The 71,477-nt window shown below is 47.0% G+C and overlaps 1 protein-coding gene across 3 annotated transcripts; it reads right to left on the reverse strand.

Moving 5' to 3' along the window:
- Nucleotides 1–3,261: 3,261 nt before the first annotated feature.
- PDGFRA (platelet derived growth factor receptor alpha) lies at nt 3,262–44,327 on the reverse strand. 3 transcript variants are annotated; one of them, XM_069458380.1, is made up of 23 exons: nt 44,205–44,327; nt 34,528–34,588; nt 32,535–32,852; nt 29,881–30,141; nt 28,821–28,951; nt 28,320–28,491; nt 28,034–28,223; nt 25,136–25,251; nt 24,075–24,201; nt 22,786–22,979; nt 21,998–22,092; nt 21,650–21,782; nt 19,813–19,917; nt 19,315–19,425; nt 18,894–19,047; nt 17,525–17,691; nt 15,495–15,610; nt 15,010–15,132; nt 13,572–13,683; nt 12,395–12,494; nt 12,175–12,280; nt 10,356–10,597; nt 3,262–6,358 (listed from the first exon to the last, which is right to left on the reverse strand). In XM_069458380.1, the coding sequence occupies exons 2-23, from the start codon at nt 34,574–34,576 to the stop codon at nt 6,211–6,213; spliced, it is 3,270 nt and encodes a 1,089-aa protein (XP_069314481.1). In that variant the 5' UTR covers nt 34,577–34,588; nt 44,205–44,327; the 3' UTR covers nt 3,262–6,210. The 3 variants fall into 3 exon arrangements, with proteins under 3 accessions (XP_069314481.1, XP_069314482.1, XP_069314483.1); XM_069458381.1 differs by lacking the exon at nt 44,205–44,327 and having other exon boundaries at nt 34,528–34,590; XM_069458382.1 differs by lacking the exons at nt 3,262–6,358; nt 10,356–10,597; nt 12,175–12,280; ... (2 more) ...; nt 15,010–15,132; nt 15,495–15,610 and adding an exon at nt 16,070–16,463.
- Between the last annotated feature and the right edge of the window lie 27,150 nt (nt 44,328–71,477).

Genomic DNA, 71,477 nt, shown 5'->3' on the forward strand with positions numbered 1-71,477 from the left:
AAAGGCTTTCATCATTTCAAGGAGTTCCTTAATTCCTAATCAAGTCGAAAACTTTGACCAACCAAACAATCTGCACCACAGAAAATACTGGATCTGATGCTGTTTGGAGCAGTCAGCATGAAATGTAATGAAATTCAAAATAGACAGGATACACAAGCTCCAGAGGGAAGTCATTAATACCCATGAATAATGATAAAGCAAAATACCATCTGCTAGCATAATGTGGCAAATCTCTTTAAAATTCCAATTAGCCTATAAACCAGAAACAGGGAGCAAATACACTCCCTCTACCATGTGAGACCGTGTAGTCTTGATGTCTCCATCGCTTCATGTGTAAACTGAAACGTGGGTGGTGGGAACATTACACATGTATGAAAACATTTTGGAGAATACATTCATTATTCTTTGGGACACGAGCGCTATTTACCTAACTGGGTGGAACAGAAGGTTATAATCTGCAAATTAAGGCCACATATGTATTTTCAGATATATTTTAATGGGGGGGAGGGGTGTGTGAAAAAGATGTCTGTTATAAACACAGTATAATAATTTTGCTATAACAATGTTGTTGGATTTAATCCCTACATGTATTTGGAATCAGAGATAATGAAGCATTTCTATCACTCTGTTATCCCACAGAAAATTGCCTAGTTTATGATGGATTTTGATATTCTAAGCCATTTTCCTGAGCTGCATTTTATGAAGCACATAGCTATTAAAATCATAATACCCATTATTAGAACTGTTGTATTATAGCCTGAAAAGAAATTGTTCTGATGACAAATGTGTAGAATCGTTCTACAGGCTGAGTAGCCCATTGCTTGTCTTTTGAAATATCTCAAGAAATAAAGCAACCTACTTCTGAATGCTGATATTTCCCAGTACCTCTCACTTTTCCCATGGTTTGTTGTAGTGTAGATGACACTGGAATTAGTAACTCCATTGTTATCATTATTCAGTTATATTATTTTTTAAAAAGTCATTTGTGTCTTGTGATATCTTGTTTTCCTCTTCTGTAAAATGTCTTCCCTGTCATTGTAAGTATCAAAAAGGGTTATTGTAAGAATCAAAAGAAGTAAATGTAAAATGATTTTTGAAGTTTTAAAACCCTCCAATAGTAGAAGTCATTTTTATTTACCATGACTAGATAAAGTAAGCAGAATTGTCTGCATTGCATTAAGAGGAAGAATTATATATTTAAAGAGGAGGACAAAACGAACCCTTCAGGCAAGCTTGGAGCACCCTGTGTTGAGGCTGTATTAGGTAGCTATTGTTTAAGCAGCAGAATTATTGTTCCCAATAATCTATCTCCTTCCTGGGGCTGGAACTGAAGTAGAGCCAATGCCCAATCTATAGCCAACTCCTTAGGAGCTTTAAGGAGGTACGCTTTGATCTGCAGGCTACTTGAGTTTGGGAGTTATGCTAGAATAAGAATACTATATTCCAATTGTTAATGTAATCAATTTCCATTATCCATGAGTCAAAAATAAGGTGAGTTGTATCATTGTTTTAAATTCCCAAAGTCACTGGCTTTGGCACGCTTCAGAACACAAAACCTCCATGCTCCCACTCTTATCACATCTCCTCCAATCCTTTTTTGACTCCTAGGCAATGTCGGGCAGAGTTGACTAGAACACCGCGGATCCTCTGCGAAGCCAGAGATTCACCGGCAGACGTTCGAGAATTTATGTGGCAACAGTATCTGAAGACTGGAGGGCAACATCAATTTATTTCTGCACACTCTCTGGCCCAGCGATTTCATTTGACGGAATCCATGCTAACAAAACATTACGGTACGTGCGCAAAAATGTATGTTGCAAGGATGTTCATAAAGTCATTTTAATGGCAAAGAACTGGAAACTAAAAATCCATTTTATAGGAACGAGACTGCATAAAGTACAGCCCATTTATATAACAGGGTCCTATGAAGCTGATAAAAAATGAGAGAGCTCTATTTATATATGCGTGTCACAGAGATCTCTAAGGCATCGCGTTCAAAGAGAAAAGCAAGATGGACTGTGCAGTGAGTGATGACATGTCAGTGTAGGTGCAGCGGTTGTAACAGATGCAGGCAATGTCGCTGCTGGGGAGGCTGGGAGTGTGTGGGCGCAGGTATCTGGGAAATCTCTGTACCCTCCGCGCAATTTTGCTGAGAACCTAAATCTGCTATAAAAAATGGTCTGTTTAAAAAAGAAAAAAGCACGTTACAAAGCATTACATACGCTGCAATCCCATTTAAGTAAAATAGGAAGCAAAAGTAGAGATGCTTATATATATGTCCGTCTGCAGATGCAAAGAAGGGGCTGAAATGCTAAAAGAATACACACCAAGTGATTCGGTTTTGCCTCTGGGAAACAGGACAGGGACAGGGAAAAAGACACAGTGAAAAAAAGACTTTAACATTTACTTTACACACGTCTACAACCGCTGAATGTTACACAGAGTAAGTGCAGTCCTGTGTTCCTTAGGTTGGGGAAGAAAACACCACAATAAAGATAAAAAACAAAAAAAAGATAGGATCACAGATAAGCCAGCATTAGTCATCTTTAAGTCAAATGCTGTGTCTAAGAACTCACTAGCTCAAATAATGTCTTAAATTTTGAATTATTTTTTTTTTATTTCATCTTATTATTATGGGGGATGCAGAATTGCAGGTTACATACATTGCCCATGTACCGCCTGTCCCCCCAAGTCAAAGCTCCAGGTGTGTCCGTTCCCCAGACAGTACGCCTTGCACCCATCATGTAGGTATATATCCCTCCCCTCCCCACCCCCCCTTCCCGAGTCAGCACCTTCAAGCGTGACCATTCCCCAAACGGTGCGCAATGCACTCACTGTGTAGGCATACACCCATCCCCTCCCCCACCCCCCACCTCAGTCTGATACCCGATTGGTGTCCTTCCCAGATGTGTATTTAGGTGATGATCAGGGAAACCAATTTTCTGGTGAGTACATGTGATGCTTGTTTTTCCATTCTTGGGATACTTCACTTAATATAATGGGCTCCAACTCTCTCCAGGAGAACCATAGAGATGCCGTATCTTCATTATTTCTTATAGCTGAGTAATATTCCATGGTATACATATACCACAGTTTACTAATCCAATCATGTATTGATGGGCATTTGGGTTGTTTCCACATCTTTGCTATTGTGAATTAGTTCATCAAAAGCCTAACACAGAGTCCTACTAGAATGTCGCTGAACAGGATTGCTTTCATTTTGATAATTAAACTAAAAACACAAATGCTGGAACCTTAGCATAACTTTAAATTATATATATCATTTATTGAAATATAAAGATCTTCATTTGCACGTTTTAAAACAAAAACACGAACAGGGGCATTGGTAATACATCTTGCGTGGGCAGACTCTCCCTACCACGTTAGTCCTTCTCACACATTCACCACACCATCGTCTTGGGAACACGTTAGGTATTTTTCTCTTTATTATTTCTAAAATATAAATTTTGGACATTCAAAAGTGCAACAGTTAATGTGCCAGTGGGGGAATATCACAGTTAAAAAATATAAACAAAGGCAGTGATACAGCTTGTCATAAATGTTTTGGCAGTATTCTCCAAGTCTATATAGAAATACATATATACACATTGATGTATAACATCATTTAATCTCACGTCCCTCTTCAGAAAAATAGGACCATTTTGTACAGATTGGCAGACCACATTTTAAGGACATCACTGATCGTTTAAAAAGTCACAAATTGTGTTTCTCAGGCCAGCTTTGATTGTCGTCATAAAAATGGAAAGCAGGAAGGATTGGCAAATTTTCTTCTGGGGACTTTGCAGAAGGCCAGAAAGGAAAACAAATCTGGGATATGCTGAAAACACTTTTTTTTAAAAATGCCGTCATGTTCCAATTCAGGTGGGAGCATCCGTTAGGACTGGAGACTGGTGGTCTGAGACGTTTCCTCCAGCCTCGTGATGTCACGCAAGGCTCCAAGTCACATCAAAATGCAAAGCACCAACAAAATAAGGCTGTACAAGGGACGGTGAGTGACAAACAGAATGCGTCAGCTGTGACTCTAGAAATACACATGTATTTCAAGTCTAATTGGCTCTACGAAACCTAGTTAGGTTTTCGTTCTTAATTGGCCAATCTGGCTCAGTCTTTTTACGCTACTGTGAAAAAGGTGAATAAGAAAGCTGGGGCTTGCGTTTGCGATCACGCCAGCAGGTCGTCAAGTATTTTGTTATTGCTTCTACCTCTTCCAAAGCATCACCTGCCGGTAGCACGCACAGTGATTGCAGTAATCACAGCCCATGTTTCTTTCCTATGGTGTCAGCGATTAAGCAGTGTTGCAGAGAACGCCAGAGAACCCACGCCAGCCAGCTTGACAGTCTGGATGGAGGTGACGATTCATCCTCCCATGTGATCCCAGAGTATCAGTAAAAGTTTTTTAATATTTTTCACCAAAATGTTGACCTGGTTATACAGAGACTTGGCACGCCGAATTGCATCATTTTTGTAGATGCCTTTCCTCGGCAGGGATGGGGGTGGGGGTGTCGGGTCAGTCCCCCCCTGCAGGGGAAGCAGCGTCTTTACATTTGGAAGACCTGCCAAAAGCAAACTTTAGCTTTCTCAGCCTCTGCTAAGACTGGAAAGTTAAATTAATGGGTGGCAATTGCTAGCTCTATGGCATTAAATGTCACTGACCTGAAGCCAAGGATTTAAATAGTAGGCTTCCTACGTGGTTGACTTCTAGCCCAGTTCCAAATTCCAAATTATTTGTTTCCCATGGCAACTTCCTGTAACCTAAGACAGTGTTTCTGAAAACTGGCTGATCCGAACAGCCAAGGAGTTTATAAAAATACAGGTTCCTGCTTCCCCAAGACTTTAATACTTCAGAATCTCAGGGATGGGGACCCAGAATCGGATGCTAGTTACATTTGAGAACAAAGGATTCGGGCTAAGGATGTTTACAGCCTCTGCTAAACAATGCCTTAGTGGTCTCAGGGCTTCAAACTGTTCTCTTTGGGGTACGAGATAAAAGAAGGGGGCTCATGTCCAGGCATCCTTATGACCCTGGGTTCACAGATTTAAAACGTATATATATATATATCTGTATATGTTGGCAGCCACCAAAGTTTTCACCAGGCATGCAACAAACCTCTGCAAATCCAGTCTTTCTGCTGACAATTATATTTTCCATTCGGTAAGAACAGGAAAAGTCACGTTCAGCATAGGTTTATGTGTTTATATCGAGAACATTTAGGACTTGGGCATTTTGTTTGTTGTTTCTAATCACCTTATTTCAGAGGGCAGTTAATTGTTTTTAATACAATGAGTTGGGGAACCTATTCAGTACACAATGAAAAATTCTGACTTCCTGGACAATACTACTTTTACTTTGCTCTCTATGATCAACTAAATTAAATCCACTAAAGCTACTACCATATTTAATAGAGAAACATGTTATTTAATATAAATGTCAAACTTGTCACCTACTTAGTAAGGGGTTTTTTTTTTTTAATTGTGCTTTCTCTGTAGGGAAATCATGTTACATATTATACATTTAGCATAATTGATAACAGTAGTAGTATTATAAACGTAGATTACAATAGGAAAATGAGTTCTTGGGCTTCTAAATGACCCAAATCTATTAAACAGGTTGGTTAATTATTATCCTTTAACTCTTTAACACTAAAAAAAAAGTAAAATGCTATAGTACCAGTACCTTTTAAGGTTCAAAAGTGGTTTTTCATGCACTTCATGAGAAAGTTCAACAGCAGCTGAAACCAGGATTCAAGAGGGAAGTACATGGATGGAACGAGTGGTCTCTTCAGAAGTCCAGAGAAAATATGAATCTAAGCACGTCCTCGGTTAGAGTTATTTACATAATTACAATGCTGGAGTTTTGCTGCAGTACAAATTGTGTACATCGGGATTTCACCAATGCCCTTGAAACACAAAGTTCGTCTTCCGTGGCCTATTATTCCCTTGTCCATCGACCTCCAAGCTTCACACCCCGCTGAGATGCTACTGAAGCATTGCAAGAAGCAACGCCGAGAAAGTTCATCTTAGAAATAGCCCGTTCGTTCCTATTTAGGAGGCTTCCTGAGGCCCTGGGCTGGGAACGTCTCTTTACCCATCAACCAAGTCCTCCTCTCAACCTCTGCATTGCAATAAAGTGGTTTTCGGAAAGGGATCCAGAGGTGGCCCCAGGAGTGGAAGGGACCCCGAAGCCACCAGTCACAGGAAGCTGTCCTCCACCAGGTCCGAGGAGTCTATGCCGATGTCGTCCATCATGTCAATGTCCTCGATGGTCTCGTCCTCTCTCTTGATGAAGGTGGAACTGCTGGAACCTGTCTCAATGGCACTCTCTTCGGAGGTCTGCGAGCTGGAGGAGGGAGAAGAGCGAAGGTTAGGCTCACACACAGAGCATCAAGACTGGCTGCGTTTCGAGGGTGCCCCGCCACCCCCAGGCAACGGAGCTCTTCCTGCAAGAGCCTTTGACCTTCAAACTCAGGCTGCCCAGGGTGGCGAGAGATGCTGCCGCCCAGCCCGACACACTGTGCTGGGCCACGTGGAAAACCCAGGTCCACAGGTCAGCTCTGCACTGCAGATTTCCTTCTTTTCTGCCAGGTTTTTCATCAAAGTTGCTGACAAACCATTTCTGCTTTCCCTACTCAATCCTAGTGTTAGAGAAAATAAGCAAGGCCTTATTTTCAAAAGGCCTGGGTGAGGCAGAGCAGAGGGATGAAGTCAGCTGCAAGCTGCAGCCAGGCCTGTCACTTGGTCTCCCCGAAGTCTCACGGGTGTCTAAACTGTGTCCTCGGGACTTCCCCCCACTCCCCTGGAATGCCCACCTCCCCTTCTCTTTACAACTAAAGCCCCCTGGTCTTGAAGGCCCAGGTGAAGGCGTGGTAGGTACCAGAGTGGAGGCTGAAGGGGGGAGTTCCAGAGTCGGAAAGCCTTAGGTCTGCAGTGGCCCCACCGCACGCAAGGGCCGTCCAGCCATGTAACCGTTCTCTTTACAGTAACGCGGGCTGGATACTTTCTGGACTGCCCTCCAACTAGCTGTGTGGCTTCAGAATAAGTCACGTCACCCCCTGAACTTGAAATTGTTTCCTGGCCTGTATAATGGTATGACAACACTGCCTAGCGACATACCTGTTAGGGTAATCAAATAAGGTAATAACCATAAAGCACTGAGCACAGTGCCAATTATTGTGAGCTATTCTTCTGCAGCAAATGTTAGCTATCGCTGTTACGCAGACTCTTGCTTGAATTTGAATAGGGCCTGAATATGAGATGATACCAGGGGATAGCTGTTAATTTTCTTACATGTGCTTGTAATATTATGGTTATGTAGGAGAGTATTTTTATTCTGGAAACGTGTGCTGGAGCATTGGGGATGAAGTATCTTGGTGTTTCCTACTTAGTTTCAAGTGACTGAGCGAAAATAAATAAACCCATACATAAAGGAGTGTGTGTGTGTGATACACACAACACCCGTTACACACATATAGCTAAGTAAAGCACATACGACAAAATGTGAACTGTTTAAGCGGTAGACATATTTTCTCAATATTTCTGTATATTTGAAATTTTTCACAAAAGGTTTTAGAAAAATAACCCCTAAAGTCTCCACCCTGTCACAATTCCTTGTCTGAACTGCTGTGAACACTTTGTCTTACCACTATCCTGCCTTGTTCTGCTATCTCCATTTTTATGTGTATCCTCTTGCTCCAAACGGTTATCGTCTGCCGATGGCCAGAATCACAGTTTATTCTCCTTATTGTGAGGCTGCTGCACCATGCTGTGCACATAGCATTAAGCCATAAACAGAGGCTGGCCAGCTGGAGGAAGGAGGAAGACAGGAAAACACCCCTCCCCCAAACAGGGGCTCTCAACCTCCCTGCCTATCTTGCCCACTGTGACTTCTCAGCCTCTGTCCCCTCCCTTCTGTATCAGCTCCAAGCAGAGAGCCAAGCCTGGCAAATTAGAAGCCTGCAAGAAACAGTCTGTCCCCATCCCCCAAGGCTCCTGTGACCCAGAGAGCTCCTAGAACCTACAGTTCCCTTCATAACCCCACAGGTTGGGACCTTCCCTATGACGGAGCTTTTGCCTCAGTTGCTAGTTTTTACCCTCCACCCCCACACTACAGCCTGGTCCTGCCACCTCATTTTGAACCCCAGCCACCCAGCTGGTCTTGGCGTCTAGCCCTGACAGCCCCTCTCCCTGGGAGCCAGACCCCTGCTCTGGGGACTGGCCATGGCTGGAGCCTGTGTTAACCCCTGGGCATTGATCTCAACCCAGAGAGGGCCCGTGTTTCTGACACCGCCGAGGATGCTCAGATTTGGACTGTTGGTCCCTCCTTGGGGGCGAGTTCTACAGCTCAGTCAGGGCCCTGGCACTGGCCCTCCCAGGCCTGGCTAACTCCTCACTCTGTGGGTTTATCTCACAGAGGCAGGGGTGTGGGTACACAGGACACTAACTGCCACCGAGACGCAGCACCAGATCATCCTCGCTGCTTGTCAGGCATCATGGTGGCTCCTAGAGCTGATGACCAGGCTTATTCCTGGTCACCACGCTGCAGGCCCACCTTGTGGCCCAGTGCCTGGCTCCCGAGGATACTGCCCGAGTACCCCCAGCCCTCTACAGCAAGGCCCTTTCTCCTGCTCTATACCTTCTACCTAAACTGGTTAGGAGAGACCACAATCATCAGCCTCCAAAATAATGCCATGTGCTTCTGCCTAAATAATCGTATGTAGTTAACTAAATGACTAGGAAGAAGAGAAAACCATGTCCTGAACAAAGAGGAAGAAAAAGAGACTCATATGCAACTTCAACCTTGAACCAGGGGCCACTACCATCACCTCCTGCTCCTGCCCGAGGGCCATGCGAAGAGGAAGGGGACCATGTGGACCCGTGGTGCTCAGTCCTGCCTAGCAGTAGCACCACCTTGCTACTGAGCTCAGCATCTAGATAGTGACCACCGACAGCTGCTACTGTCACAGAGGACAGGACAACCGGACAGCATGCACCTCCCAATGGAAGCACACAGCGCCACCTCTGCACACATCTGCCAAAGATCTCACCTGAGTCAGACCCGGCCTCTAGGCTAACTGCCAGGCTACAGCAAATGTAGGAGACAGAAGCTCGAGATAAGGACACTGCGGGGACATAACCAGCAAAATTCTGATCGTGGGAACTCTACAGCCAAACGCTCTGGTTTCCTCACAAATAACATGCAAGGGGCAAAAAAGAGGCAGGGTGGACTCATGAACACACAGCAACCAAATGCGATGCGCGACTCTTATCTGCGTCTCAAATAGAACAAACCCAACGTACAACAATATTTCTGAGACAATCTGAACTCTGCATGTCTGATGCACTTTAATTTACTGTCCCTTTTTTGGGTGAAATAATGGTAGAGCAGCTATTTTTAATAACTTTTGTAGTGACTGTTGTTATTCTTTAAAAGCGAGCCCTTATCTCTTAGAGATACATACTGTAATATTATTTATAGATGAAATGATATAATATCTAAGGTTTGCTTCAAAATAATCCAGAGGGCGCTGAGGAGATCTGGTACACATGCAACCAGAATGGCCAAGTTCACCAACACTGAAGTGGGGTGATGAATACTTAACAGCTCACTGTACCATGTGAATACAAAATTTAAAAGAAAGAAAGAGCAAACCAGCCAGGGAGGACTTGGCCCCCACCCCCGGAGATTCTAATGTGTTGGTTTAGGGTGAGACTTGTAAATCAGTAGTGTTAAAATCTCCCCAGGTGATTCCAACTTGCAGCTAGAGTTAAGAACCACTGCCATAGCATCCAATAACCCAGTCCAAATTCTCCCTCAATTTTTTCCTTAGTTCAATCACCCAGGGGTCACTAAGACAATGGCGGGAGAGGTTTATATTATGTCAATAATCACAGGGCCGTGTTGGTTTGATCAAATTACCTGAGGACTGAGGTCAAAGACTCTCCCCTCCCCACATACATACTCCTCCCCCAGCGCCAGGGCGGACATATTAGAATCATCTGGGAAGCTGTTTCAAAACCACACCGAGGCCCTGGGCATGGCGACTGGGGAGGCCGAGGCGGGAGGATGGCTCAAGCCCAGGAGTTTGAGGCTGCAGTGAGCTATGATTGCTTCACTGCACTCCAGCCTGGGCGATAGAGCAAGACCCCAACTCAAAAATTTTTTTTAATTTTTAAAAACCCTATATGGACTCACTGGGGATGCTGCAACTCGCTCCCCTAGTAGAGAGTCCCCACCCGGAGAGCCTCATTGTCAATGGCAGTGGGTCCTCTCCGCCAATGTGCGGGGGGCGGGGAAGGCAGGACGCTGGGGCTGCCACCCCACCCCCGCCCCCGGCTACCTGTGTCTGTTCCTCTTGCCCAGGTCGTCCTCCTCCGGGACGGGGTCAATGTCGGGCAGAGGGATGATGTAGCCGCTGTCGGCGCTCAGTCTCTGCTCGTCGAGGCCACCCTCCCAGTCCTTCAGCTTGTCCTCCTCGTTTTTGTAGGTGACGCCGATGTACGCGTTGTCCGAGTCCACGCGCATGCGTGCCACGGCGGGGTGGTCACTCTTCAGGAAGTCCAGGTGGATTTTTTCATAACTCTGTAAACGTTCATTGAACATATTTAATCAGGTGTTACCGACCAAACCTCAAAAAGGAATGGTGACGCTCAGAACGTACTATTATTTAACTCTACATGTTGCCAGACTAGCTCACAGATGCAGGATTTAGACAGCTGAAGGACAGTCATAGATCACCTGTGCCCCGGAGATGTGGGACATGAGGAAAGGACGCCCAGTGGCAGAGGGCTTCTGCTGGTAGGTCTCAAGGAACCAAGACCCCTTCTCCAAGTCAGTGGCTAAGACTGTGTCCCTGCCCCTTCCCCACCCAGGGCGAGCTTGGGCCTGTCTGGCCCCATCACGTCACCTCTCATCGCTTCTCCGGGCTTTGGATGGGTCCCAAGAGGAGGTGGGGACTTCCACTGGGGGAATAATACCCAAAGCCCTCATGACTCCTAAGCACTGGGGAAGTCTAACCTTTGATATGAAAAAACTTTTTTTTTTTTTTTTTTTTTTTTAAACAGAGACAGGGTCTCACTCTGTTGCCCAGGCTAGAGTACAGTGGTGTCATCATAGCTCACAGCAACCTCAAACTCCTGGGCTCAAGCAATCCTCTTGCCTCAGCCTCCCGAGTAGCTGGGACTACAGGTGCATACTACCACGCCCAGCTAATTTTCCTTATTTTTTTGTAGATATGGGGAATCTCACTATATCACCCAAGCTGATCTCGAACACCTGGCCTCAAGGGATCCTCCCGCTTCGGCTTCCCAAAGTGCTGGGATTACAGGCGAGAGCCACCTCGCCTGGTCTGAAAAGACTCCATTTTCAACAGCAGTTTTAATCTCTTCCCACCACACATCTCCGCCAATCGGGGCATCTCTTACCAACCTGAGGTTAATTTCTCTCTGCCTCCTCGCTCACTGCAGGGAGTTGTAAAGGGCAGCGAGATACCAGGCAAAAGTACTTAACTTCCAAGTCAGCACAGTCTCCCGATGCTGCTCCTCTTTGGGAAGAAGCAAGGGAACTAAAAAGTATGAAAAGTCCACGCAGTGACTAATCTGAATCTAAGAAACTGAGTTTATGTGTGGGTTTCCTTTCAAGCTTCAGCAGAAAGCTGTTTCATGCATTTACAGATCCTGCCTGGTTCCATGAAATTTCATTTGTTCCTTTGAACAATGCTTCCTATGCCACATAAAAACCAGCTGGAGCCACAGATAACAGCTGAGGTTGTTCCTTCCAGTCAGCTGGTAAAAGCCAATTGCGCACGGATTTAAGTGCATTCAAATTAGTGATTTAATGGCCACGGCTGCCCTGAGACTTCTAACTGCACACCAGCTTCAGACCCCGCAGCATCTGCAGAATAAAGTGCTCACAGGTGTCGCACATTTAAGATGAAAAGGGGGCCCTGCAGGAAGGGGAGGGTTTCCATTCATCAGTTCTACCAGGGGCCCGTGGAGCGTGCCACGAAGGTCCCACCCCTAGATCACACAATCTTTTTCCTCCTTTGAAAACGTTCCTTTAGAACAGTGTCGAACAACACTGCTCTCTGGCATAACTTCCAGTTATTCTCTTCTCCTTTTGCCCAGGCCCTTCCGCCCACCGTACTCAGCCCAACGCACCTTTTTATACTGTCCAGGAAGCAGATTCTCCACAATCTCACTCAGGTGGTAAAAGGAGGGTCTCTTCTCCGGCTCACTGTTCCAGCACTTCACCATGATCTCATAGCTGGAGGGCAAGAGAGCTCAGAGTAGGCACGGGGTTAGGGAGGTCTCAGGGCACCTCCCCGCTCCCAGACCCCCTGGGGAGAACTCAGGCCCCTGGGATGGGGAAGGAGCTCACACTTCACTGGTGGCGTGGTCGGGCTTGGCCATCCGGTAGCCACTCTTGATCTTATTGTAGAAAGTAGAATCCACCATCATGCCGGGGTAAGGTGTGCCGCCTGCAAGCCAAAGGAAACACCAGGACTGACAAATGCGCAGTACATTGTTGAAACGCTTGGCATGACAGAACACCATTAGAAAACACACTGGTTCTTTCAAGGAAATTAAGCGTTATCTCCTTGACTGCAAGGACCTGCTCAAACCTTAAACTAGCACTCTAGGCTGGTCAAGTCCAAGCACCTTAGGCAAAATTCTACATCTTTAGAAAAGGCCCTGAAGTGTTTTTCAGTGCTCTGACTACTAGAGCTGATATACAAAGTGAACTAGAAAAGCAACAAGAAATTCTGAATTGCTGAGGCCAAAAAAGTCATTTTCACCAGAAATGTTCAAATAATTAAAGCAAAAGTCAAATTTGGGGCCTGAAAGGTCTAGAAGAATCTCTGCTTTTAAGGGAGTGTGAGATTCCTCTGAGCCACACACTGGGATGATCCACGGTGACCATCCATGGAGAAAGAACTAAGATAAGAAGGAGACGGGGGCCGGGGGGAAGACGCCCTTTCCTGCCATGTCAGGGTAACAGGTAGATTCATGAGACGTCTCACATTTTCATAGCCAGGGCCGGGTCGAGCTCAGTTCCCTCTCGGAAGCGTATTCCAGGATGCCTTTCTCCTTTCGCTGGTCACGAATTACAATTTGAAATCAGAACCACACAGCTTGTCACCAAGTGTGTAAGTCTCGTCTGCCCAGAAGAACCAGAGGTCACGGGCGAGACTCATCCTTCTCTCTGGCCCTCACCTCGCAGCACCCGGGGACTGACTGGCCGGGGGCCTGGGAGGTTTCTCTCCTCCAGAATGGCTGGCCAGGAGGGGCCACGCCCCTTTCCCTGGACACCCTGCTTTTCACCTGCGCGTCAATTACTAGAGGTAAGGGAGGGCCGCTCTCCCCTGGTGAATCCATTTAGCCCAAAGTCCAAAAGGAGAAAGCAGCTGGGGAGTGGACGTGGTCAGGAGCACGGTGTGGGGTGAGGCAGCTGCAGCCCCCTTCACTCACACCAGGTGTCTTAACATTGTCTACGTCCCGCAGCTCAGAAGAACACATCTCCCTCCCAGCCCGCACAAGCGGCGTCAGGCCCATACCGAGGGAGAAGATCTCCCAGAGCAGAATGCCGTAAGACCAGACGTCGCTCAGCGTGGTGTACAGGTTGTCGAAGATGCTCTCGGGAGCCATCCACTTCACGGGCAGGAAGGTCTGCGGGGAAGGAGGGAGGACGTTAGCCCACGGCTGTGCCCTGATGATCTGCAGCTGCGGAAACGCAAGGGCGCTCCCTGGGCCCGCAGCAACGTGCTCTAACCCTCCTGCCCCACGCGTCTCCTGTGTTTAGTTTACTCCCGGGCTCTCAGTGCCAGCAAACATTCGATCAACAATCAGTGGTTAATGTTGCCTCTTATGCCCTCCAAAGGAATGACACCCAAAAACACTGAATCCTGAATTTTTACTCAAAAAGTGCGTCCCCTATTTTGAGATATTCCTGGGAACAAAATGAAGAACAGAGCCAGTCATCTGTGAGCAGACTGCAGCTTTTGCACGCTAACAAATAGTAATTTCCCACCACCACAAAGAGCAGGACATTAAGATGAATTTTGCAGCCTCTTTTGTGAGGTTGGCCCAGCCTTCGGGAGAAATGCTAAACGCAGGCAGATATATAAAGTAGCCACGTAGCATCCTTCAACCCTCCGAGATTGCTGGGGAGACAAGAGATTCATAACCTTATGCGAACAGGTGAGAAATCGGCTCCACCAAAGTCCAGTGGTCTATTCAAGGCGCCTAAAGTTGTACAGGAAGATCCTCTGGCTACAGGTCACGGCCACATGAGTACATGAACCACACAGAGCAAGGACACGGGCCAGTGTCCTTCTCGGGGTGGGTGTGGCAGCCCCTGTGAGCTGTCTCCCACCAGGGCAGTGGGGTGGTCTGGAATTGTACCTACAGGGGCAGATCTATCCTGAGCTACTTCATCTGCTCAGAGGTGGAAGGGAGAGAACGCTTCAAGCATATGAGAAAATGACTATCTTTAAAGAAACTGCGCCTCCAAGATATATTAACTCAAATAATCTTAACATTTTAGGGGTCACAGATGCCTTTTGGAATCTGTTAGCTTAAAAACTAGAGGTGCTCTCCTTGGAAACGCATGCTCGGACATGCACAGGTACAGTTTACATATTAATTATCAACACTTCTATACGTCAGGCACTGTCCTCAGCACTGTACGTGAATTTACTGACAATCTCCACGGCAACTCGGCAGACAGGTATGACAATCACCTCCCTGCTACAGACGGGGAGACCAAGGTACAGGATGGTCAAGTCACCGCCCCAAATCCCAGTGGGAGTGTGTGGTGGAGCTGGCGCTCGTGCCCAGCCTGTGCGGGTTCCACGGACCCCGCTGAGGTCCACTCGGGAAGCCTGTGGACTCCACATTAAAACTGTGGGCGCGGAACGGCCACGGGCAACCCCCCGACTTGAGAGACGGAGGTGAGGGAGGGGAGTATGCCCAAGGAGGGAAGAGAGGACGTACGCTGCCTTTTGACACGTAGTTCGAATCGTGCATGATGTCTCTGGCCAGGCCAAAGTCACAGATCTTCACGATTTTCCCTTGTGCCAGGAGGACATTTCGAGCAGCCAGGTCCCGGTGGACACACTGCGTGGAAGGGACAGAAACGACCTCAGGGTCAGCGCACCTGCGGCCGGGCAGCATCGGCCCTGCAAGGCCGGCCCTCCGTGGTGGTGCCCGGAGCTGCTGGTGCACAGCTCGGGAAGGCAGCCCTCCCCCAGCTCCCAGCCCAACAGCTCCTGAGAGGGAGAAAGTCCCGGAGAAAAGTAGATGCCTGGTGACATTGGACTCCCTGCCCTGTGCAGGGGAAGAGGAAGAGAGGTGTGTAAAGGAGAGGCCGCCGTCGTGACCAGCCTCTCCGAAACCCGTCTCCCGGCGTCTCCCTCCACACTCCCCTCACTCTGAAATCTGTAGCTGTGTCTAAAAAGGTCTCTGTTCCTTGAACTTACATTTTTTGAAGCCAAAAACTCCATTCCTCGGGCCACTTGATAGGTGAAGCTCAACAAATCCAACAGAGTAAGGCCTTCGGAGTTATCGTCTGAAAGGAGGTTTTTGACTTCCGAGTCTGCAGAAAAGGAATTAAACGTGTTGGCGCTGGCGGGAAGTGGGACACGTCACCCACCGGAGGGGACCCCGCTGGGCTGGTCCGGGCTGCCTGCGGGCTTGCTGAGGCTCGCCCAGAGAACACATCCAAAAGCATTTTCCCATAGGATTTCTAGACCTCACAGGTGAATGCCTAAACTATGCAAAAATCCTGTCTTAAAACAGAAATATATCTGCATTAACATATATCTGGTTAAAAAATTATTTTTTATACATATGTATATACGTATCTCACACGTATAGTCATAAGGACCAACCTAAACCTATCTCTCTAATGAGTTCTCACACAGAATTTTTCTGTTTGCCTCTGAAATTTCTTTTTTTAATCAGTTAGCAAATTGCCTCTGCCACCTTTAAAACCACACAGACACAGACACTAATATCTTCCATGACTACCATACACAAGGGCCCTCTGAAAAAGTAGCTTCTAGGATTTGCTTTGCTTTCTTTTTAAAGCCACCTTCACAGTACTTAGCTTATAGTTTGTCAGTGAAATCAACCACCAGTCAGATGTGGTGGCAATCAAGAATCAACGCCAGTGACCCCGCATTGAGTTCCTTGGTTTGTAACTAATCTACTTCCCCAGTTAGTCCCATCTGGAAGGGCCCCAGGGTTTTCGAGGAAGAAGGCAATCTAGGCCAGCAGTTCTCAGGTCTTTTTAAAAATGTTCAGGCAAGTGAAGAGTAGCTCCAGCCATTCACATTTTTTCAGCCAGCTACAGGAAGGCCAGAAAGAGTGTCTGTCTGCCAGCAGGGCCTGGGCCCGAGCATGGCTGAGGCGCCTCTGACATCTGGTGCCAAGTCCACCAGCGCGGCCTGGGAAGCAACGCGAACTATTTTTAACACCACGGGAGGGGAGAGGAAGCGTTGGTTCCGATAACTCTCATTGGCTAATCTTTAAAAAGCGCCTGGAAGTTCACCCATTTGGCAATGACAAGTGAATGGAACTTGGAACCACAGAAATGGAAAATATTATTATGTACTGAGCTTTGCAAAACAAGCACATTCTCTTTTTTAATGCATTGTACCTTTCACTTAAGAACTCTGAAAGCATTCAGAGCACATTAGTGATTTTCAAAACAATTTCCATGGCAGCTCAACACTGTTTTGCCTTGACCAATAGAAGGGCTCAGACGCAAGAAGACAAGATCACAGGACAAGCCAATGTCGGCCTCCCAACTCCAAGTCTGTGACTACACCGGAGCCCTGGAGGGGCCACCCGAGCAGATGTGAGGTGGTCCATCTGGTGTGGGCATGAGCAGGGCTCCCTGGAGTCTAGAAATCAATTCAACCCCGCCACATACTTCTCTGCTTGGAAAACAGACTGATCCACCTCCAAAAACCATTCAGCAGAGACACTTGTCAGAAAACATAACCTCAAATTGTCTACTCTGCAGTTCCTATCGCAAATTGGATGTTAGGAAAACTAAAAGCAAGAGTTATTGAACTCACAGATATCAGAGACTTATAAAACTTAAAAAGAAAACCGATACGGGAAACCAACATAAGACTGCCAACTTTTAATTTTGCCAAGTAAGGGCATTGAAAAAAAAATCAATTACCACTACACTTTCACTTAAAAAATCACGTTAGTAACAAAAAAAAAAAGGAAGGTCATTCTATCAGAATAAATAATTCTCTAAAATGATTACATTTAAAGTTTGACAAATTTATTCCATTGTCTTCATTCTTTTCCATTCACAGACCACAAGCCTGTAAAAACATGTCACAGACCTGGCTGTGCAGACCTACGTTTAGGGACCACACAGGCCGCCAGGTCTGCTTACCAGCCCTGCTCACCTGCCTCTGAATATTTTCAGCATCGTATTAAACCACTGTAAGAGCACAATGCCCAGCGTGAGAACAGACACTTTTACCTAACATAGCTTTCTTCTTATATGAGGCTGGACGATCATACAGCGATCTCTGGATGTCTGAATACTTGGACACCTCCTTCCTTTCCAGCATAGGAACGTACTGGGTGGTGTCGGCTTGCTTCATGTCCATGTAGTCACCGTTGTTTTCAAAGGATAAAATGACATAGCTGCAAAAACAGAAAAAGAAACCTTACCCAGGCTGCCCCTCTGCAGTGGTCATTCAGCATGCAGTAGCCGATGATTTGGGGGGGGCCCCCAGCGCACCAGGTACTGTGGCAGGTCTGGGGGCTGCAGGGTGACCCACAGCAGAGCCAAGCCGCCCCCCTCCTGGGGTGGTGGTCTAGCTGGGGAGAGGAGCATGGATCAAATAATTCACTGACACGCGGATGGGCTGGGAAGGAAGATTTTGGTAGCATAGAAGGACAATGACTCCGTCTGGGAGTCAAGGAGGCATTTTCTGAAGAGGCAGAATGAATCCCATTCACAAAGCTGGGACAGACTCGGGGTATACTTGGTATGGTCCCTGGCACGTGTAAAGGATGCCACAAATGTTGGCTGCCATGATGGTTAGTACTTATCGGTTTCCAGTGTCGCCTCTACTCATCTTTGGCAGGAGCACAGACACCCTACGAGCCACATCTAAGACAGGGGGCCTATGCTTCCACAGGTCGTAAAATTTTCTAAGTCTATTACCTTTAAAGTTTGAAAAATGCGTTACATTAAGTCTGTCATTATTCTTTCTGTTTTTCAACTCATAAGCCATGAACCTGGGCCCTGTGGCCACGGGGCTCGGGCAGACAATTCCTGCTACCCAATAAATTTAGCACCCATTTAGTGTCCATCGAGTCATTTAATACGAAGTAAATTCATTTTACTTTCTGATCTTACAAAACTTTTTATCTGCAGAGCTCTCTGTAGCTATTGGTAGGTTTCTGCAGTGAGGATCATTATCATGAGCTTGATTTATATATAGGTCCAGGCGTGGTGAGGACCAGTATCTGAAGCCTGAAGATGGGCAAGCAGTTTCTCACAAGGTGCAAGAACTCAGGCGTCCCCGGCCAGCACTGCGTGTTACAGGTCCTCAGTGGATCCCATGTGAACACCAGAATGGCTCCCAGAAGGTTCCCACACTCTCTCTCATGCAAACCTATCAGCGATGGCTTCCCGTGTGCTACTCTGGCTCAAAACACCTGCAGACATCACGTATCCCTCAGCTCTATCACAGGATGCCTGGGCAGGATGGTCTGACTCTATGTCTTACCACCTCGGGTCCGGAATCTGCAGATACGGAATCCATCAGGATGCCGGTCTTCCCACCTGTGAGGCGTGTGAGACATAGGTACATGGCCATGTCTCTCTCTGCACCCACCTCCGTGTGCTTTCGTCAGCAGGGTTCAATCCGAAGATGTCCAGCTCTTTCTTTGGCTTCTCTGGGTGGCGGCTCAGGAAGCTGTCCCTATTCTTATGCAGATAGTTGACCAGATCTCCGTAGAAGCAGTACTCAGTGATGATGTAAATGGGACCTGTGGGGACCAAAACCGGCAGGAGACAGGTGTGAAAATGAAGCACAGAAAAGTCATGAATTGCTCTGTTTGGACTGGCAAGAGATGTTGCTCGAAAACGATGAGCTTCCATCAATTCAGTGGAACAAGTCAACTCCATTCAAGGGACTTCTACTCCCTGGCATGTTTGGGGGTGGAAAGTGGAGGATTTAAACCTGGTTCGGCAGTTTTCACAACCACAGGTGTTCAGCGAAACCCCTCCCTCGCACTCAGGGTCAGGAAGCATACCTGACTTGGTACAGGCTCCCAGCAAGTTCACGATGTTTAAATGTGGCCCCAGGTGAGTCATGATCTTCAGTTCAGACATGAGAGCTTGTTTCTCACTGGATCTGGCTGTGGCTGTTGAAGAAATAAACCACGTGTCGGTTCAACTGAGATACCCGCTTCCCACTCTCAGAACACACCAAGGACACGACTGATCCTGCGATTGGATGTCAAAAATTCTATTCACCAAGATAGTGACTCAGTCTCAACTCTAATAATTAACTAATCCCTAGGCTTTCAGGTAAAAAGAAGTCACTAGAAATGATAACTCTTGATTTCCCAACATGCGGGCGACAGGAGTGATCTAAATAAACCTAATTGACACAATATTCTAAATGCACATGAAACCTAGAGTCAAAAGAGCCAAGACCCAGTCCTAAACTTGTTATTTCCTACCTGTGTGATTTTGAGCAATTCCCTTAATACCTCCGCGTTCAAAACTTCCCAGGAAGGAGCACTTACGTTTCAGCATCTTCACGGCTACTTTCATGACAGGCTGGGACCGGCTTAATCCGTAGGCTGTTCCTTCGACCACTTTCCCAAACGCCCCAGATCCCAAGACACGACCTGCGGACAACCAGAACCGTTAACCCAGGCAGGCTCCAGGCCTCTCCTCAACTTCGTTCCCCACGGCCAGGCCAGCTGTCAGGGGGTGCACAGCTGGGTGGGTTCTGCAGTACCGAGGAAGCACGATGACTCCCCCAAGTCATCACGTCAAAATCAGAATTGAGCCCACAGGGAAGGAAATTAGCGTAATTGCTTTAGTCAAATAACATTTGCAAGGGAAAGGAAAACACAGATGGGGAGACGGGAGGGTGCAGCCCTCCCTGGTGTGAGCACTCTGTCTGCCAGCTCCGTGCTGGGCCAGACCCTGGGCTCCTCTGTGCTTGCTGTCTACGGCTCTCGTCCAAACCCCCGGGTTCTCTCCCCTTCTGTTTTCCACTTGCAAACAGGGACATCTTTTGCGTCCACAAATCCTTAACCACTGGAAACACTTCACTATTCCAAATATCACAGATTCCACGGAGTGAGTAAGTTAAAACTTCAGGCTGGACTCATGGCTGCCAATTGTCAGGAAGGTCACTACAGCAAAGGCCTGGGAGCACAGCACTCTGCTCCCTGCTGGAGTTCCAAAAAGTAACTGAAGCTGTCGTCCCCACCCTTAGAGAGCTCACAGGCTGAGAGGAACCTTTCCCAAGGAGTCAGTCTCGAGATGGATAGCCACGCCAGGCAAAGACTCAGCTCACAAAAGACTCTCTCAGCCAACACTGCCTCTTGCCACATGTCTGTGTTGCTGGACATTGGACCTGGGAAGGTTCCGCTCCACCAGCAACTTGGCGAGACCCAGGAACAGAGAGACAAAGAAATGCCTTTTGAAATATTAGGAATTGTGCCTTTTCCCCCATATTTTATTACTTTTTAACCTCCCTAAGCTCCTTGTCTCTTTTTGGGAAAGAGGGGAAAATATAATAAAGAAAGCTTAGATGTGAGCACTTGAAATTGGGAGCAGCTCGGGTGCCTTGTTTGATTTCAGTTAAGTAACTCGCTAGGAAGCTCTACACCGTTCCGTGTTTTGGAATGATACAGGCGGGTCATTAAAAACGATATCCAGCATTTTTCAAAGTACGTACCATTCGATCATCCATCATGACACAACCTCTACTTCTAATTTTCATGTGCCTTAGTCTTGTTTTCATTCATTTACAATGTTATTTAAAAAAAAAAAAATTCTCTTGGACTAAAGTTTCATATACTTGGTCTGATCCCAGGATGGAAATATTTTAAAAGCTTGCGATAAGTTGGCTGGCTTATTTTTACATCTTTTGCCTTAAAATGTACCTATATTTTTATATTATATACCCCAAATATACGTAAAGAAGTATCCAGTGCATCCTCAATGCACTGCATCAGAATGCATTTTGTGGTTGTCCTCATTCATTTCTCATCTGTTCCTTTTTAGTCCCAGAGATTCATCTCGTTTTCAGTTTGTGTCATTTCCAAAGCAAAGCTATTTTGGTGAGTCTATTTGCCAGGCCTCTTCACATTCTCTTCTCCCTTTGTAAAATTTTCTTTAACCATAATTTGTTATGGAATGAGATGTTTTCAAAAAAAAAAACATCATTGCAGGGATCCAATTAACTTATTGTCGATATGGAAATGTATTTCTGAAAGCAAGTGTCTGTCGCCTCGCTCTTGCTAAGCACGAGCTGAGATCCCTTATCCTGCCAGAGGCTGTGCACGGTGAAGTCGTGTGCAAGTGAGAAGGGAGTCTCGGGCGACCAACCCCACGGGCGCTTACCAAGCACGAGTCCATCCCTCGGAAACTCCCATCTCGAGTCGTAAGGCAGCTGCATCGGGTCCACATAAATGTATTCGTGTCCATCGGGGCTGATCGATTCAATGACCCTCCAGCGAATTTCGTACCTCGGTTTCTATAAATGACCAGGACAGGGAACTGGTGAATTACCAAAGTCCCAGTGCACCAAAGCTCTACTACCGCAGCAAACTGGACACGGTGGCATCCAAGAACATTCATTCAACATACGATCACGGAGCTCTTTCTCTGTGCCAAGCCCTCAACAAGGTGGCTATTCTCCTTGTTCCTATTGGCGTCAAAGATTTTTTAGTTCTTTGAGAAAATACCTACCTGTTTCCAAATGACGACCAGGACAATAAGTGAGATGATCACAATCACCAACAGCACCAGAACCGCGGCTGCCACCGTGAGTTCAGAACGCAAAGCTAGGGGACAAGAGAGAGGCACAGTGAAAAATGTCCTCACGGACATGCAGGGGGGTAGGGAGGTGGGGTGGCTGGGCCAGGGATCTCTCACTGCTGCTGGGGAGTGAGGCTGCCTGGCCCTTCCTTGGGGACAGCAATACCATCTCTCAAACATCTACACCGGGACACTATGCCCATTCTTCTCTGAAACGACAAAGGGATACAATTCAATCCGGGGAACTCAACACTTTCTCCAACGGTAACCTTTTGGACAGAGTTTGAATAGGCACAGTAGAGATCCGTCAGTGAGACTGAGAGCCACTATACACGTAGAAACTTTTACTTCATAAGCTTTATTATAAAGTTTACTTTGAAAGGTTGTATGCTGCTCATATTGCTTTTGGCTTCACTCATGTTTTAAGGAGCGGATGAGATAGAAGATCCTTCTTCCCCACCTCCCTCCCCACACACAGACGCTCAGACTAAATAGACTGAGTAGCCACGTTATTAGCCGCGCAAAATGTTGAGGGGCCTGTGCCAGATGCAGTCTGGGGTCTGACCCTGAAAGAAAGGCCCGGATGCCTTTCAGAGCATTCCCAGCTGAATGTCTGCCTTGGGGGCTTCATTCCTACCGGACCCTACGTGGGATTCAAAGTCCCGCCTCAGGGAGACAGGGCCCAGCTCCTCAGTTGTCCCCACTGCTGAGCAACTCACTGGGCGCCACCAGCTTCAGCTCTCGGCTCTCTGCCCCGAGGAGGTTCTTGGCCAGACATCGAACCGCAATGGTCTCCTCCACTTTGGCGAATGTCAAACGGCCCTCCACGGTGCTCCTGCCTCGGGGGTGGAGCTCCGTGTTGATGTTGGAGACGTTGTTGGCCAAAATCGTCCACGAAGTTTCATTATTACATCTAAAGGACAAAAGGGCCTAAGTGCAGGGCCAATTACTGACAGTCCTAGAGATGAGCGGAGCAGCGGGAAAACTCTAGGACAGCAAGGGGTGCCGACCCTCGCTGCATTTGGGAGCGCTACAGGCCGACTTTCTCATTGCATGTGCAGATTTAACATTAAGACCTGTTTGCACATGCTCAGGAGGGAATAACCCACACGTGAATAACTGAAAGCTAACTGTTTATGAAGGAGGCAAAGAGAAATGAGTTTAATAAAATATGGTGACCATTCCCCAACCTTGAACCTACGAGCAAACTGAATGGCTAAACTTCAAGCAGGTTTGGGGATTCCAATTTTCCACCCCTTCAAAAAGGCCTGGAGCCCACCCTCCCTTCTCACCACCCACGTTGGCTAGAGCCCCCGAGGTGTCACCAGGGTTGGAGCAAAGACCTAGATTCCAGCTCCAGTCTGGAATCTACCAAAGCTCCAGCCAACATCCAAGCCCACGCCCGTTAGCCCCAGGAGAGGGTAGGACTAGAAGTCTCAGCCTTCAGGAAGAAACAATGGAAGTTTCTAGACAGAAACCGTCACCATGCGTGAAGTGTGAACGTGTAGCTCACGTGTCCATTTAGAAAGTTGTGGAATCGGGGGAGGAAGGAGGAGCTGGTGACTTAACTGCCACCAAACCTGGGTGCAGGAGGGCAGGAGCAGTCACAGGGCACTATTGTCATTTATGTTCACGTGCCAGGCCAGCCACCAAAGTTCACCAAATAAGGAATGTGAGGTAAAAATGTGGGCCAGGGTAGTAAAAATTTTCTTAGGATAGTGGTTCTTAAAATTCATCCTTTTTCAGATTAGAGACCCTTTGAGAGTCTGATGAGAGCCACGGGCCTTCTCCCGCAGCTATTCCTGAGCACACACCCACGCCCCGAGCTGCGGTCCCTGTTCCGAACCCTATCTTGTCATCTGTAAGTAGCACGGGCCTTAGGCCAAATCCGAATCACGAATACCCAAAAAAGGCCAACAAAAGAAGAACTAAAATGCATTTGAGGCCCCTTGTGTCAAGGGAGAGGCATTCTGACCACAAAAGAAGAAGCAACATCTGGTTCCCGTACTTCTTAATGTCCTTGCAGATCATCCACTCGATATCGGGCAGGGGTGTGCCTTCGGCCGTGCACCTCACGGTCTGCGCCCCCGTCACGCCGTGGTGGTCGTCGACCAAGTCCAGGATGGACGAGGGCACTGCAAGAGGTGGACAGAGGTCAGAACGGAAGAGTCCGTGTTCCAGAACTTGCAGGCACTACGAGAGGGACGTGCGTTCAGAACCTGTACACGGGGGACTGGGGTCGCCCTCGAGGGGCTGAAACCAGTTGTACAAGTGACACCCCCGTTGAGACAGACCCACTTGGTTAAGAGCATTTTCGTAGTTTCGGTGTTTTGGGACTTACGCCTGGGATGTTTTAAGTCTGGAGTGAAGAAAGTGAAAAGTTCCCGCAGTTATTTGGCTTGAAAGGCAAGGAGGCTCCTAAAATCATGTTATAGCTTAGAATCCAACTAATGGATTCCGCTGAGGAATAATCCAAAGCAGCATCCACCAAAGTGCAGCTGTGGGATATTAGTAGATTTTAAAGATTCTCTTTTTAATCTGGGGTCCAGGAAGTTAGAGATACACTAATACTTGTATCACAGACTCACTGCGAGACTCAAATGAGCCTACCTAGGACAGTACGGGGCACCCGGTGGGGACTCAGTGAACAGGTGCTGGGCTCGAATGTAAATGGACCTGGACACTCCATTCTGGCAGGGAACACCGTACAGTGTCCACAAGAGAAGCCAAGCAAAACTCTCCGGAACGATTAAAGATCATCTGGACCAAAAAGCATCACTTCCCTCTCCTCAGAACTGGAGGCACCATGTTGAGAAACAGGTGCTAAGAAAGCTGGTGGAACCTGGGAATTCCCAGTCAGACTGCTCCAGAGTAACCCAGAACCTCCTAGAAATACCTAAATCCATGAGTCCAACAAAGCTATCCCTGACATGTGACATCTCCAGTCCCCATTTCTCCCCTTAAGTGTTGCTTTTCCTCCACAACCTGTGAGAAAATGCCAGGCTCTTTGGGAGACACTGATCACCTCGTTAGCTGAGCTAGCATCCCCTCCCTACTGCCTTCGCATACCTTGAGTTAGCAGTTCAAACGTATAGCTCTTCACATCGTCTTCATTCTGAACTACAATGGTATAGTGGCCACTGTCTTCTTCCTTAGCACGGATCAGCTTTAACTTGCTTCGATACCTTAAGAGAAAAGGATTTTGTTTCAACAAGCAGTAGCTAAATAAATTCCCGTCATTGAAGCAATGACAGTTTTAATTTAAATTTTATTTTTTTAAAAAGTCAAAACATCTTTTTGTTTTCTCATCTGTGTCATCTCTTTCCTGGGATTCTTGATATGCTTTCCACACACTGAAGGTCTGAATCACAGACACATGTCTTGAGAGAGAAAACCAGACGTTCGGAGATGAGCAGTGGCCCTCTCCAAGAGCCATCGGTTCTACTAAGGCCTGACTTCTGAATGGAAATGAACACAGCTACCGGCTTCTCTTTTTTCAAAAACTCTTGATTTTACCTTTGTAAAAAAATACTTGTCTCCCCTAAATATCCATTGTTTCGGTGGTTCAGCCAAAAACACAATGGAGGAAAGAACAAAGATCCTCTACGTATCGACACGGGAAGGTCTCCAGGATAGAACATTCCTACTTGCTTGGATTTGCTTAAAGAAACTCGAAGGTTTCATAAGCACCTAATGAAGCTAATAAGGGTGCTTCCCTCTGGGGAGGAGGGAGGAACTGAACAGGCAGAGACAGGAGTAGAGTGAGGCTTCTCACAGTGCATCCTCTTTATGTCTGATCCTTTTTAAAGCATGGGATTCTACCACCTATTCAAAAAAATAAGTTAGAAAAAATACACCTCGTCAAACTTTATTGGAGGAAAGTTTCCCCAGAAGATTTCTTTCATGTATTACAAATGGCACTTGGCTCTGTGTGTGTGCACATAAATACAGTATTTTCCCATTTGCTTGTCCTTTATAAATCATCACAGTGTGGAGAAGCAACTAGAATGGAGGAGCGCACTGCTCATGGAGTGAGAAGACCATGGATATTCTCATTAAAATTCTCCATGCCTCAGTTTCCCTATGTGTAAAATGTGATAACAACACGCAGCACAGTCACTCTGAGGAGTCATTAAATGTACGTGAAAGCATTTCCTAGGCACAAAAGCACTCTGCAAATGCTGGGCGCTAGGACCTGTGAGGAGAGTGGGCCGGGCTGACTTTTCCTCTGCTGCCCGACGCTGGATGAGCTTCAGGACTGGATTTCCTCAGAGTCCCCTTAGGTCCTCTGTCATTCATTGTTCCTTCTTGTTCAGCCAAGAAAGCCAGTGGGTCCACGAGCTTTAAGCCAGATGCCCCATCCACCATGTCCATCCTTGTATTCTCTGGGCCATAAGAGGAACGAGAAAAATACATGCTGAAGGATTCTGATATCACCCTAGCAGACAGCTTTCCAGAACCACTCAGTTCTGGCGAAGTTGCCATTGCAGACAGTGCTCACGCACGCATTTGAAGCGTTAGCTGTGCCAGGCGTACCCCACACCTCTCTGGCCTCGCAGCCTCGTGGAAAGTTCCAGGTGGGAGCTCCCCACCTCTTTGTGCACCTTCATGTCACATCATCAGAAAGCCTTCCAGATTCAGTATTCTACTCCATTTGCCCATTGCTGTTCTCCAGAAGTCGTAAAATCCCATTGCTCAGACACTGCTTCTCGATTACACGTGGAATTTAGTTCAGAAAGAAGAAAGCAAATCTTGAGGTTAAGTGAACGGAAGAGAAAGGTTCTGTTCTCCCCTTTCCTGAAGGCCTGAAATATAGGACTGACTTTTGTCTCTCTGGGATGATTTCTGAAAATGGTATAGGGCTGAATTCGCTGGGCCCTTCAAGATGCACCTTCTGATTCTTGGATTCTAGTCCTAGCTTAAAACTGCAAGAGGGCCGGGCGCAGTGGCTCACACCTGTAATCCTAGCACTCTGGGAGGCCGAGACGGGTGGATCGCTCAAGGTCAGGAGTTCGAGACCAGCCTGAGCAAGAGCGAGACCCCGTCTCTACTAAAAATAGAAAAAAATTATATGGACAACTAAAAATATATATATAGAAAAATTAGCCGGGCATAGTGGCGCATGCCTGTAGTCCCAGCTACTCGGGAGGCTGAGACAGGAGGATCGCTTGAGCCCAGGAGTTTGAGGTTGCCGTGAGCTAGGCTGATGCCACGGCACTCACTCTAGCCTGGGCAACAAAGTGAGACTCTGTCTCAAAAAAAAAAATAAAAAAAATAAAAAACTGCAAGAGACCTCAAGATATATCATCTGATCCAATTCCTAGCCTTGAAGGACATGAGATATCGCTTATCCAACATTGTAGATGAGGAAACTGAGGCTGACTGGTGACTTGCCCCAAACTCCACACTAGTTACGAGAGGAGAGCGATCTACCACTCTGGTCAAAAGGCGAGGATCCCAGATGAGTCACTGTACATCTCTCTCCTGACCAAATTTAGCCAGGCTCTCTTCTTATGTCCTGTGGAGGCCTCCACTGGGGCAAACGTGTTCCAAATTAAGTCAACGATGTTTTGTTCCATGTAAGCTTACGTGCTAATTGCCTCTCAAGGAAAACCACCATCCATGGCCACTTGCAATATGGACGATGAACATGAAGGAATATATTCCATCCCAGTGGGTCCAACTTGACTTTTCTCCTCCAGCCCTAGCTGAATCTGGTGACCCGTCTTTCACTGGGGGGCAGAGCATCTTAATTCTTCTTTCTTCTCATTTTATCATTAAATACTTACCAGAATACTATTACCACATTGCAATGTTATAATTAAAGGGATTATGATTTCAAGCATCTCTTAGACGGCCACGTTTTATAGACTGACTTTTGGCTTAGGTTGTAAAACATACACAAACCTCAGTCTACCCAGGGACACACACTAAAAAAAGGCATACCTGGGAAGGGTGTTTCTTTACCTTATTTCCTGAATCTTTTCCACGTCCGTGGTGATCTCGGTGAGATTTTCGATCAGAGTCAGGTCGTCCTTCAGCCAGGATATCCTGGGAGGAGGGTAGGCCCGCACGTCCACCACAAAGTGTTTGACTTCATGCAGGTTGACAGCTTCCAGCTGGCTGAAGGTGGGTTTGATTTCAATGAATCCTTTCTCTGCACAGGGAAGAGTTTCCGTTAAACAATGATTACCGAGCAGCATACGCATCCCGAGCAGCGTGGACGACTGGCATTTTAGAAAGCGGAATGTACCATGCACGGAAATAGTGACTTTCTTCATCTCTTTGACCTCCCTGGTAGCCTGGCGAGCCGCACATTCGTAGTCGCCACTGTCTTTCACCGTGGCCTCGGGGACCGTCAACGTGTATACCAACTTGATGATCGGGACTTTGATCTCCTCCAGCATGGTGACGCCTTTGCCTTTCTATAGCAGAAGGGGGAGAAAACCGCTTTTTGCTTTTTCTAATTTTTGGGTTGTTATCGTGTTGCCACAGGACCTTCCTATTTCTTTCTGACTTCTGAAAAAGAAGACTCGATACACGCTCTTTATGCCTTCTGAAGGCCCTGGTGCGGCTATTATCATCTCAAACTCTCCCACTGATCAAGGGGCCTTACAGGCCATCCAGTCAAATGTGCTCATTGTAGAGATGGGAAGCTAAGGTCTAGAGAAGGTCAGTGACAGACAGAACTCAGCCCAGGTCTCTGAGCCCTGCTGCGCCCTGCCCAAAGCCACGCCACGTCGGGGGGACCTACCACCACTCCAGGGTACGTCCACTGAAGGTCAACCACCTCGTTGTTAAAGACAGCACAGGTGACCACGATTGTCTCCCCTGACTTATACACAGTTTTAAGAGCTTCCATTTCTAGATCAAGTTCTGATGTTGCTAGAAAAGAGAACAAATACAAGGACCTAAAAACCCATAGGACAGTCAGGATCTTGTAAGGTTTGGGTTTCTTTGTTATTTTTAAAGAAAATTCTAAAAAAATAATTTGCAAACCAGTTTGATCAAGACAAAAATCAAGAAAGTCTCCGAAGTCTTGATTTTGAATTGGGATACAATTTGGCATGTAGTGATAATACAGAAATACAAAGTCATTAACAGTAAAAATGAATTCCAGTTAAACAGAACACCACATTCCTGAGCAGTTGGGTCAGTTATGGCCATACTCTCCTGCAATCACCTTGACCCATGTGTTTATTCATTTAATCAGCCCACCTCTACGGACCCACACTGCTCTAGGCACTTCCCCCCCTACCCCATCATGAGATAAGCCAGGCTCTGATTTTACCACGGCATCCTCTTGCTCCATATAGGGTAAGTGCTCAGATCTGTTGACCCCAGAGTGTGTGATACTTCCCCATTTATGCTAACCACTGCCATCAAAGGAATGAAGTCTACAATGACAATCTTTCCTCCAATTGAAATCACTTTTCTTAAGTTACTAAAATTAACCTAGACATCCAACCTCTCCAGGCATATGTTTGTTTTTAGGGCTGCTGTAGTCAGGAATGTGGATAAAACAGTAAGAGGCTTATGCAAGGAAGAATTCCTTACAGTATTTTGAAGTCCACTGATGAAACATGAATTCTTACGGGGGTAAGCAAGCTTTAGCCTTTAGTAATTTTAAGCTTAGTATTATTATAGCCACAGAGGTCAGCCTGACATTGTATTAGGTAGGGTCCTAAATCCCCAAATTGGAATTCAGGGTCTCTTAACACCAGGGATGGTGATTTGAAAAATAAAAAAAAACTACATACATCTGATGATTTTGCCTATTACTCTTATTTAAAAGAGAGAGAGGGTACAAGTACCTTTTAAAGCATAAACATTAAATGGGATGGTCTGGAACTTCTTTCCTTTGACAGTGGCCTCACAGACATAGGGCCCGACAGTGAAGGTCCCATTGAAGCCCTGTCTGCTGTCATAGAAGGCAGGTACCACCCCGTCACTGTTACGCAAGGTCACGGGGGTCTCAGGATCAGTCGTGCGACAAGGTATGACGGCAGAATCATCATCGTCTGCGATGACTAAATAATCTGTCATTCCCAGAGGTACAAACGCTACATCCGGGTCTGTGGTTTAAAAAAGAAAGAAGACTCTATTAGGCATTAGTTCCATCTTTACACATATATCCAGAAGATTTGCCCCACTGACGTTAATCAGCCTAACCTGTGACGGCTAGGAGGTGACTTTAAAGTATGAATGATACCAAATTGCATTTACCCTAACAAAAAATACTAATGATAAATGTAAATACTAGCCAGTAATCTAGATCAAATTGAAGCAACAACTAAAACCAAAAGTGGACAATAAGATGATAGAGTCCAGCTCTGTTCAAAACAAGAAAAAATATTCATAATTTTTAAATTATGGAATGCTTTTAAAAACTCCTGTCACCTATAGTCATTACCATTGAGAACTAAAACAAATTTATTTATGAAAAAGTAATCCCTTGACTAGTACATAAAATGTATAATTCCATAGCTTGACATTTCCTTTCCAAAAGAAAACCAGCTACTTAAGCTACTATGGTAACAAACATCAGCTGCAGAAAGGGCCCCTAATTCTCCATTATTGCCATGAAAAGATTGCTGTTGGACAGCAATGCAGGGGCTACTCGGGCAGTGTTTGTGTGGGGTTGGGGGGAGGGAACAAGAAGAATTTTTGTACAATGTTAGGTGGATCAGAACTTCGGGACTCCTGTACCTTTAACAAACCCACGTTCCTGCTGGTCTCTTCCCTACAAGGAGAAAATCCCTCCACACTGAAAAGATTTTGCTGAAGGAACCAAAGTGTCAATGAAGTTAGGGTGATGCTCTAATACCCAACCTTTCCAAAACAAAATTTTTTTATCATTAAGAAGGAAGGTTCATATGGATAAGAAGTATCATGAAGAAGTGAAGAAAGTTCTAAATCCTTGGGGAGGCCCATAGTTAGGGAGGACAGGAAAGGAAGCCCATTAAAAAACTGAAGAATAAAAGGCAGAAAGGTAGAATAACATAATCTGGAAGAATCCCCCTAACTTGACCTCTCCCAAAACAACAAGGATGGTAAGAATTGTAAATAGCTTATGTTTTGTTCTTAAAGCAAGTATTCTAGCTATAGTTCTCTTTAATTTACTCAATTACCTACTGAAATTGCCATCACTCAAATTTGTGTTTGGAGTTCCAAATTCTTGAATTCCGTTAGCAAAGATTTCAGCAAACCAAGCCGCAAGTTAATTTCAGGTTAAAATAGACAGATTGAGATCCGTAACACGCCCACCGGGGCTTCCTTTAAAATGCTAGTCTCCCTACCATCACGCACCTTCAGTCACATCAGGGTCTCTCCTTGCACAGCTGTCCCCAGCAGAAGGCAACGGACACAGACAGAGACACAGATACTGAATCCCAAGGGAGTGCACAGGGGATGCTGGGTGGGAGGCGGCCCAGATGGATCTCAAGCTCACGGCCACGCCCAGCTGTGAGAAAGCGCCACACATTCCTCCAACAACACGGAGCACAGCTGCCCAAGGCCTGGCCACGAAACCCACCATACCCAAGGCCACGCCCCCCGGGGATGCTTCCCGCCACTGACCGAGCAGAACTGGGTACCAGGGGCTGCAGGGCTGCTACACCTCCCTCCTCCAGCACAGCGTCAGACTCATCCGCCCTCCTTCCTGCCCTCTCCCGTCACTCAGGGCCCCGCTGGCCATGCAGTCAGTCAGCTCTCCCGGCCTCTGCCAACCCCACCTCATCCTCTCATAGGCCTTCCCCTAATGAAAGCCCGGCATGCTTAATCCTATGTGCTTCTCAGAGGACACCCAATGACATCATTAGTATGGGACTACCCCTAAATTTTAATTAAAAAGAAAAAAAATCCCTTCTCATTTATCAAGAGTAAAATCTGCCAAATCGGGTGTTTATTTAGAAGCTATGATAATGAGCTATCAGAAACTCCAAGGCAGGGCCTACCTATTCATTTTTGTGTCCCCAACGCTCAACACAGTGCCTGACACACTGTAAATATTTATTCAACTTGATCGAACTGAACAGAAAGGAGTACATTCCAGACTTTTTACACAATACCAATAAAGGACATGCCCTAATAAAGATGATTTTCAAAACTGAATACAGCTGTGAAATGTTGCCAATAAATATTTTTTGATAACGACATTACAAATGGTCTTTATGTGTGTGTGTGCGCCTCTATTTTTCAAATTTTCTCCAATAGGTATTTATTATTTTTATATTTTTAAAAAACCATGGCCCAGGTGAGGTGGCTCACACCTGTAACCCTAGCACTCTGGGAGGCCAAGGCGGGAGGATCCCTTGAGCTCAGCAGTTGGAGGCCAGCCTGAGCAAGAGCAAGACCCTGTCTCTAAAAAAAAAATAAATATAAAAATAAAGAAATAAAGAATCGTAGTGCAGTTAACAGGAGAGACAGCACAGCCACAGGCTCGGTCCACGGGACGCAGCCGACTCACCCGGCACATAGATGTAAATGTGCCTGCCTTCGAGCTCGTTCTCCTCCGTCTGAGTGTGGTTGTAGTAGCAAGTGTAGAAGCCGGTGTGGGCTGCCGAGGCGTTGACCACTTCCAGCACGGTCACAAACAGGCCACTGTTGTTTTCCTCATTCCTGATTTCCACGGTAGGGTTGTCGTCTTCAGACATGGGGTACTGCCAGCTCACTTCACTCTCCCCAAAGCATCGCAGAGAGAAGGATGAATTCAGCTGCACAACCTTTTCATTTTCATTTGGAAGCATAGAGGGTACTGAAAGCTGGCAGAGGATGAGGCCCGGCCCTGGAAAAGGAAACATGCTCTGAATAGGAGGCAGCCAGAGAGGACGGGCTCGCCCGGAGCACTGAGAGAGGCAACAGTAGCGGCTTCTATGAACAACGACCGTGTCTACGCAAAAATCCGTTAGCCTGGACGCCCATGAAAGGCGTCCCCTTATAACAGCCTCTGCATCTGCTAAGAGCAGCAAACGTTCCAAAGGCCTCAGTAACCCCACCATGCCCCCCCTAGATCCACCCCTCCAAACAGTCAAATGGATCGAGGAGCCCGATTCCAATTCCATATTTCAGACTCTTATGCGTGACCACAAAATTTCCCAAGATGGCAGAGATGCAAGCACATACGGTTGTTTACTAACCACATTCCTTGCAGAGGTTTCCCTGAGTTAAAAAAAATAAAAAAAAAAATAATGGATGAGAGGCAGGGAGATAGGCTGAACAAAGCCCAAAGCAGATCTGTGCTCAAGAATTATGTATCTTCCAATTGCTAACATCCCTCTGGTGTGCTGTCCCTCCTGGATGACTTCCAGGACCCAAGTAGGATGATGTCGACTTTAACTCACAAATAATGAGTAAAGCCCAAGAGTGAAAACTCTAAGTTCATCTCAGAGCCTCAAATTTTAGCCTAGCTTCCTTTGTCTCTAAAACTGATAGAATTGCTATTATGACTTAATTAATTATTAATTAATGGTCTCTAACCTCCCTTGGAGCCTGATGGGGGAATTCCACCAGACTTCAGGACGTGACCACCGTGATTCCTGAAGCTTGTTAAGACAGGAATCGTAAGTGCATCTGGATCACCTCTTGCCCTGCAGTTGGGGTACACTTAGTGCAGCTTAGACCCACTAACCCTCTGGTCTTGCTCAATTCCACCATATTCAAATAGATGAGACTTAAAGACACTAACGAGCTGAGTTAACCCCTCGGACTAGAGAAGCACTGGTTTCACGGTGAACATCGGCAACACATAAATATGTGGGTGAAAACTAAGCAAGTCCAATAAATATTTCAACAGATGGCCACAGTGGCATCCTCCTGGTGGAAAAGAGTTGATAAGATTTTCCAAGAGCCAAGCACTCACCTACCAACTGGATTCCAAGAGAAAGGTAAAGGCGGCTCTGAGATCGTGAAGCAAGGTAAGCATCTTTTGTTAAGAAAGGAATGATTTCCTGGGCAAGAATTTTCTATTTATCTCCTTTGAACATTTTTAAGAGACAGAGCCTTGCTCTGTTGCCCAGGCTGGAATGCAGTGGGTATTCATAGCGCACAGCAGCCTCTAACGCCCGGCCTCAAGCTATCCTGTCTCAACCGCCCCAGTAGCTGGGACTAGAGGCATATCCCTGCACCCAGCCAGATAGTCTTGTATTTATCTGACCCCTGTCTACTGGAAGCGCTTGTCCTAGGAACAGGAAAAAGGTTGTGAGTGAATTTAGACTATTATTACTGACAACATTTCAATGCCAAGATTATCCGTACACAAAAACTGCCACTGGAGAGCATTCTTTATGAAATGGCATCAGTGCATACAGCAAAGGGAGGTGGGGGTTTGTGGTCATTCTAGACGACGTCCTGTGAATTTTCTATTCCTCTTCACTCTTTTGGACTGTGCAAACCCCCGGAACACAGAACTTAGAAAACAAGGCACCCAGGGGAACAGACACAGAGAGGACTGGGATCCGTACCTGCGAGGAGACAGCCTAAGACCAGGAACGTCCGATGGGAAGTCCCCATAGCTCTGGAAAACTGCAAAAGTCAAAAAAGTCAAACAGAAACAGCATTAGCCACTAGAAACAACCCTTGAGCCTACTTCTCTTTGTGCTCTGCATAATGGAAAACATTAACAGCATCATTTTAGAAAAAAAAAAAAAAATCCCAAGTTTAAGATTTCAAACAGTAAGATGCCTGAGAGCACGAGGGGCCCCGAGGTCACGACAGGAGCGGCTGAAGCTGGACCCTCTGTGGTTGCTGCACCCTTCAAATTCCGAAAAGTCCCAGAACGTGTCCAAGAGTACAGGAGAACTGTTCCTTCTACACTAGTTAAATTAGGAACGTGAAAAACCAAGAAATGAACGCATACATTTTCTCAACTTCCAAACTAGAGCTGTTTGCATCCGAAATGGGTCGCCACTTGCCCGGTTTTCCATTCATAACGAGGTCACATCCTCTACAGCTTTTTAAAAAGTTGCTTGGGAGGGAACAAATGCCTTAATAGTTAAGCATCATTCTGATCTAGAGTTTTTGAAACTCCCACCAGCCAATGTCCCCTAGAGGAGGCCTTTGTCATACAGAGCCACGTCCCAGGCTTAGACCAGGGCTGCCTGCCCGGGTTCTCGTAGGAACTGTCCCAGAACCCGACGGGTTCCCAGCCAGCCTAACAAGGCGTGGGCAGTCACGGGACGGGCACGAAAGGAGGAGGCAGCAATGAAGAGACCAAGGGAGGGAAAATGGGAGAGAAAAGTGCGGCTAAATTCCCGTGTGGAGAGGATGCAGCAGACGGTAGGATGCGATTCACTGGAGGCTGATCATCTGCTTCCGTGTTAGGGTAACAACACCCGTACAAACCAGGTTCGAGAACTCTCCGATTTCCTACAAAAACATCTGGGAAATGGAGATTGAAACTTAATGTCCATATGATACTAACAGGGCAAGAAGTGGGCAAAAAGTGGGCTTGCAGGGGCCCAAGCTTTGCGATAACCCGTAACAAAGCTCCACCTTTGCCTCGGCCTGGGATGCGCTGCACCCCCGGGTTGCTGCCCAGCTCACGCAATGACGTGAGCCCAGGGGGACTTCATTTGTTCCATTACTTACTTTGAAAACGAAGGTTCGCGTACATGATTTCTGAGTAAAATGTCTTTTTAAAAAAAGGAAAGAAAAGAAAAATTTAATGGGTTCCTGTGTGTACCCCTAGTTGGGTTGCTGGGTTTTTGTGGTTTTGTGTTTTGGGGGTTTGGGGTTGGTTGGTTTGTTTGGTTGGTTGGTTGGAGAGGATCCAGTAATGAACAGCCTAAATGCAGTTTTGGTGGTGTCTGATCATGTATGTTTGCTTCAAGGCAGCCTACTTGCAAAAATCAGATTTCTGCTTTACTGAATTCCACCAGGAAAATAGAGGAGGAAAAAAGACAGAGTGAAAGATAGAATGGTGGAATGGGAAGGGGGTGGGTTAGAAAGGAAAAGAAAAGGAGAGAATGAGAAACCATTAATTTTTTAAAATTGTATTTATGTATTTTATTTATTTATTTAGAGATGGGGGGTCGTGCTCTGTTGCCCCCAGGCTGAAGTCCGGTGGCTATTCACAGGCGCCATCATTGCACACTACAGAGAAACCATTATTTACTAAGCCAAAGTGTTCCTGTCTATGCTGTGTTTGTCAAGAATAACCCTGTGATTATTTGAAGTTGATTTTAAGAAGGGGCAGTCAAGGCTCAGAGACGTTTCGCAAATGACCTGAAGTCACACAGATGGTGGCAGAGCCAGGATTCTGCATGATCCAAACGATGCAAAAGCTATGTTCTCTTCACTTCACCATATGGGCTCTCTCAAGGGACGTCAGGCGTTTCAGCCACGTCCCGCCCCTGCACCCCCCACCCCACTATTTCCTAATGCAAATTAGCCCCCCTTCCTTTTCTGCTCAACACAGCAGGAGCAGCATCATTGCAGCACTGTGACCCAAATGCAGTCTGCACAGTGCTGACTGGCTGATGGCTCCTGAGGTTCCTGGCATGTGCCCGGGATGCAGGGTTTCCACGCTGCTGCCGTGGCGGGCACAGCAGGGGGCGGGGGGGGGTACCCCAGAGCCAGGCTGGCCAGCCTGATTTACCACAATTAGCAGTAACGCCTGTGTGTTTGTTCATATAAATATCAGCCTCCCACCGATAATCCACTTAGCAAACTTCAAAAGAGGCCTCCAGAGCCAGCTTGATGTCTTGGGTTTTATCACATCTATATCCTGCATTTCTTTAGCAAGGCTTGCCAACGATGCATCTTGAAAGTATTCCCGAGCTCAAGAGGGGCTCGCTGCTTTTGCAGCGCAGGCTCTCAGGAGCGCTTTGCCCTGGCCAGGCCCCACCAGATTTCCTTCTGTGCATCCAGATATGGTGGACCCGCTGCCAGGGAGGATTATTTACTGACACACAAAGTGGGCAATGAAAACAGGGCCCCTGTGCAAGCGATAATGATGCAAATGCTGAGAATCAACATGTGTTTGCTTAAGATTTCCAACTCCCTTCTCTGATAACACTGGTTCCCTGGCCAGAAATCCAGGCGTATTTGTGAAGTTTCATGTCATTACTCATCTGTAAGTTGGACAATTTACTCATGAATAACGGCAGAGTGTTTGCCCCACAGGGAGGTAATGGAGAACAACGAGAGAGACGGACGCCTCCCTCGCCTGCTGGCCCCGTGCTGAGAATCTGAGAGTGAGTCTTGCTATTGCCGACACTTTTCTACTCTGGGAGTAAACACTCATCCTTAATTAGTAATTCCTATCCTGGAGCTCATCCAAAAGTCAGATTTGCAAGCGTAAGTGACGAAGGATCCAAATTCTAAAGAACATGGTACCGTAAGAGTCACTGTGAACAAACCACTTTGCAGGGAGGAACAATGGATTTTATACAAATCATTTTCTTTAAATCATAATTATTTTTCTCACACCAACTACATGTTGAACTTCAGCCTCAATCCTCTGGAATCACAGCTCAAAAAGCATTTGCCACAGTTAGAGAAACAAACCGGGAAAAGAGGCCTCTGCCATGTTCGCTGTCAGGCAGGTGACTTGTGGTTTCCCCATCCTCTTGTCCTTCTCATACTTTCTCTCAGAAGATATGATGGAAATCAGACTGGCCTAGGTACTGATCCCAAATATGACACTTTGGGATCCACTCTGAACCTCAGTCTTTTCTTCTGTAAATTGGGACTAATAAGAACTGACTAGTGTGCTTGCCCTACTGCATTATATTATAAAGATTAAACTAGACAGTTTAATTGAAAGTGGTTTGGTTTTCACATTGACTCTTTTTCTGCAGACTTCTAAGATATTTTAGATGAGAAGCATATCAGAGGTAGCTACTTCAACTTCTTCCTATGAAAGATAGTGAGGCTCCAGAGGCCATATGACTTCCCCTGCATCTCCTGTCTACTGGAGAAATGGATCTGAACCCTGATTCTGCCACGCCAGCAGTTCACTCCTATCCTTGCTACCTCCAGCCTGGTATAGTTATAAAGACTATTTTAGGGCCAAGTCACACCTGTAATCCTAGCACTCTGGGAGGCCAAGGCAGAAGGATCACCTCAGGAGTTCAAGACTAGCCTGAGCAAGAGCGAGACTGCATCTCTACAAAAAAAAGAAAAATTAGCTGCCTGGCGTAGTGGCATGAGCCTGTAATCCCAGCCACTTGGGAGGCTGAAGCAGAATTGCTTGAGCCCAGGAGTTTGAGGTTGCAGTGAGCTGTGATGACACCATTGCACGCTGGCCCAGGTGACAGAGCAAGACTCTGTCTAAAAAGACAAACAAACAAAAAAGACCACTTTAGGATGAACCAATATACACAGTCACATAAACAGAGAAACAAATCTAATTGCAGGTACTATCCTTTCTCTTTAATGGGGGGGCTATGTCCTCCCATGCAAACAGAAGTGAAGAGCCATTGATCATGACTCTGCAACGTGAAAAGCCAGAGAGCAAACAGACAGCAATGCAAAGGCTATATTTCCAGAAGAACTAAGAACCAGTCTTCTCACAAAGCTAGAGAGCCAGCTTCCCGATCACCAACCAAACAGTGCATCCCGCTGCAAAACTATAGAATATTGAATTTCACTCCACTCTCGCATGATTACAGGCCACAGGAGGCTCCCTCACAGCCCCCAAAACCACTGATGACTTCAAGATTCAAATTTCCGAGGTTCAGCTAATTTCAGCTCTCCTAAGTTAATTCTAACTGTGAAAATTACACATCTTATTTTTTTCTCTGCAACAAACATTCAACTCAGTCTCATAACTTCAGCCCAGGCAACCCGAGTGCAGGTCTACCCTGGTGGTAGCTTCTCCCCGTTTCCCAGCAGAGGGTGTTTACCAGGACCTCCGCAGTCCACCAGGGCCTGTTTTGTTGTTTTGATCTCCCAGAGCTCCGTTAGACATTCCAGGCATGGGTGGGGGCTGGAGTATTTTTACACAGGAGCATTTTATGGGACAATCTGAGCTCATAAACCTTTCTCCTCTCCCTGCACCAGATATTTAACCACAGGAGACGAAAGTGACACATCCTCTTGATTGCCACCAAACTGGCGTGACTCCTAATGTGACAGCCTTGGGCGTAGCAGCTTGGAGTACACTGAAGCATGGGGTTTGAGGTCCCCAAGCCCCCACGCTAAGTCTCCTCACTCAGCAACCAGAACACAGATACCCCTGCCTACCGTCCTAGCACAGGCCTGCGCTGATAAGCAGATGTCCATTACGTAAATGAAAAGGATTAACAGCTAAGGAGAAAAACAACACTAATGTCCACAAAATAAATGATGACTGTCCGACGATTCTTGTAGCTTTGCAGCAAAAGAAAATCAGTCACGATCTTTTACGGTCCTAATGGGCGAAAAATGCATCCTCCTGATGCCCCTACTTGCTCGGAATCGCCACGAAGCCCATTCTCCCGGAGGATCCTGGCAGTTCTCGATAGTGGCCAGCAGATGGCAGTGTTGGTCCAAGGACGAGCATCCCGGGGTCCGGGGAGACGCAGACGCGAATTCTAAGCTAAAATATCCCAAATCTTAACTTACAATCTTTTCCATTCTTATGTTGCACTTTTAGGTTTCGTGGTGACTACAGTTAAAAGCCCATGGAGTGGAAGCCAGAATAAGAACACTGCTCCGAAAATGTCTAAATGTGGTCGGGGGCCCATGGGAACTGGTGAGGGGCGCGCAGCGCATCACCAGTCACCATCGCTGGGAGCGGTGCGACAGGGCAGGGGGGCCTCGGGACCCGGGGAGACGACGCTGCCGGGCCAGGCCGCCACGGCTCAGCAGGACTCGCCACTCGGGTTCTGTGCAGCCCACGCTCTCGCTACCTCGGCGTTGCCGCCCCCTCGGGGCAGGAGCTCACCTGGGCCGCGCGGGGCGGGGGCCGCGACGGCGTTCCGGGCCACGATCACCCCTCATAAACCCGCCCGCCGGGGGCTGCCGAGAACCGCCGAGAACCGCGGGCTGATTGGAAACGACTGTTCCCGTTGCACAACAACGCAGGGTCGTAAAACAAACAAGCATCAGCCGGCCGCCTGCGCAGCAGGGGAGCTTATGGGGGGCTGGGACAAGGAAGGCGGCGCCTGCCCCCCCCCCCCCGGGAGCGCGCGGGACCCGACTTCTCCACCTTCCTCCGCTTCTCCCACATCCAATTAAAATGACGCCCCCGCTCCCAATCCCAAATCCGGGGACATCAGCCCCCTCTCGTGCACGCAGCGCCTCCCGGGCCCACGCAGAGTCTGCGAGGCTTCTCCTGGAGGCCTCGGGGCAGGGGAAAGGTGGCCCAGGTTAGCCCAGGTTTGGCCCCGGGTCCCAGCGCTGCGCTCCGCTGCTGCCCTGGCGCCGACCGCCCGGGGCTGGCGCAAAGCCGGACGCGCTTCGGGCCCGCTAGAGGGCGCCGCAGCCCCGCGAATCTTACCCGCTCGCTCGCCCGCAGCTCCGGCTCCGGGTCCCCGACAGCGCAGTCGGGACCGCGGCTAGCCAACCTCCGCCGGGGAGGTTCCGCGCTGGCTCTGTCCGGCCCCCGACCCCGCCACACCCACGCAAGCACTGCGGGGCCCGCTCTCCCTCCCGTCTCCTCTGCGGCTCAGTCGCCCCGGGATCGGTGGCGACGCCCGGCTGCTCCGGGGACCCGCGCCCCTGCCAGCCGCGCTCCCGACCTCACAGCTGCAGAGGCCGCCGCGCCCCAGGCACGACGCTCGGCGCTTGCATTGTTTTCGACTGAGACCAGAGCGGGGGCCGGGCGGGGTGGAGGGAGAGGGGCCGGGCGCGGTGGAGGGAGAGGGGCAGAGGGGTTTAGGGTTACAGGCGCGCGCCAGCGCCTCCTATGGGCCTGACAGCCGCACGGCCGTGGGCAGAGGCTCAGGGGGAGGCCGGGGCGAGCGCAGCCCGCGCCCCCGCGGCTTTTAAGAACCCGGCCTTCCCGGGTGCCCACCTGGGCCGACACCCGCCTGTGCCGTGCTATCCCGGCCACACCCGCGCCCGTCCGCTCCTCTCGCTCCCTTTTCGCAGGGGAGCAGGGACTGCAGTGGGAGGCAGGGAATGAGGTATCCCAAATCCGAGGTTCCCTTTATCCCCTCCTACAGCCTACTTTTCCAACCCATGCCTGCTTTGCCGTTCAGTTTAAAACAAAAGGAAATGCCGCCGAGCCACTTCAGCCAAAGACAGGCATTGGCAGAGCCCGGGCTAGAGTGCAGTGCGGAGAAGCAATTTGCCCCCCGACCCTGCAGCTCGCACCCGGGCCGAGAACGAAAGATCCCCTCCTCAGGCTGATGCTGCGGGCGGACCCCGAAAGCTGGACGCGAGGGACGCTGAGAGCCGCACCTTTTGGTCACCGAGCCGGCTTTTAGCTCTTTCCCCAGAATTGCCACTTTTCCACCAGCAACATGTAACCTGGTCGCAGTTCCCTGGAGGTCAGAAGGAGTCCCGCCTGCCGGGATCTGCAGGAAGGCGCTAGCCACCACGTCCCCAAAACGCGTCCCGGCGAGGCGCGCCGCCCACGGTCTGTCCCCAGGAGGCACCAAACGGGCCCGCCTCGGCGCCAGACGCGTTTGCAGCTGGAAAGGCCGGCCCGATGCCCCTCCCCTGCGTCCCTCCCCTGCCCGCGTCCCGGGAGGAAAGCGGCCCAAGGGCCGAGAGCTGAGAGCCCAGGCTCGAGCTCTGCTTCAGTCCCTCTCGATCCAAGGGCTGGAGCAAGAACCAGGGCACCAGGGGCCAGCGACGGGCTCAGTGCCGCCGCCCCCCCCCCTCCCGTCCCCCCAGCTCTCGTGAGCAAGGTCTGGCTGCACTTGGTCAATCCAAAAGCAGGACTGTGCGAGAGCTCCGAAGCAGGGACTGACCAAGGCGTCAAAGAGAAGCTGGTCGGCCCCACGCCTGTCGGGGAGCCGAGGAAGCGCCCCTCATCGTGAGGACTGTAGAAAGGAGGCCCAGGAGAGAGAGAGACGGGGGAGGGGATGCAACGCCGCAGAGCCAGGGTCCAGGTTGGACAAATTGAGGGGACGAGGGTGGGGTAAAAATCAGAGCCAGCGCAGCAGCGGGTGAGGTGCGCACGCCCTGGGAGCCTCTTCCTCCCCTCCTGCGGGGACGTTAGTCCGGTGAGATGGGTGGCTGAGGACTGTCGTGCCTCGTTTTCCCTGCATGCCTCCCCCTGCTTCAAAAATCTTGTCTAGCTCTGGTCGGGAGCGACCGCGGCGAGGCGAGTCGGCCAAAACGTTGAGCAATTCGGCCATGGAGCCAAAAAGCCATTTCCCACACCGCCCAGCCCGGGGCTTTTGCAGGCAGCTCGGCCAGGCGCAGGGCGGTCCCGAGGTGATAGGGGCCATCCGTGCTTGCCTCCCACCCTGGGAGATCAAGTGAGTGGCAAGTTCTTCCAGACACCCTTTACTCTTTCTGCACATCCTAAAGTTTCAGCAGGGCAGAGGAGCGAAGTGCGGGCCCCGCTCTCTGGCTGCGGGAGGGACAGACCGCGAGCAGCCGCCAGCCCGGCCCTTCCTTCCCGACCAAGGCGCGAGGCCAGGCTACCCGCAGCTCCCGCACACCTGGCCCGGCGGTCCCGGCTCCTGGCTGGCTCCAGCAACCGCACTCCGGTCGGGCCACACTCCCTCTTGCTCTGAGCCGGCGACACCCTTTCCGAATAGAACCGCTGATCCCAGTTTCAGAGCCAAATGGACGCCGCCCGCTCCCCCGGCGCTGCCCGCTGCCGGGAGGAGTTAATCTCACTTGTAAAAACCGATTTCCCTGGGCATAGACGGCAGGCGAAGGAGGAATACGCACAGACGGCTCTGAAGCCGGCAGGGAGAGGAAAGGAGTGGGGCGACTTGAGAGGACCACGCAGCGCAGGACAAGCGCGGGCGGCGAGTGCCACGCATCCCCGCGCGGAGAGGGACACCGGGGAGGGGGACAGAGCTCGGGTGCCCCGAGGGAGAGGCTGAGGGCGGTTCGCCTCCCACCTTTTTGTCTTACCTGCAGCCAAGTTTCTCCGGTTCCAAGTCGTCCCTAACTAACTTCCTCACAAGAAGGTCGGCACTTTTCTGGAGACCTTTCCTCTTTTCCTGCCTGAGGCCGGGAATGAGCCGCGGCAGAGCCCCGGGCTTTGCAGAAACGATTAACCGAGGAAAGGGGCGCGCGGGGACGGGTGGGGGTGGCGAACCACCGCGCACAATGAGGGCCCCTTGGAGTGCAGTTAGAAATTCCTCAAATCCCTGTTGCTGGAATGCGAGGCGACGACGACTTCTTCACTCGGGGCCAAATGTGTTTGTCATTACTCCAGACCGCCCGCCCGCGCCGCCGCTGTCGCCCCCGCGCTAGGGCGTGCAACCCGAGCGCACTGCCCGGTGGGCGTCCACTCTGCCTGGCACCTCACCGCTCGAGAGAGCACCCCGAACTCTCCCAAAAGCCCGAGCCTCTCAGCTGGTCCTGCAGCCGCCCCACGGCGGTGCTTAATCTGGCCCCGGCTCGCACCAGGCGCAGCGCCGTCCAGCAATTACGCGCGCTCGGCTGGCGCCATGTGCACCCAGCCAGCACCGAAGTCCGGCCTCCTCCAGCCGAGCCCTTCACGCCTCCCCCGCCCCCGGACCCCTTCCAGCGCCCCACTCCACGCTCTTCTCTCCCCGCCACCCCCGGTCCCCCAGCCGCGCTCCACACCGCCGGCTGCAGGGCTGTCCCGCCAAACCGCGGGCGAGGAATGAAAATACTCATTTAAAACCTGTCGCCTTCCAGGACCCACTGCCAAGAAGAGGGCAAACACCTCTGCCTCCACCCCCAGCGTTACTTGGTGTCCGTCCCAGTACTCACGAATACCACCCCCACTCCCGAAAGAAACCTCAAAAATGTAAGCCTAAACAATTTCTTTTGGAGGCCATAGGGCTGGTAGAAAAACATAGCTTTTAAAAATAGGTCTGGAAAATGTGTGTGTGTTTCTTAATCCCTAGACTTTCTAACTCTATGGTTATCTCTCCAAGTGAAGTTTATTCAAAAAAAAAAAATTACTCTCTGGACACACAACCGGAATTCACTCCATTTTTTTTTTTTTTTTCATACCGCCTAAAGTTTGAAGTTACTTCGCTCCTTCCAGCACCAGAGTCTGATCAGGGAGTTCCCTTAGAAACAAAAATCATTTTTTCTTCTCCCTTACCTTCTCCTCTTATGTCACTCTGCAATGAAAATCCTACACATGGAGCAAAAAGGTGTCCAAGGCCTCCAACTCTCTCCTGAGGTCCCTTCCTCTGTTTCTCTCCTTGTAGCTCCAACTGTAACGGGCTCAAAAACCGAGTTTTGTAATTGATTCAATGTTATAGTCCATCCTTCTAAAACTAATCATTTTCTCTAAGTAAATAGCTGTCAGGAAATAAAGCCCCCCCCCCCACATTGGCCTCTTCAAAATAAAAGTTTCTCTCAACTCCCAGCGCTCGGAGTCTCCCAGTCTCCAGATTGCGCCTGGGCTTTTCGCTCTTACGCAATCAGGGGGTCCAGTCCCAACCCCCAGACTTCGACAACAACTGGGGGGCGGGGAGAAGCAGACCAGATGGGATGGGGGGGTAGAAGGGGAGGTGTTGATGCTCTGCCGGGAAAGACGTTTTGTGAAACTACAAACAGCCCATCATTTCCAGAATGAGTTTGCCTCCCAATTTGGGGGTTATTTTCCTACACTACTGTAGTTTTGTACTCTCTTTGAAAAGTAGAAAAAGAACATGTAAAATTGCAGTTAATACCCAGAGAGAATATAAATCTGAAATGGAGAGGATGTCCCTTCCGTGGAAACTCCTAGCCCAACTAGAAATGGGGCCCTCGGGAGAAATCTCCAAGTGGTTTTTGCGCCTTATTGAACCAGGGGTCTTAGGGAAAGTGCTGTGTGGTTGCTAATCCTTTAATGGGATTAGGCAAACTGTTGAGTCCAATATGACAATGACGGTTTTGTCTTTCTTTCTTTCTTTCTTTTCTTTTCTCTTTCTTTTTTCCTTTTTTATTTTTATTTTTTTTTTTTTGAAAGACAGGATGGAGTCTGAAATGGGGTACAAAAAATTGGGGGGTCTGCGTAGGTTTGCAACGTTCTCCTGCAGAATGACCTTTGCTCACTTGGAGTCACTTATCTTGTCGTGCCTTTGTTTTCGGGGTTATCTGGGCGAGGTTGCCCTGGCTTCTATCTCGCGAACAAAAAAGCTCAGGCTTGGGCATTTGGGGAATCTACAACACGTGTGCTACCTCCGCGTCCAGGGAGAAGGTGCATTTTGACCCTGCCTGCGTTCCCTCCCGCCTCGTGGGTCGGACTCTACGAATGCCCTGGAGTTGAAAGCTGAGCCCCAAAGACTGTGCCCAACGCGCGAGGCAAGACGGCTGTCCGGAGACAACGATCCTGCTCGCGAGGGAAAGGGGGCGCTGACGCTCCAGGAACCAGACCTGGGCGGAGTGGGGCTCCCGAGAGAGAGCGGGGGAGGGGAGCCCGTTCACCTTCCCGGCTTTCTCTGATTTTTGAATTCTCTTGCTGCGGGTGGGGGCGGTGGTCTTCCATCCTCCCCTCAACCCCCACCCTCACACACGCACTCTCCAACTGGCCAGGGCGGCCAGGCTGGGACCGGCACGTCGAACAGCCACCACCTTCTCCCTCAGCAGGAGGGTGGACACAGGGCAGTGGGCAGAGGAGAGTCGCAGAGAAGTACTCCAAGGGGCGAAGTGCTGCGCCTAACTAGGACAGGGTCTTGAGGTGTCAGGCTGGAGAGGAGGGCGCCTGGGGCTGGGCTGGGGGCCCCATTCCCCCTGCTCTTGTGCGCGCCCGCCTCTTGCGCATCCCCAGCTCGGGGAACTGCGCCGCTCGCTATTACTTCCACATGTTCCTTCAGGAAATCATTGAAGGCAAATATATGAACAGCCCCTTGTTCGGAATGCTAACAGGATACCGTAATGTTTGTAGATAACGAACGGGGACAAATGATCCCCCAACAAATCAGAGTGCGGAATGTAAAGGAAAAGTGGGTGCTTGGTCTCATGCCATTATTACAGGTAGCTTGAGATCGGAGTTTTATACCAGGTAACCAAGAGGGTAGGAGGCGAGGCAGGGAGCCTACTCAGGAGGGCCTGCTTTGCTTCGGCGACACTGCCAGCCCGGTCACGCCAGGGTCTCGGGTCCACAGGGCCCCAGCGCTCCCCGCCCACAAATGGTAACTTCACAGTTCATTTCAGAGCGGTTTAAAGGGGCCCGAAAAGCAGGCCGGGGGTGGGGGCGGGGGTTCTTGGAGCAGTAACTCCTCGGGCGTTTAAAGCAGAGAGAAATGGATGAGCAAGCGAGCACCCGGTTGTCCTTCTGGTAGTAATTACCTGCCTAATTTGAATGATGCCTTTGTTATGATCATTAACAAACATTTGCTAAAGGTTTCCATGTGTGACATTCTGGAAGGTTTAAAGGCCTGCGGAGCTGACTCGGGGGATCGCGCCCCGGTGGGGGGTGGCGCAGGGAAGCAAATGGCTGGGGGGAGATGTCGCCGAGTCTGGACCATGCAAAGAAGAGAGGTCAACATCTGCCTCCCCTGCAAAAGCAAAATAAACCCAGTGGTCAGGAGCAACTTCGGGCAGGCGGACCCCGAACCGAGGCGGTTGGTTCCTTAAACCGAGTCCTGCCCCTGCAGCCCCCGCCCCTACCACTGCTCATAGGCGGGTTTGAATCTCGTTTTCCGCCCTCCGAGGCTGGTCCGAGGCTTCGGGAGAGGTCTGGCCTGCGCCCGTCAGTCTGCCCGGGGTGTCGGGGGGAGGTAGGGCGAGCCAAGCTATGCTCTTCCCGTGTTGTTCTAAGATCCTTCCAGATTGCTCCCTCGACGCCTGGGGTCCTGGGTGGTCTCGGAACAGCAGCGGGCTAGAAGTGCTACCTGGCCGGGGCGGGATGCGGGGTCTTTGCTCCCTATCCTGGGCTTCTGGCCGGTGCACGGTAGGCGGACCGGGACGCCCTATGTACCGGGAGGGGTGACCTTCGCCGCCATGGGCAGCTACGTGAAGGTCCCAACTGAGCCTGCATTTTGATGTTCAACCTCTTGGTTTTTTCCTTGAGGGATCGTCGAGGGGTTAATAATGAGGATTTTCTCCCCAAACCAGGAATCCCGGCAGCTGCGACGGGAGAGGAAGGAGACCCGACTTGCCAATGGCTCTGGGCCGGCAAGTTCAGGGAAGAGGTTGGGAGCGCGGCCGTTCTGGCCTTGGCCTCGCGCATCTAGGCCTAAAGGCGAAGTGAAATTAGGTGCAAGGGTACAAAGAAGTACACTCGATGAGCCAACCTTCAAAAAGAGGGCCTCATGAACTTTCTACAACCGGATCAAAAGGGTCACTGAAAACAAAAACAAAATCTCGCCACGCCCTGCCCTGCCCGCCCCCCGCCCCCGCCCCGGGCTCGCTCTCTAGGTTGCAGCTCCGAGCGCCGCACCTTGGGCTTTCGTGGGCGTTCCCCGCAGAGTTGGCTTTTCGTGTCTTCTCTTCCTCTGCTTCCCAGTTCCACCCCCAAATTCCACTTTCCTCGGAGAATTCAGAAGGTCCTTTTGCTTTAGAAGATTTGAGAATGTAACAGTTATCAAAGCCCTTACTTGTGAAAATCACATTTAAACTTGTGAATTTTTTCCAATGAAGTTGATGGGCGGGGCAGGGGATGGGGGACGTGTCAGGCTTCACGATTTGAAAATGAAGGGCCGTTTGGTGGTTTGCAAAAGAAAACGGAGTTAACGGCCTCTTCTCCCACCCCCTCTAGCTGGCGAGGCAGGGCCCAGCGAAGGATCTTTGCCGGGAAGGCTCGGGGACGTGGCGCACAGATGTGAGGGCCCCGCGGAGAGGCGGAGGCCCTTGTCTCGGGTCTGCCCAGCTCAGGCTCGGAAGCTAGCTCCGAGGAGGCTCTTTGCACGCTCAGAATTCAAAGCTGCCCAAGTCTTGGAAAAGGAGGAAGAGTTCTCCAAAAGGGTCCAGATGGGCCTGTGTAACTTGGGGTGACAGTTACCTCCTCTCCACGACTCCTCACCCACTACCTCTTCTGCGTGGTTGCCGGCTGGATCTCAAAGTGCAGCCTCTCTTCTGGGTTCCTGGGGGCCCTCTCTCCAGAGGGAAGTAAAAAGCAGCTCCCTGTCGATAGTGACCCGCTGCACCTTCTCGGTTGCTAACATCACGGCCTGGTTAGTGGACTCCTTGAGGATGACAGCTTGTTCGTGGCGCAGCGCCCCCTCGGAGCTTGGAACAGACGTGGCAGCCCCGACCCCTCGGTTCTGGCTTCCGATACCCTTTTCTTCAATCTAGGGAGATTGTTGTGCCTCCTACTTGCCTCTCCTTCTCATTAGGCCTTAAGTTTTAGTTACTTTTAATTTGAAAACCATGTGAGGGGAGGCGAGGGGAGGAGGAGATTGGGAGGTCTGCTCTTTATTAGGGGCCTGGGCATCCCGCGTTTCAACACAGCTGTGGCTCGGGAGGGGAAGGAGGGCCGGCTCTGTGGAGGTCAGCCTGCCTGAAGAAAGGGCCTTGTCCTCTGGAAGTCCCAGGAGTATAGCTGAGCCCTGTGATATTTTTTTTTAAAGCCTTCAGCAGAGAGACACTGTGCAGTGGAAAGCCCGTGAAAGCTGGGCTCTTTGCTCGGCCATTAAAATGGGGAATAATCATGATATAATATCCCAAATAAATAATGTTCATGTTCAAACTTATGCACTATAATTCAGTACAATCAATACTTGCTGAGCCTAAGATGCCCAAGGCTCTGTGCCAAGGGCTAAGGATACAGCCCAGCCTTCATAGAGTTTATGGACTAGTGGAGCCAAAAATCAATGAAACATAAAGTTGCAATGTAGTGCTGCAAGTGATGTTGTAGGTACAGAGTGACGTCAGAGCACATGGGAGGAGCCTAACCCCACCTGGAGGCTCAGAGAGGGCTTCCTAGAGGGAAAGGACATCTTCTCTGCCAACCTAAGAGGAATAAGAATCTAACTGGAGAGGAACCTCGTGGACATGGGCTTCAAGGTGAGAGAGAAGATGAGGTCATCAGAAGAGAAGGAAGTTTGGCATGGCTGGAACTTGGAAAGCTCCAGATGGGAAGGAACAAGAAGGAGGCGAGATTGCCAAGGACTTCTAGAATTTGGGCTTAGTTCTGTGAAGTACCAGAATTGATTTAAGGAGAGGCAAGACTGGAGCAGAGTTGAATTTCAGGCAAGACTGTGAGCCGGGAGGGAGAGTGAGGTCCCTGGCTTAGTCCATAGCGGGTGCCGTCTACTCAGTTGGGCGACCACCGGGAACAGATTTGGGAAGGAAAATGATGAGTTCACTTTTAAATATGATGCATTTGAAAAAGCTCAGGGGAAAGATTAAAACAAGAAGAAAACTCAAGACAGAAATTTGGGTAACTCCAGCATTTTCCAGTAGGCAGAGAAGATACAGAGAAAGAACAACTGGGAATCTTTATCTCCTGAACATTCAACTGGTGTCTCCGGATCCATACAATGGCAGTTGGTTGAATTTCAAGAGCTGCCTACACTACCATCTAAATTCAGCATTATAAATTGTAGCCAGATATATCTGGTAACTTTGTTTTTATGAGTGATAACAAAAATTTTGTGAAAACATGAGAGCTTTATTATATGATTGGCAGAACTATGTTTCTCATTTGTACTATTAAATATACATCTGTATCCACATTTGGATTTCAGATCATCCAAAGACCCAAAGCAAGGTTAAAGCCAGATCCTTGTTCTAAGGACACTCAAATACTAGCTTTCTATCCCCAACTCCCACCCTTCCCCATGCACTGGAGAGACTGAGACAGGGTTCACATTTAGGAACAAAAAAATATACATATGATTCCAGTAACAAAGATTGAATTGTCTTGTCCTTAAAGGTAAAGGTCCTCAGCTTGGTCTTTCACTGGATGAAAAGCAGACGTCTGACTGAAGCTTCAGCAGCCATCATGGACCACAAGGCCACCTTGGAAATCGAAACCACACATTTGTGGTGCAATAAAGTGCAAGATCCCTGACTGTGAATCCCCAAACAAACCCTGATAAACTCCCTCCTGCCTTCTTAAAAATGTAGCAGAAATGAAATTCTATGCTGTGAAACCACTTATTTTTCTGTTACTTACAGCTGAACTTAATCCAAACTGATAAAGTCAGAAAGGATTTGTTCATTCTAACTACAACTACAACCACTTTCACTCAAAAATGAAAACTGGGGACAGAAGAGCTGAAAACACACACCCGGCTCCATGTCATCCCACGAAGCCTGCCAGGACTTGTGGTTCAAGGTTAATGTGTCTTTGAACGGTCAGTGACACCAAAAGAAAGCTGCCTCCAGAGCCTCTAAGTGTCTACCTTATTGATTTTTAGTGCTTTCAAAATATGCCTTCAGAAGGGTCCCTTTCTCTGCAGGGCCTGTCTCCTTGTATCAGCTGACACGCGCTTATCCCGCTCCTCCTGCGCCAGGCACTGTGCTAGACTCTGGGATGCCATCTGGACAAGCAAACAACCGTGAAGCTTAGCTTTCAGCAGGGGAGACAGACGGAAAACAAACCAGGCCCTGATTAAACGGCAGGCGTGACTAGTGCTCTGTGGTCCCCCAGTGCTGTGGGAGGCCATCGTCATCGCGGAAGCTCAAGCTGGTCTGGTGCCTCAGGAAGTCTCCCCTGAGGAAGTGGTACTTAAATTCTGAGGGAAGGAGTATATTCAACTATTATTTTTTAAGTCATTCAGAAAATGTAGGTCACATAACAAGTGTAGGTTTGGGACAGGTACAAAGATAGCAAAGCACACTCCTCTGTCTCTGGAAACAGAGTTTTTATCCCCAAAGCAATTGTAATGATCTGATACTGAATCACAAAGTGATTGAACTCACTCAACTAAAGAACTGTCTTTGTTCGGAAGAGACAACTCGGTTCCCCTAGGATTGGCTATCATGAAATTTGAATGCAACCAAGACTCTGGTAACATTCCCCAATCTGTGCTTTTCTGTCAACCCTGTGGAGTTATCTTGGGAAGATAAGGGAACTCCGTGCTGTCGTCCAGCTCCACGAGCTAATGGTTCACAGGGTGACAATGACAGAGAGATTACCTTTGATTAAGGCATATTTTCAATTATCCACTGGACACTTACAGCCTATTTGGGTTTGCACTACGGAATAAAGAACCGACGGCCCTTCAAGGATCCCATAAGACGTTCCAAATTCCTTATTGTGCGTGCATTTGGTTAATTCTTTTATTGCTCGTAACTGTATTTATAAACTGACTTCGTGAGCAGTAGATGTCTACGTGGCTGATGCTGGTTCCTCCTTGGAGAAAACCCGACCGGTCCGTTGACTAGTCTGCAGGGCTGTGATTTTCAACACTAGAGGGCGCAAGAGGCCAGCTCAGAATCTAAGTCCACCCTGAGCGAGTCCACAACGGGGGCCTGAAACCCAGCCAAGTGTTCCCAATTTTCTGGAGGGGAACCAGGTCAGGGCCTCTCCCATCCCCAAGCCTCCCCAGTCACCCCCTAGAAACCGGCGTAGTTCCAGTCCATCCCTAAACAAGCCTGAGGTTCCACCTGGAGGTCGGACGCCGTTTGGAGTCACCCTCAGGACACCAAGGCGTGTGCGTCAGTGCTGGGGAGGAAGCAGGGCGTGATGCGACCCCAGCGACAGCCAGGGTCCACCCCCTGCCTCGGGTCAGGCCCTGTGCTAGCCACACAGCTGATTTCAACGTGACAAGGGACCAATAAAAGCCATGAAAGCACAGAATCGGAATCCGGCACTTTACTCAAATTAGAGGTTGGGGGAGGCTTCTTGGGGTGGTGTCTGAGCTAAGTCTTGAAAAGTAAGAATTAATAAGCAGGGAAGAAAGGCCGGAGATGCGTTCCTTGCAGAGGAAACTGCATGCACAAAGGCACAGAGGCAGGAGCGGGGATGGGGGAGGCCATGAACTCCATCAGTGGCGGGGACGGGCAGCCCTTGCCCCTGTGGGCACTTTCCAGCAGATTTGAAATGCATCGGGCGTCCAGGGACGTCGAAGAGGTAACTATTAAGTTCAACTCAAATTAAAATGTCCAAAACTGGCTCCTGTAACATATATCAGTGCCTCATAATGTTCAGTCTGCATCAGTTGCTGGCATTCGCAAACATTAAAACAAAAATCTCATCAGCTGGCGAGAAATGGTACAGTAAGTTTTGCATTTATTACCACAAAAGCAGCGTTTTGACAGACCATCCCACATTGTGGAACAAAAAGATTAAACTCTTTGAGGCTCTTCCATGGAAATAGCATTCTAAAATTGGCAGGCACCATGGGAAATATTTCTTATCAAATAATTCTCCTTGGCAGCCCTGTGAAAAACCAGAAATTATTATTATTGTGGGTTAGCCCCATTTTGTTCACTTGTGAACATGAAGGTCAATTGAACCAAAGTGATTCATGCAGCTAAAAGATTCATGACTTTGTGGTTGTGTTGCTACAGACACCAATAGCACCTGACAGACACATACCTATGTATTTAAGAAGAGTGTTGATAATTCAGATCGAATGCCTATTGCTACTCTGGTCAAATTCAGGCATGATTGTGATGATTTCCAAGCTTTGCATTTAATTCTTTAACACTAACCCACCTTCTACTAAATAAGTGTGCAATGGCATATTTTTATTTGTAAAAACCCATGAAAGCAAATTTGATTTAAGATGGTCTTCATTATTTCTTGAGATAATTGGAGACATACCACACTACTGCACATACAAAAAATAAGGAATGACTAATATAAATTCTGCCAAAGATCTCTGTGGGTCACCTAAATTTGCCAGTGACAGAATCTGGGTCGGATTTGACAATTCTGGCATATGTAACTGCTATCTCTGTAGGCCAAAAAACCGTTGAACATCAGCAATCCATATTAACCTAATACCTAGCCTACAAAACTAGTCTATTGCCAGTAGAAATTCATATGCTATCTTTATTGTGCGCACTTAGTAAATGAGTTGCCCATAGGTATGTGCTTGAATATTTAAGTTCTGCCCTCAGCATTCAAATGAGATTGAGCCGCATTTCCAAATAAAAGGTCATTTAAAACTGCAGACTCACACTTCAGATAGTAGTTATCTTATCTGCCTGTCTGAGTACTGTTTGCTTTCCCTAAAGCCACCAATAGAACCTGAGAAAGTGGTATTAGAGACTGAAGGGTTCCTGCCCCACCCCACCTGGATGACAGAGGAAGAGCTTGTCTCGTGAGTGATGCTTTGTTCTCAGTCTTTGAGCACAGGTTAAAATCCACAGTCCTCTCTGTGACCTTTACAAGTTTTATTCCAAAGCTGTGTGACAAATAGCTCATCCTTGGGGTCACACATACACTCACTCACACACCATCTAGATATAAGCACCAGCTGGGTCTACACATTACCTGAAGGCTGAAGGAAAAATAAATATTTCAATTATCCTGATGCTTCCAAAATCCAGATAGACCAATGGAAGTCTGGGTCATTTCCTTTCAGTTTTTCTATTCCATTTTATATGGCCCCTTATTTCCAATATCATTTTATTTTTGTTGTTTTGTTTTTGTTTTTGTATTTTGAGACACAGTCTTACTCTGTCACCAACACTGGAGTGCAGTGGCTTGATCATAGCTCACTGCAACCTCCAACTCCTGGGCTCAAGCGATCTTCCTGCCTCAGCCCCCCAAGTAGCTGGGACTAGAGGTGCACACCACCATGCCTGGCTGATTTTTCTATTTTTTGCAGAGACGAGGTCTCACCATGTTACCCAGGCTGGTCTCAAACTCCTGGGCTGAAGTGATCCTCTTGTCTCCGCCTCTGGAGTAGCTGGGACTACACGCATGAGCCTCCGTACCTGGCCTCTAATGTCATTTTGCCCCTTCCAGAGCATTTCTGAATATACCAGGACCCTCCTGGCTTCCAGCAATGGTCTCCCCATTGGCATCTTTGTGCTCTTGAACATGTTTTCACATGATTTATGTTAAAGTAATGAGGATAGAGCTATTAATCAAAGAACTCAGAGCTAAAGTATGCATATTCTCTTCTTATCTGAGTGGGGTAAGCTTTCCTGTTCCTGTGCTTCTTTTCTAGAGTTAAGGTTCACACTGTATAAATGCCACCAAATTCAAAAGGTGTGTTGAATACAGTACCTTCTATGTGCAAGGCTGAGTACTAGGTGACTGGGAAGAAACACCAAGGAGAAAACAAGAAATAGAAAGCTATTTCCCAGAAGTTTAAAATCCAGTCCTTAAGAAACAGAAACAGTAGCATATGGGCAAATTTTGGGAACCAGTGCCTCCGTGCCTGGGTGGGGCATGCACCGGCCTAGATAGTGAGGATTTTTACAGGAAGCAGGATTTAGGCTCCTGCCCGGTCACAGGAGTCAACTAATTCTATTCAAACTCCTCCCTAAACCTGCTTCTCTCAGTTGTTGACATCAAAATTCCAAGGGTCCCTCCAGCCTGGGCATTGTCCTTGCCTAGCCCGTCTCCTTCCCCATCAGAATTTCTGCCCAGCTCCCCAGACTTCCAGATTTACCTCCCGAGTCATTCTAGACACCATCTCTTCATTTCATTCCTTCTTGCCTCCAGAGCCCCGGATCAAATCCTTGTCATCTGTTGTCCAGAGTTTGGTCACAGCCTCCTAACTGCCTCTCCCAGCTCCAATCTTCACCCCCCACAATGCTGCCAGAGGGGTCCGTCTGAAATGCAAATCTGACTGTGCTTATTCAAACTTGCTCATTGATTATATAAGCTCCAGTCCCAGAATTCTTAGCAGAGCCTACAAAGTGTGCCACGTAAGGTCCCCGATGCCCTCTCCCGCCTTGCCGGGGACACCTGTGCTCCCACCCCGCATCTCCAGCTTCCCAGCTCTCTGAGCCGTCTGTCGTTTGGGTAAGAACCTAGACAGCTCAGAAAACACTCTTACTTTCCGTTCCACTTTGTGTTCTCTGGTGGGTACTTTTGGTTCCTTTCCTTTTTTTCCTAGGAAAAGTCTTTTCTTTACTTGCAATACTCTATGACCTAAAGAGAAAAGATAGGAATTCGCCACTTTCTGGCCAAGAGAAAGGAAAGCAAGGATATCATTGATGCTTTCCTGGTGGTGGGTGTTTGCTGGTTAGTTAGATCAGAGCTAAGGGAGTAGGAGGAGTTGGAAGAGAGACTGTGAAATCCTAGGAAGAAAATATCTCATCTGAATGTGAACGTTCCCCCTTTTTGTCCGGGACTGGCAAAGCTATAGATGTTCTGGGTCATTTCGATTTCCTCCATTTCCCCTGAAATCAGCCTTGAGTCACAAACTAGATATTCATCCTGGTCTTTCCCATTTCAGATAATGACACCACCATCCGCTCAGTTGCCCAAGCCCCAGATCTAGGAGTTCATATTGTTCTTCCTTCTCTCTTAACCTTCATTCAGGCCAATAGCAAGTTTTATTAATTTTGCCTTCCGAGAATGTCTCAAATCTGTCCCCTGCTCTCCAGGGCATCTACCTAGTCCCAAGAGATGACTCTCACTGGGAATCACTTCCAACTGCTTTCCCGAGGCTACTCCTGCCTACTGGCAATCCATTTCCTGCACAGCAGTCGGGGTACTCTTTTTAAAATGTAATCTCTTACTTTTTTATGCAAGTTATACATATGTTGTTGAAATATAACATATATACCAAAAAACCCCACAAACCATAGTGTATAACTCAGTAATTTTTACATAAAATGAACACACTCGTGTGTGTTTGTGGAAGAAAGGACCATCCTCATTGTCTCAATAATTGGACTTCTGTGTGACAAGCAGCTGGACCTAGACCAAAACCCCCCTGCAGTTTCGACAACACTCCTAAATGTGGCCCTGCCTACCCCTCCAGTGTCATCTCGCGCCACTCTCTTTCTTTCTTTCTACACTGGTCTTTTCCTTCTTATAATCTGTCAAGCTCTTTGCCACCTCTGAATCTGCACACTGCTCTCCTCTGCCCGGAAAGCTCCCCTGGGTCCCGCCCTCTCTCCCACCCCCTCACTAGCCTTCCTGCCACCTGTCCTAGCTCAGAGGTGAAGTCTGTCCTTGGGAAGGAGGTCCCTGACCACTCCCAGTTCTCACTGCCACATAGCACTGATCACAGGTACCTATTTATTTGTTTGCTTTTTTTTTTTTTTTTTTGTCTCTCCCATTAGACTGTAAAGTCCATGAAGACAGGGGCCCATGGGCTTCATAAACCACCCTAGTGCCTGTGCACTCCAGCTCGGGCAACAGAACGAGACTCTGTCTCAAAAAAAAAAAAAAAAAAAAAAAAAGCATAGACAGCATGATTTACATCAAATGCTTACTTAGATGTATGCTATTGCCAAATTATACTTAATATTTATTGAGCACTTACTACATGCCAGGCATTTAGCTAGGCATATTACACAAGTTATGTTGCTTACATTTCACTTAAATCTACAAGGCACTTTTATGCTCTTATAGGAAGCCTGAAAAATGGCCATATACCCATTTTTTCCTGGCACCAAAAATAAAACATCGTTAATGAAATTAAATTTTATACTATCTAAATACAATACAGTTAGATTATATACTATTGCAAAGCCATTTCTTTCTGCAAACTTACTATAATTACAGTAGCATTGTACTTCTCCGTGTTATAATTGTAAAATTACCATGTGCATAGAGGGGAGATTCCTTTGTACCTTCATAATAGGAGATTTCTCCACCACTCTCAAGAGTGCACATACACAAATGCACAGTCAGCTACGTCGTTAGAATATATTGTACAGGTCAAACCATAATTAAAATAATTATTATTTATATAGCACTGTAAATGTATCCACTGCTTGACTCATAATCACAGTAGTTAGACACAGAAAACAGCAATTATATAATCCAGTCAATCCCAGCAAATGCATGTCAGCCAAGATCCCAGCAGAGAATTAATTTCAAGCAAAAATAACAGGCACGTGAAATCACACTCGGTTCTTGGACTTCCATGCTCCTCATTTCCGTGTGGATTTCATTTGCTCATCTGCTCATTCATTCATTGGCTCAACATAGTTTCTGTGTTGTTTACCATGGGCCTGTCCTTTGCTAGGAAGAAATATCTAGAAGAGTAAGAAAGGGTTCCTGCCTTCAAGGAGCTCTCAGTTCCCAAAGACAAAGATAAGTATACTCAGAGCCTGCCCTCAAGGATTTATAATCAAATAGAAGCGACTTGCATATATGCAGATAACGCTAACATAAGTATCACGTGAAAAAATAATAACCAGCATTTACGGAACTCTCACTATATTCAAGACACTGAGCTCTACACATATTACTTTATCTAAACTCCCCCAGCCACATCCCTGCAACAGGTTATTAGGCACAAATGATTACTGTTCCATTTTCCAGATGATAAAAATGAGGACTGGAAAGGTTAAACAACCTAGTCTCACACAGCCTTCAACCTACCCAACCCCCGCTCACCAGGAGATGTCCCCTGGGGCTGTCTGTGTTCAGGGGTGCATTCAGGCTGCCCTGGAGGAACTAGCCAGAGGCTCAAAGGGTGGGGGCCCAATCTGCAATGGAATCTTGCCTGGGTGAGGGCCCAGGACCTAGTCCTCGATGGGTCCCATATTCGTCCTCACTGCAACCGTTTCCTGTCTCCAGGGCTGGTGTCCGCGTGGGCTCAGGCAGTTGCAACCCCACAGAAACTGCATTCTTCCCCCAAAACGTTTTCTTCCCACCTCCTGCCCTCCCACCTCACGTATCTCATTTTGAGTCCATACGCTCAGATAATCAAATTGCCTCTGACAGATTGTCTTACAACGGCCTACGCCTTCAAAACATAACAGTTTTTTTGCCCCTTCTCCTAGGTACCTGTTCCATATGGGATAAACTATTAATATAATTAACACGGTGGTTTGCACTTGGTCAAGGTTTGTCTGTTGAAATAGAGGGTCCCGAGATAAGAGCAGAGTTTGAAAGGCTAAACTTTTGTGAGTGTGTTGGATCGGCAGTCTGTTGAGCGTCTGGGTGTCACTGTGGACACAATGGGGAACAGGACAGACAATGACCCTCAAAGAACCAGCTCAGAAATGAGATATAGTAGAAGACAGATTTTTCTTTTATGATGAAAACCGACCATTTTGAGTCTCTTTCTTTTTTAAAAATTAATAGACTTGGCCGGGCGCGGTGGCTCATGCCTGTAACCCTAGCACTCTGGGAGGCTGAGGCGGGAGGATCGCTTGAGCTCAGGAGTTCAAGACCAGCCTGAGTAAGAGTGAGATGCCGTCTCTACTAAAATATCGAAAGAAATTAACCGGACAACTAAAAATATATAGAAAAAATTAGCCGGGCATGGTGGCACATGCCTGTAGTCCCAGCTACTTGGGAGGCTGAGGCAGGAAGATCGCTTGAGCCCAGGAGTGTGAGGTTGCTGTGAGCTAGGCTGACGCCACGGCACTCTAGCCCAGGCAACAGAGTGAGACTCTGTCTCAAAAAAAAAAAAAAAAAAAAAATTTAATAGACTTTACTTTCTAGAGCAGTTTTAGGTTTACATAACAATTAAGCAGATAGTACAGAAAAGTACCATACACTCATTCCCCCCTACACAGTTTCTCTGATCAGGAAGGTGTTGCATTGGTGTGTAACATTTGTTACAATTGGTGAACCAATATTAATATATTGTTATTAACAAAGGCCGTGCTTTGTATGAGGATACGCTGTGTTGTACAGTTCCTGGGCTGTGACAAATGCACACCGCCATGTAATTGTGCTCTACTTATCCATCCCTTCCACCCACTTCTCAACCCCTGGCAACCACTGATCTGTGTACCGTCTCTATGTTTTTCCTTTTCCAGAATATCATGTAGTTGGACTCATACAGCGTGTGACCTTTATAGACTGACTACTTTTAGAAATATGCATTTAAGTTTCCGCAACACCTTTTCATGAGTTGACAGCTAATTTCTTTCCATCAACGAATCGTATTTCCTTTTATGGATGTGCCACAGTTTATCCATTCACTTACCAAAGGACATCTTAGTTGTTTACAGCCTGGGGAAATTATGAATAAAGCGGCCATAAACATTCATAGCAGGTTTTTTCATGGACATGAGTTTTCAACTCATTTGGGTAAAAATGGACGGGCACAATTGCTGGATCATAAGACAAGACTATGTTTAGCTGTGTAAGAAACTGCCAGACTGTCCTCCAAGGTGGCTGTTTCATTTTGCCATTCTCACCAGCAATGAACGGGAGTTCCTGTAGCTCCACATCCTCACCCAGCATTCCATAGTGTCAGTGCTTTGGATTTGCACCTAATAGGTGTTTAGCAGTATCTCGTTGTTTTAATTTGCAATTCCTTAATGGTGTATAATGTGGAGCATTTTTTCATATGCTTCTCTATCTACAGATCTTTGGTGAGGTGTCTGTTCAGACCTTTTGTCCATTTTAAATTGGATCACTTGGGTTTTTTTTATTGCTGAGTTTTAAGAGTTCTTTGTGGATTATAGATACAAATCCTTTATCAGACATATATTTTTCAAAGACTTTCTCTGAGTCTTGTCTTTTCATTCCTTTAAGAGTCATATATTGTTTTGAATGTAGGTTAACACTCCTTGACGCCCTGGAGTTGGCGTTTACCCACGCCACGGCTTTAGTACCAGCTTATTTCACAAAATAGACATGGAAGAAAGAGAGCAGGAAAAACAGAAAAAAGCATCCCGAGGACCTCAGAACAGTTTCAAAGTGCTCAGCTGCGGGTGTTCACAGCCATGCTGGCCACAAAATGCAGAAGGACCTCACCAAACATTTATTTTTGTAATTAAAACTTAGAATAAATAATGTGAGGTAATACATATGTTAATTAGCTTGATTTAGACATTCCAAATTTCAAAACATCATATTGCACGCCATAAACATATATAATTTTTATTTGCCGATTTAAAAAGATAAAATTAAGTAATTAGAATAAATAGGCTCAAAAGCTCCAGAAAAATTACATTTGAATGGGGTTTCATTAGGCAAAATCCTGTCCTAAGTAAATGTTTGGAAACAAAGGCTAGGTTTCTTCTCCTCTGCTTTTACATCTGTTGAGTTCCTTTGCTTTAAAATAAGCCTCTGTATTTAACAAGATCCTTTGCAAGCAGACCCACAAAAGAGTATTAAACCTTGGAGGGCTGTTATAAATCTTATTTCTTGGCCACACGAACAGAAAGCCAGCCTAGAAAGCCCCTCACCCCATCCCTAAGGAGCTTTACAATGTCAGTTAGTCATCCACCGCGATGACTTCACCTGTCACCTACGTGCAGCCAGTCTGCCCGGCTGAAATGTGGCAATCATTCCGCATCAGAAATAACTCCACTGGGCGTCTTGGGTGGGGAGGAACAGGGAAATTGTAGGAAGGACCTCGGCATGGACATGCACCAGTTGAAAACTTTCCAGGAACATTTGAAACACTCTTTTTACACTTGTGACAAATGACATGGGTTTTCTTAATGAGCCCATGCAGCCAAAATCCCAGTTCATACCTTGGAAGGAAAATTGTCTCGCAGAACCAGGGGCACGGCCCTGAGGAATGAATTGAGAACTGATTCCAGACCCAGACTGCTAAGAATTGGCTTTTGAACACCCCGTTCTCAGACCACCCAGGAGGTCCAGGCCTCATCCTGCCCTCTGGAGAATTCTCAGGGCCACGTGTCAAGGTGGCTTGTCGGCCATGGATAAAAACACCATCAGGGTGAAGGAAAATGCAATCTCAACCCTTCTAGCAGAGGAAATATGAGGAATAATAATTTCCACACCACCGTACTAAAGAGTTCATTTAAAACAAACACTGCTTGTGACTATTATGGAAAATTCCAAGTTAACTGTACTTTTTTAAAAAACCCTAGTAAATATTTTGCTGGGAAATTCACACTTAAAGAAACGGTCTTTGAGGCCCCTGGGGAGAGAGCATTAACCTGACATATTTTTCAAATTAAAACGACTGCTGTAAAAACATGTACCTTCAGCGTAAACACTGAGAGGGCCCCTTTCTTTCTGTGGCGAGGACGCTCACTACCCACGGGGATGCCCCTTGCCAAGGAGTCTCACTCCGTAGAAACCGGATTCCTGCAGGCACAGGCAGTGGGGAAAATGGTGCAGCAGCCTTGCTTTCTGTTGTGCTTTCGTTTGTCTTTCAGACTACGGTGATCACATCTGTTCCTTATCTCCCCTCTTCCACAGTGATTTTGTTTACAGGGTCCCAGAACAACAGGGACTGCAGGGACTCCACTGTATATTTCCTATCTTACAAATCAGTAAGCTAAGATTCAGGGGGGTTAAATAACTTGGCATGTTCACAGAACTCGCTGTAAAGGATTAGACCTTGAAACCAGGCCTGCCTGACCTCACGTGGTCTCATGTCAGAATTTGGTAGTGGATGAAGGAGTCAATGAAAGAGACAGAGAAGGTGCTGTTAGGAGAAACAGAGCTGTACGGTTGTGGGGCTATTGATGCTAAAGAAAGAAAGCATGGAATTTCCAGAAGGAGAAACTCACCGGTCAAATACTGCAGAACTAACAGAAGACCACCGAGTTTAGTTGTTAGCGTCGGCATCAGTGGATGGAGAAGAAAGGCAGATTCCTAAGGTTAAATCTGAACATCAGCCCAGAGTGAGGAGAGGATCCAGGTGGAGCTGCAGTCACCAACTGTCCTTATGTGCCTGGGACTGTCCCCGTTTGAGCACTAACAGTCACGCCTCCCAGGAAACCCCTCTGTCCTGGGCAAACCGGGGACAGCCTAGCAGTAGCAGCTGGTGTAAACCACATGTGAAAGAGTTTGAGCTGAAAGAGCTGAAAGATAAGATGGTTGCTTCAAAGTGTAGCAAGGTCAAGGAAAGGGTTTTGATTGGTTTTTTTTTCAAGGTAGAGAAAACTTAAGGCTACTAATAAATAGGGAGAAGAGATTGGGAAATGCAATAACTGTTGGGCTTGAAGTCTCAGAGGAAGTAAGCCTATATTCTTCTGGAAGGCAGGGGGCAATGTCCCATGCTTGTCACAGCCCTCGTGGTGGGGCTTGGAGCTGCCTAATCCGGGGACCCCTAAGAGGGGGTGAGTCCTGGATTCCACCTCCAGGCATGCCTTCACCCCCAGCGCTGCAGCAGGGAGTGCTGGGTGAAAGTTCTGCACCACTGTGGCTGTGGCTGTCACAACTCTGAGTCCCAGTTTCCTCATCTGTAAAATGCAATGATACTACCTTGTTTTGTCTGGTAGTCATAAAGCTAGAGTACTGGCAGGTTGTAAATTTCCAAGCGCTCACCAATTCTGTCTGAGCCTCTTGCAGCCTGTAATATCTCTTCCTTCACTACCCCGCCCATCCACTTCTGTCCTGAGGCACAATCCTTGGTGATAGTAGGCCCGGGTGGGGCTGAGGCTCGGTGGAGTAGTGTAGACCCATTTAATAGCCCTGCTACCAAGAGTTGGACTTAGAGACCTTCCTGTCTTCTCTTTTTACTGCCAACAGGAGCCTAATGATGTGTCTCTGGGAATAGACAGGACAAAAGTGAGACATTTCTGTAGAGCCTGGACTCCAACCAGCACAGGAGCCTTGAGGTGGAGAGGGGGCATCAAGAAGATGGAAAACCAGATAAAAGTGGGGTGCACAGTGCCTAACATGTGATGGGTACAGACTGAGTATCCCTAATCCTAAATGCCCCAGACCACAAGTGTTTTGATCTTGGATTTTTCAGATTTTGGAATATAAACAGGGAGATATACATACACATAATGAGATATCTTGGGAATGGGACAGAACTCTAAACACAAAATTCATTCAAGTTTCACATACACCTTATACACATAGCCTGAAGGTATAATAATTTTACATAGTATCTTTAATGATATATGAGACCTGTCACATGAGGTCAGATGTAGGATTTTCCACCTGTATGTTATGTCAGCTCCCAAATAATTTCATATTTTGAAGCATTGTGAATTTCATATTTTCAGGTTAGGGATGCTCAACTTACACTGAATGTTGCAGTGAGTTGGAGTCTGGGCATCCCAATTCTCTGCTTAAGCTGAATATATTTTCTGGAAAATTTTCCCAAACTTGAAGTTCTGTTAGTTCCACTTGCCCAAGGCAGAGCCCTGCTGGGTCCTTCCCGTCAGCCTGATATCCTGCCTTCCAGGATGTCCCACACTGTGAGTGATAGGGACATGGGCAGGGCTTATCTAGGTAAAGAGAATTTAAATTATTCTAAAACAAGTATTGGGAAATCAAATTGATAGCGATAGCCACCAATTGTCCTGAGATAAGAGAAGTCTTCTCGTTTCCTGGAAGAAAGAAACTTTTTTTTTTTTATTGCTAAACCTCTTTTTTTGGTGAAGAAAGGTATTTCCTGTGGGAAATAGAAAAATTAAACAGGGTATCAATTAAATTTTTCATTATTGCATAATCAGAAATTGGTATTATCATTTCCACACCTTCCCAGGACAGGAACATTCAAATTCATAATCTGAAGACTAGTAGTACACCATTGTGGCTAAATCTACTGGCTTTAGAGTCAAACAACATGGCTTGTAATTCTAGCTCCCCCTAGCTGTGTGACTGTGCTTTAGTACTTAACCTCTCTGAGCCTCACTTGCCTCCACTGTATAAATAGAGAATAATAGTACCTATCACATCAGATTGTTGGGAAGATTAAACAAGATAGTGTATGCAGGGCACTTAGCATAACACTATGAATACTATCAACTCTTATCATTAAGATCACAAAATACCTAAAATTATGTTTAGTATATTTTTGGCCTTAAATGCAGTTATTATGTACTAATTTTTCAATAACTAATTATCTGTAGTTGAAATATATCCTGAAGCTTGGATAACTGATTGACGTGGGGAATGACTGTTTACTGAGTGAATTAAACAACGACATCAGTTCGAGTTCTGGGCCCTCCCTTCTTCTCTGCTTAGCGCAGCTTTCGAACTGTAACTTCTTGAACAGTGCTTGTGTGGCTAGGAAAAGTTAATAAAGGTTTCCAAGAATCTTCATTTACCACCTGAGAAAAGCTTAGGTGCTAGAAGGTTCTGCCTCATTTACCCCAAATACAAAGGCTGTGCTAACAATCAGCCCACATTTCCTTTTGATCAATGGCATAAATTTTATTTTTAAGTGCACTAAACTAAAATTGACTACATTTAAAAGGATCTTATCAAAAGAAATAACATGTAATAAAAATTAATTCAATGTTTATAATTCAAATTTTTAACTTGTAACATTGCATTTATCAGCTGCCTCTCTATTTGCCTCACCTACAGTATCCAACTTTTTTTGTCAGCAATTCCCTCCACTGTGACAAATAGGTTCAAAAATAGACATGTTTAAGAGATTTGAGAGTTTTTACTTCTTTGCTTTCCCAAATTTGCTGCCTTGTAAGAGACTTATTTAAATAATGGGTTTTAAATATTCTTTTAAAAGGGGCATCTGTAACACGTCTTTATTTTACAAGCTAGGAATATAGTTTAAGGAATTTATTTTATGCAAAACATTTATCTTTCTTTTTAATTTTTTTCAATTTTTCACGTATATGTAAACATGAAATTTTTTAAAAGAGAAAGAAATCATTTTTGTGGGGTTGTTTTCTTATTTTTTGTAGAGATGGGGTCTCAAGGTCTCCATCTGTCACCCAGGCTGCTAGAGTGCAGCGGCCTGATCATAGCTCACTGGAACCTCAAACTCCTGGGCTCAGGTGACTCTCCTGCCTTGGATTACAGGTGTGAGCCACCTCTCCCAGCAAAATTAAATATTTTAAAAGAACATATAGCATGTTGAAGTAACTAGTGAACAAGAAGAAACTGACTTGTAGGAAGGATGGGTTTCGACAAAGAGATAAGCCCTATTTGTAATTATATTCAAAAACATGCTGAAATCATTAAAAATAGATTATCTTCCTTAATAAGTTAACCATATTCCTATACCCACTCTGTGTTTTTTTCTATTTTGTTTAGAGCTTCCAATCTGCATATTTAAGATCTACCTATAAATCCCAGCATCTTCTCTTTTAAATTATATTCCTGCAATTGTGCCTACGTCCCTGGAGTTCAAGAACAGTCACCAGAAGTCCCCCAGATCCTTTAGCAACTTTAGCATCAAGCCCTGTCAATCATGGAGAAATCAAAAGCCTTCTGCTGTAGACGAAAGGCTGAGAACCTGTGATATAGGCAGCTCTGCCTGTCTCTGCTGGCTCTCTCACATGATACGGAGTTGGGCGGCCTCAAGCAGTGCTACGATGGCCTTCCCAGGGGTACCTGGGCTCTCCTCTAGGTCATCGCTCCTCCTCCAGAAGGCTAGCCCAGGCTTATTTACGCGGCAGTGGAAAGGCTCCACGGAGAGTATGCAAGTGTGCAAAGCCTCTTGAGACCTGGCCTTGGAACTAGCATGCTGTTTCTCCTCCTTGCATCCTCTTGGCCAAAGCAAGTCACAAGTTCAGCCCAGATGCAAAGGATGTAGAAAAAGACTCCACCTATTGGCGCAAGTTGCTGCAATATCATATTGCAAAGGGCACGAATATAAGAAGGCCATTAACAAGAGTCACTAATCCAATCAATCTACCCAGGCTGCAAAGAGTTAAATGGGTTCAGTGTATATTGTGCAGTATCTAAAATGTGGTAATGGGCAAATAGACACCTTGGGTGATGGATGGTGGTGACAGTCAGCAGTGGTAGTGTGCACTGAGGTTTTGTGCATGTTTTTAAAAGTGTAAAACATGCATCCATTTTAAAGAGGTTTATCTTTAAAAAATTACAAGGAAGCAAAGAAATGTGAGAACAGACTACGCCTTTTAGAAGCGCGCTTTCTAAACCATCCACATTCTTACCAATATTTTTCTAAACAGTTTGGCAAATTGAATATTACATTTTTATGGAAACTGCCATACTTGTTTATAATTTGGTGCAGAGATTACATCTTGTTAAAGAAAGGAACAGGTGCATGCTTACCTTCTTCTCATTGTAAATGGTTCCAGATGGTGACCATTCATTTCAGAAGATTCTTAAGAAACATCTGTTCACAATATTTATATTTGGCCTTATTATATTTTCCAAAAATTATATTTTAAAGACAGTTTCCTTTAAATTAAGAAAAAATTCATTTTTCCTATTCATAAGAAAAGTCTTCCTGTTAGTTTTGCCTTACTTTGTGCACGAGCTCTGCATTATCATAAAACAAATAAAGCTAGATTTAAATGGTAACTTTGTGAAAGGAACAGGGAGAAAAATACATGCAGTCTTTTTTTAATAATACTCTAATATTGTCGTGCACAAATTATTTCTTGATTAAGAGAATCAAGTTGTTTTCAGTTTCTATTTTCAATTGCTATACATATGAGTTTTGCAACTTATTTTAAATATTTTCAGGGGGGAAAAAAAGCAGGTTGTGCTGGGATATTGACCACGAAGCTGATCATTCCTCTAGCTGTGTGAAGAGCTTTTATGACAAAATGCATTCTCCCCAAACAAAGTACATAATGATTATAAATGCAGCAAAATTGCACACTATGAAAAGCCAAAATGCAATGAGGGATGAAAAAAGAAACCCTTTTCAACACTTAAACAATAGTGTACTAAAACTCTGTGTACACACTGTAAGGAGAAGATTTCCCAAGGATTTGTAAGAATTTTAACTTGCGATACGACCGAGATGAGCAGAGAAGTGAAGAGCAGATTTGGTATTTGGTCCAGTCAGTCCTTAAAAGATGACAGTCCTGCGTTAGTCAAGTGTCCAACCTAAACCTGATGGATCTCATGGTCCTCTCTGCCAGCCCAGCCTCCCTTACTATTCTGAACGAAGAGATTCACGTGGTGGGACACTGTGGCTGTTGGTTCGCCTAGTCTGGCCAGCATTCCTTCACCTTCCTTAGAGGGATAGTGCTCCTCCTTCCTCTTGGGAAATTCGAACTGCCCCCACCCTCAGCCCCCTGCAGCCAAGATGAGTGGGGTTGGCCACATTCTCAGCTCCGGGTGTTGACCCTAACTAAGACCCAGCCAAATCCCTTCCCCCAGCCACAGTGACTGGTTCAGAGATGGCACCCCACCCAGTCAGCCCCACTCTGAGCCAATCCCACGACTTTGGCTGAAGGGACCAGAAGATGGGCACTCTCTGCTGCTGGCTGCAAGCTGCAAGGGTCAGGCTGGCCGCCCTCCTGTCCTCCTGGCCTTCGTCTTTCCACCTAGGGCCTTCCAGAGAGCACAGTCTGCATGGGGAAAAATCTATCCAAGAGATGGACATGACTCGGTGACATCATTTGAGTCTTGAAATCCAGCTATGCCTGAACTGTTCCATGTTAACAGCCAATGGAGTCCCCCATTTCGAGACAGGCAATTTTTTTTTTTTTTTTTTTTTTTTGGCACAGTCTCACTCTGTCGCCTGGGCTAAAGTGCCATGGTGTCAGCCTAGCTCACAGCAACCTCAAACTCCTGGGCTCAAGTGATCCTCCTGCCTCAGCCTCCCGAGTAGCTGGGACTATAGTTATGCGCCACCAATCTCTGCTAATATTTTTCTATTTTTAGTAGAGACGAGGTCTCAGTCTTGCTCAGGCTGGTCTTGAACTCCTGAGCTCAAACAATCCTCCCACCTTGGCCTTCCAGAGTGCTAGGATTGCAGGTGTGAGCCACCACGCCCAGCCTTTTTAAAAATTTTTGTAGAGACAGCATTTTGCTATATTTCCTAAGCCGGTCTCGAGCTCCTGGGCTGAAGCAGACCTCCCTTCTTGGCCTCCTAAAGTACTGGGATTACAGGTATGAGCCACCGCGACTGGCTTAAAGGGTTGATTTCACTGAGATGAGTCAACTAAAATGAAAACTGAAAGTGTTGGTTAGTGCTGTAGGTTGAATGTTTGTGTCTCTCCAAAATTCATGTCAAAGCTTAATCTCCATTGTGGAGGTATTAAGAGGTGGGACCTTTGGGAAACTGACTAAGTCCCCTCAAATGGGATTAATGACCTTATACAAGAGGTCATTTAGAAAGCTGCCTGGCCCTTCCGTCTCTTCTGCCGTGGGAGGACGTAGCATCTGTCCCCCTTTTGCTCTTCCACCATGTGAGGACACAGCAAGAGGCACCATCTATGAAGCAGACAGCAAGCCTTCGCCAGGCACCAGACCCGGTGGCATCCTGATCTTAGACTTCCCAGCCTCCAAAACCATGAGAAATAAATTTGTATTACTTATAAATGACTCAGTCTAAGGTATTTTGTTAGAGTATCCCAAACAGACTAAGAGAGTAAGGGATAGATAAAGAGAGCCTTTGGTATTTAGCTAGAAATTTTGGAAATTATTTAAAAAGCATAGAGGGTATTTGAAAAGGAAAGTGACAGGAGGTATTTTAAGAATTTTAATTTAGCAACACAGAGCAGGATGAATGGGAGGTAGAGATAAAAATAGCAAGGGCTTAAGTTCCAGTAATGGCACTAAAGTGGATGAAAAGTAAAAGATCCCTTGTATTTCTCAAGCCTGAGTTGCTAGGGAGGAGAGAGGAGGGTGGAGGGAGAAGGAGGGACCCACCAGGGCACAGCTAAGCAAAAGGATCCGACACAGGTGGAAATGTGTGCACAAGGCACAGAACAGGAGTCACCGTAAGAAATGGTAAAACAGATACTCGCACGCTCATGTTCACAGCGGCATTATTCACAACAGCCAAAAGCTTCAAACAACCCAAATACCTATCAACAGATGCGTGGATAAACAAAATATGATATATACATACATACAATGGAATGTTATTTCTTTTGTAAGGATGATTGGCAGGTCTTAACATCTTTGCGTGTGTAGTGAAATATACATAACATGAAATTTACCATTTTAACCGTTTTTAGGTATGCAGGTCAGAGGCATTAAGGACATCCACATTATGGTGCAGCCATCACCACTATCATCATCCGTCTGCGGAACGTTTTCATTTTCCCAAATGGAAACTTCACATCCATTAAACAATAACTCCTCTTTCCTTTCTCCTCGCAGCCCCTGGCAACCACCATTCCACTTTCTGACTTTACGAATTTGAATACTCTGGGAACCACATATAGGAGGAATCAGGCCAGGCACGGTGGCTCACACCTGTAATCCCAGCACTTTGGGAGGCTGAGGAGGGAGCAACACTTGAGGCCAGGAGTTCAAGACCAGCCTGAGCAACATCGCAAGACCCCCGTCTCTACAAAAAATTAAAAGTAAGGAAGCTTAGGGATGCCTACATTTAGGGGCAGAAGGGAAAAGGGTTTAGTCAAATCTTCTGACATTTTTTACATCCCTACCACTCAAAGTTCTAGATTAACGTTAAGAGGGAAAACTCTGAGTCCTGTTGATTATTTCCGAGATGCCCATCGAGGCACTGAAATGTAAAATTGCTGCGAGATGGGAAAGGATGGTAGTGATTTCAAACTGCTCTCCACAACTCTATGGATATGTTTTGAACAAATAACAGTAGCTGCTTGGCAAGAAATGAGTTCTTAATGGTCATTGGCTTCTAGCCAGTTTTCCTTTTGGACCCTAGAGAAAGAAATAAATACGTGATCAGATGTTCTTTTCAGTCCGTTGCAGAAGTGTGGTTCTGTGCCTGTGGGAGGGAGGAAGGGGTGAGTACAGGTATGGATGTGATGTGGAGGGTAACACAGGGCGTGAATTTTAGGCTTTAATTACAAAATACAGCCCCGCAATACCCAGGATTATGTTTATTTAGGGAAACTTTGTCTAGGGAAGCAGGAATATTAAAGTGATTTAATTCAGTTTTCAGGAAGAAATGCCAATTGTCCTTTCTTTGTCATTTCAACTAGGTAGGCAGCTGAAACAATAGGTCTCTAAAAATAGCACATAAGACTTTTGGTATGAAGAGATAAAAAAAAAAAAACCCAGTGAATTTAAAATACAACAAATTTGTCCTGGAGTACATACTCATAGCTATATTAAAAGTAAGGAAGCTTAGGGATGCCTACATTTAGGGGCAGAAGGGAAAAGGGTTTAGTCAAATCTTCTGGCATTTTTTACATCCCTACCACTCAAAGTTCTAGATTAACGTTAAAAGGGAAAAATCTGAGTCCTGTTGATTATTCCTGAGACGCCCATCTAGGCACTGAAATGTAAAATTGCTGCGAGATGGAAAAGGATGGTAGTGATTTTAAACTGCTCTCCACAACTCTATGAATATGTTTTGAACAAATGCAGTGGGGTAGATATGAATCGCTCTAGAACACTTGGGTGTATGGATTTTTACCTCCTCTCTATGTTCTAAATCAAATTAGCTCCGATTCCTAGTCGTATACTCAGAACAGCAAGCGTCTAATTATACAACGTGAATGTTGTATTTTCTGTTTAGTGAAGCCACATCCATGAAGATGATGATGTTATCATCATACACATATCTGTTGATCAACTCAGAAACTTTGCCTCACTCTTCTATTATGCCAAAAATTACAACTCAAATTAAATCTTCATCTCCCTAATGAAACCTCAACTATTTTGTAAGTTTCTTTTCTTAAGGATGCTATTTTAGTCAAAGAAATGTTTTAAAAATCCTGTATTCACAAATAGTTTGATACTAGCGACCATCTGTTTACATTGCAAACAGGTGGCAAGCTGGAAATTTTTGACGACTTAATTGCAGGTTGACAGCTGTAAAGACACGCCAACAGGCCACCTTGCCACTCGGTAAAACTGACACACGTACACTGTACGAGCAGCTTGATCTTTGAGGAATCACAAAAGACAAATCAGCCAAAAAGAGGAATTCATAAAAAGAGAATAAAGCTTTGCAAAAAAAGAACCTGTCTTTGGATCTTCAGAAGTGACTAAAATATTTTAATAGACCCCTTTTAGCGCCTCTTTTTGCTTGCCTATGAAATATTGACAGGTCTTCCCAACTGGGAAAAATCAAAACTCATTAAACTCACTGTGTCTTACTTGATTGAATAAAAAGAGGTAGAAAGACAGACTATTATGAAAAAAGAGAAACAATAGAAAGTATGGAAATTGGAGTTCCAAACATCAATCTTCATTTGACTGAACAATAGAAAGTATATAAACAATAGAAAGTATGGAAATTGGTGTTGCAAACATCACTCCGCATTCCTGAGCAATTTTCTAACCAGGCATCAGCTCCCCACTCCTGTCATGAGACATTTTCTTCGGAGAATTCTCAGAGGCATCCAGACCTGCCACTCAATACCTTCCCATCCAGACATGCCCCAAAGGTCAGATTCTGTCTTTGTTGGCCTCCTGTTCCAGTTCTACTTCCTGCAGATTTCCCGCAAGGTGTGCATGTTGACCTTTGTTTTGGGGCTCCACCCCAATGCCACCTACCTCTCTTCTGGCTTTGAAAGGATTCTACAAGCATAGAGAGACCAGCCTGGGACAGCTGAAGACACAGGCCTGCACCCTTTCTAGTTTTTAGGTTAAGGAAATGTAAAGATGAAAAAAGAAAAGGGTGGGGAGAGGTGATAATTTATATCTGAATGAAACAAATAT

The sequence above is a fragment of the Eulemur rufifrons genome, chromosome 24, assembly GCF_041146395.1.
Source record: "Eulemur rufifrons isolate Redbay chromosome 24, OSU_ERuf_1, whole genome shotgun sequence".
Lineage (NCBI taxonomy): Eukaryota > Metazoa > Chordata > Mammalia > Primates > Lemuridae > Eulemur > Eulemur rufifrons.

Bases quoted from the DNA above. Each gene is read 5' to 3' on its own strand.
- PDGFRA (XM_069458380.1), bottom strand. From the start codon at position 34,576: ATGGGGACTTCCCATCGGACGTTCCTGGTCTTAGGCTGTCTCCTCGCA. The intron at 22,980-24,074 runs GTACGGGAACCA...TTTGTCCTTTAG, and splicing joins ATCTGCAAGGACATTAAGAA to ATGTAATAATGAAACTTCGT. The intron at 15,611-17,524 runs GTAAAAGTGTCT...CCTTTTCTGCAG, and splicing joins TAAGAAGAAAGCTATGTTAG to ACTCGGAAGTCAAAAACCTC.